Source organism: Narcine bancroftii, chromosome 2 (assembly GCF_036971445.1).
Source record: "Narcine bancroftii isolate sNarBan1 chromosome 2, sNarBan1.hap1, whole genome shotgun sequence".
Lineage (NCBI taxonomy): Eukaryota > Metazoa > Chordata > Chondrichthyes > Torpediniformes > Narcinidae > Narcine > Narcine bancroftii.
Window position 1 is genome coordinate 334334256 of NC_091470.1, and position 72089 is coordinate 334406344.

Below are 72089 nucleotides of genomic sequence, written 5' to 3' on the forward strand. Positions count from 1 at the left end.
TTCTTTGCATTGTACAGAAAAATACATTTCTTCTGATCTCGGATTTTCCGAGGGGCTTGTTAGTATTACTCATGTTCTCCATCCCTGCATTCACAGTTGAATCCAGAGTGGCTGCCAGCACTAGGACAGCTGAAATAGCTGAACTATAGCCCCAGGCTGTGGCCTACTTTCTTCTAAAATTGCTGCACATTCTGAAAGCCAGAATAAACAGTGCTATTCATTGCTCACATGAGTATCTTGATCACATTATAAGATATTGATATCTCAATATATTAAGATTATCTGAGTGTTGAAGATCTGTCATAAAACATTAAGTGCCTGAAATATACTGAAGACACTCAACAATAGATCAATATTTCAAAAGGAAACCCTTCCAACAAATATGAGTTTTGAATTTCATCCACTATCCTTTGTCAAACCAGATGAGATTATTGCAGGAACAACAGGACTAGATTGAGTAATATAGACTACTCCATTTTCTCCAACACAACTTTAATGTGCTATTTTCTGCTTATATTTATTCTACTTGCTGCCACACACACCTCAAAGGCCACCATTTATACATGGAAATGTTACAGTTTCAGATCCCATCTTCCTATTCACTGAATCTGTGATAATGCCACCAGTAGCACAGATGAACATGATGGCAATCCTTATGAATAGCAACAAGGAAAGACTTTTATCTCCTGCTTGGAAAAGGGGCTTAATAATGGCCTCCTCTCTCTCTCTCTAGTTATTCAAGATTCACTTTGAAAATTCCCAAGCTGAGTCTATAGCTCTGCTTATGACAGTAAAATGAAAAATGCAAAAAAAAAGCACAGAGAAATTTCTTGAAAAATTGGGCTGATCTATTTAAAAACAGTTTTTATCCAATGAAAACAATCTTTAAGCCCTTCATGTTTTGAGATACGCAAGACCATTAGTAATGAAAATTTGCTAATTATCCTAAGAACAGATCAACTCTGAACTTCTCAGCTTCTCTCTTCGTTATTCTTTCTGCAGAAAAACGCAGATTGAAGTCATTAATTTCCTTCAAATTTTGTTCTTCAATAAGTTATAGTCTGTCGGAGAAAATGTAAAATACTTTTGACTGTATTTTGCATTCGGTTAGAATTGTAGATCAGCTGTAATCGATTGCATCTGTATTCGTGAGTGGGTAATTAAACCAAAGAGAGAAAGAGATTTTTACATTCAGTACCTTTTTGTTTCTGGATAACTGGGTAGAAAAGGGCAGGTCACATGAATGAATCAGTAGAACCCCTCGTACTTCATTACTATCCTCATTCTGTCATGGTACAAACTTTTAAGTCCAATTATTGTTCTATGCTGCAGTAACCAATCGGTACAAAGTGTTCCAAATGGGATTGAATCAGATGTAATATTAGTCCTGGACTGGAAAATGGTATGCAACTTTTGAGATTTTGTTTTAGAATTGTTTGGGTTTGGAAGTTGGCTTGTAGTGATATGCATCTAACATTAAGGCAGATTATGGTTAGTTGAAAGCTTTCCTTGGACTCTCAGATGCTAAGAAATTGAGCTAGGTCAACGAGGTATGGAGTTATCTTTCCAACTGCTATTCATCATGGGAAGACTTTGATCCTTATCCTAACAAAATTCCCCATAATAATGCTCTATAATCAATGACAACAATTTGACAGCTTTGAGTAGTTCAATGCACCAAGACCTCTTGAATCAGAATCAACCTGACCATAAACCTGACTAAAATGTTTCAGTGAAGCATGGTGCCCTTATTGGGAGGAGATGTTTAACCAAAGCCCTGTCCACTCTCTCCGGGAAAGTTTACATCAATACGACATTAAAGGAGAGCAAGCAAAAAGAAAATAAAGGAGATAGGATAGTTAGAAAATAACTAAAGTCAAAGGTAAAATCAAAAGTGGGGTCGGGCTTTAACACAATCAGTGGAGTGGGAGGCAGAGTTAAATAAGCAGAACAAAGAACAAATATGAAATTAAACTCAAAAGAATAGATGCAGTAATGGAGTAAGATTCAAATGGCCAGAAATGAAGAGATCTAAAGAGCCGTTTTAAAAAGTGGCAAAGAAGACAGACATCACTGATATATGACAGTCATATAATATTGCTACACACCCAGTTCATCAGTAATGTTTATTTTTCTTCTTTCTTTCAGTGTACAGATTAGAAATCCTGACCCAAGCATAATTCTGATCCAAGGGTAGTTATTTTGGCAGCACTGGTTTATGGATTCATCAGAATACAGCTCTCTTCAGCAATCAAATGTTCAAAGAAACCCAGATAAAAGTTGTTTTGAGTGTTCCAAATTTCATCATCTTCCCCAAGCCTTTAACCACTTGAGAGCTGTGAATAGCACGATGCAGATTTAAAAAGAAAAAAAATTCAAATATTGTCAATACTGGGAAATAAACAAGTTGAATAAATCAGCACCTGTTTGAGCGGTGACATGAATCTGTTTCAATTTGCCTACCACAACAACAGGTCTATGGCAGATGCCATCTCACTGGCTCTACACAAAACCCTGGAACATCTGGACAGCATAGATGCATTCCATCAGGATGTTCTTTATTGTATACAGTTCAGCATTCAACACCATCATCCCCTCAAAACTATTCAGCAAACCTGGACCTCAACACCCCACTATGTAATTGATTCTGGATTTCCTCACCTCTGAGAATTGGCAAGAATATCTCCTCCACAATCTTCATCAGTACCAGAGCACCACAGGGTTGTGTTCTTAGCCTCCCTCCTCTACTCATTTTAAACCTATGACTGTATGGCTTGGTATGACATCAAACATCACCTACAAATTTGCTGACAGTACCACAGTTGTGGATAGTATAAAAATGGCCAATAAGACAGCATACAGGAGGGAAATTGAAAACTTAATTGAATGATGTACTAACAACAACTTCACACCAAATGTCACTACAACCAATAAGCTAAATGTGAATTTTAGGAAGGGAAACAAGAGATGTACGATCCATTGATCATTGGGGGATTAGAGGTGGAGAGGGTGTCATATTGTCATGGAAGTCAATATTTTGGAGAACATTTCCTGTACCCAACACGTGACTGTTAGCACAAAAAAAAGCATGACAGTGCCTCCACTTATTCAGGAGTTTGCAGTTTGGTATGACATGGAAAATCTTGGCAAATTTCAACAGATCTGTACTAGCAAGTGTGCTGACTGGTTGCATCATGACCTGGTTTGGGGCACGAATGCCTTTGAGTGGAAAGCCCTGAAAAATGTAGTGAACACAATCCAGTACATCACAGGTAAAACTCTCCCACCATCGAGAAAATCTACATGGAATCCTGCCACCGGAGATCACTAGCAAACATCAAACTTCCACACCACACAGGACATTCTCACTGCTGCTATCAGGAAGGAAGAGAAGGTGACACATAACTCGCACCACCAAATTCAGGAACAGTTGTGACCCATCCACCATCTGACCCCTAAACAACAAACTCAGAGACTCATTTAAGGACACTTACTTTGCTCATAATTTATTATTGAATATTTATTTTCTGTATTGTACTGTCAGTTTGTTTACATTTCTTTCTTTGTTTACATTTCTCTCTTTTGTATACGTACCTTTCCTTGAGTACAGGATTTTGCTCTACCAATGAGAAGAAATTCTTCCTGGTCTACAGGAAAAAATGCATCTCAGGGTTACATGTTTTATCATGTATATACTCTGATAATAAATCTAAACCTAGAACTTTGATTTAAATTAAACAAGATCTTAACTGTCATTGCAAACGGTTTTTGATCTACATTATATGCATTTCCTCTGAAGCCAGAATTAATGGAAAACATATTTAAGATTTTACCCTGAATGTGCACTTCAGGTTAAATTGCTTGTTCTCTTAGGCAGCAGACCCTCTTTGCATCTCCCCTCCACAAAGAAGAATGAAGTAAACTTATTCAATGCCCCTTATTGATTAAGGAAACTTTCCTGTAGACATTTGACAAACTCTTACCCATTCATCCCTTTTACAGTATGCGAGTCTCAGTCATTATGTTAAACAGTAAAATAACCTATAATCACAACCTTACTAATCCAATAATATTAAATATTTTCTTTCAAAGAGAATTATAAATTAGGAGATAAAATACAGGATTATAGACAACTGCTTAGGTCGCTCTTTGGAAGAGCCAGCACTCACCCAATCAGTTAAATGGACATCTCTCCAATTCAATGTAATTTTAAGTTCTAAAATAATAGCCAATAAACAAATTTAAAATGTAGAATGAAGAGCTGGAAAACGAAGACATGGAATTTGTTTGCTAAGTTAATGGTGAAAGGTGAAACTATATTAACAAGGGCTTTGGCCAGGCCATCTTCCAAACTAGGGCTTCTTGTCAGCTTGTACTGTTCCAGTCCCAAACACTCTTGCTGGCTGTAACACTGTACAAGTGATCTCTCTCTCCCTAAGAGCCGACATGCTCTTTCACCTGTTGCCTTTGGTAAACAACAATCCATTTGTCAAGTCTCTTGAGTATTCTTCAAATCTCTTGCAAAAGGTCTGAGTAGCTGATATGTCTATCATGGGGTAGAGCTACAGTATTTCGAATAAGATCTATTTTAAAGTGCTTGTATGTGACCTACTCTAACAAACCTTTCCCAATTTATCTCCCAAAAACATAGATTTAATGTGGGAATATAGGAATATGGTGGGAAGATGTGATAAGACAGCAAGTAAAATCTCAAGGTGGAGAAAGAAGAATTATGAACAGCCCAGAATTATCATAAACTTCTGCAGTATTCTTTCATGTGAATATTATGTTGAACCTGCCACACCAACAGAAATAAAATTTAAATTCTTGCGCACATTCTTTTAGCTACTTAGTTCACACTGAAAAAGATCAGGGAGCCAAATATACCTCTGTGTTAATGTCTATTTTGATTAATCCATAATGTGTGGGGATTTCTATCAAAGTGGATATTTCATGGCAGTCCTTAGTTTGCTTGAGATGATTTCTACTCTTCAGAAAATTGTACCCTTGTGATGAGGTTTCCAGACTCCTTTCAGTTGGCCTGGATAGGATCAGCAGATTTCCTTCTTTGGAGTACTCTGTGAAACCAGGTGGGTATGTGACAAAAGTCTGATAACACACAGTCATTTCCAGTTACATCAGTTTTTTTTTGTTCCAGGTTGTTGTTCAATATTCTACCAAAATTAATGCTCATAATTTAATTTCTCAGACCACCAGAGTAGGATTTGACTTCAGAGCTTTCAGTTTCACAAGATAACCACAAGACTGCAGCTTTACAGCTGTGAAAACTGCCTTCTAGATGAGATGGAGGGATGGAGTTAGGAGAACTGGTAAATAAGTGTGGAGTTCTCATATGCATTACTCCATACCTGCGTTGAGTCACTGAGTGGAACACAGACCACAGACAAACATAAACTACTTGGTCATACCCTCCAATGTTCCTTTGAGTTAACACTAACAGTATTGCTCCTTGACTGTGTCTTTTAGCTGGCAGTCATTCTGAAATTTAATTGTGCCTGGGAAACATACAAGAATGATGCAGCACAGGGTAGTGTGACAGAGTATATAGATATGTTTTTGGGAGATAAATTGGGAAAGGTTTATTAGAGTAGGTCACATACAAGTACTTTAAAATAGATCTTATTTGAAATACTGGAGCTCTACCCCATGCTAGACATGTCAGCTACTCAGACCTTTTGCAAGAGATTTGAAGAATACTCAAGAGACTTGACTAATGGATTGTTGTTTACCAAAGGCAACAGGTGAAAGAGCATGTCGGCTCTTAGAGAGAGAGAGAGATCACTTGTACAGTGTTAGAGCCAGCAAGAGTGTTTGGGACTGGAACAGTACAAGCTGACAAGAAGCCCTAGTTTGGAAGATGGCCTGGCCAAAGCCCTTGTGGTTCATGCAAGAAGAAAGGACTGGCTGTCTAAAGTTTCACTTGGAATAAGAGAAACAAAAAGGCACTCTGTGGTGACCTGAAAGAAAGAGGCATTCATCTGGAAAACCCTGAAGGGGAAAGTTTCTTCGGCAAGTCATTGAAGTGGCTGATTGAAAAGCAATCAGTTGTGGGTGTACAGCATACAATGAATCTCTCTCTGAAAATTGACAAGAACCTTCCTGAGTGGTAACTATTTACCTTTTGAGCACCAAAGCCTGGTGAACTTCATAAATGCTAAATTCTGTGCACAGTTTAAGAATTGCCTACAACCAGAGAACTTAGAGAAATGAAAAGTGAGATTGGACTATGAACCAAAGAACTTTTCTGAACTTACACACACATTACATACATGTGCACTTAGAATTAGAAGGGGGTTAAGTAAGTTAGTGATAAGTTTGATTATATTTTCATGTTTAAAGATAATTAAAAGCAACTTTTGTTTAAGTAACCATTTGTCTTGGTGAATATCTATTGCTGCTGGGTTTTGGGATCCTCTGGGCTTGGAACAATAGCACTGGCACAAAGACACTGGGATGCTTCCCTGGACTTCCAATGCTACAAAGATCTCCAAGTCAACACACAAAAGAGCATTTAATCCTGAATGTCAATGCTTGGAGTCAAACCTTGAGGACTCAGATGTAATAGGACAAGAACTTCAATGACTTCTCATATCTTCAGGTTAGACAATGCATCTTTAAACATAGGCACACATACAGCATGGTAACAGGCTCTTCAGCCTATGAGCCTGAGTTATCCATATACCCCACTGTCATATATTTTGAAGGGTGGAATGAAACCGGTGCACCCTGCAGCATGATCAATAATCACAAGCAGACTCAAAGCAAGCGATTAAAGGCTTTAATAACCTGAAACTTCAGGCATGCCTTTACATGCTGCTGGCCTGGATCCAAGGCTGGTATGGAGGGAAGAGACAAGCACTATCAGCCTTTATGGGGAATCTTACAGGGAGGAGATAAAGGGTCAGAGGCAGGCCAGCCTGTACAGTGTAGTGAGGTCACCTCCTGCACTATCCTGTTCCACTACATACCCAGAGGTAACCCACGCAGACATGTGGAAAACGTAAAAGTTCCTTACAGACATCACTGGATTCGAACCTGGATTGCTGGCACTATAATAGCATTGTGCAAAAAAAAAACAAAAAAAAAATCTTTAAATTTCATATACTATCAGTTGACCTATTAATGATAGGCATCATTCTTTCATTACCCACCTACCTACAATCACTGTCACTTGAAGTTCATAACCAACAGTCAGGTTAGGACTTGACACAGAAGGGGTTGATGGGAATTATAAAGTAGTTAGTGCACCAGGAAGCCTTTCTGAACATGAAAGAGTCTGTCATCATTGTTGAATGGGACTCCCGCCAACCTGACATACATGGCTTGAACACCCTACCAACTGTTCAACCATGATAGGCATTTCACCCAAACCAAATTGCACAAAGCTCAATGCTACCCTTTCCTTTAACTTGCACAATAAGGACAATAAATGAGAGAGGGACAGTGTGGTAAACCACTGTTATGTTATGATTGGCTGCTGCCAGCTGGACATGCCTCCCAAGATCGATCCTACTTATAGCTCTTTGCATGTTCCCCATTCAATGAGATTGGTGGCTGTTCCAGTCTATAGTTAACAAAAGCCTATTAGTTTCTTAAGTTCAGTCTTTTGTGATTATTGATGGTGCTTCAAACAGCAATAACCCCAGTGATAAAATGGTGCTGGCCAGCATTGGCTCATCCGATCCCAGTTTCCCTTCAATCCATCACCCATCTAGCTTCTGATTTATGAGCTACTAATGATGCAAGCATTTAATTCTTGCTTCCATCTCTCTCCCCCACCACCTCCCTGAATCACCATTGTATCCAGGATCACTTTTTAAAAAGATTTTGTGTACCAAACCATTGCTATCTGGCCAGGCATAGGAGGAGAGCAGTAAAATAATGTGGATAAAGACATCCCACCATTTCAGAAACTGATAAATAATGTTGTCTGAGAAAAATAGAGCTCAGTCTGCAGGTAAGCACAATTCTTGCTCAGCCCGCTCCTGTTCATGCTACTGAGCCACGATGGCGTCGTCAGATCCACCTCCAGCAGTGTCATCAAGTTTTCAGGTGAAACAACAGTCGTTGGCCTCATCACCAACAATGATGAGTCACACTATAGGGAAGAGGTGGAAAACCTTGAGAAATGATGCAAGAGTAACAACCAGAGTCTCAACGTGGACAAGATGAAGGAGATGATCGTGGACTTCAGGATGACTAGTGTTAGGTCTGCTTTGTTCATGAATGAGTGAGACAAACACCAGACTGAGTCGAAATCAGGGTTCTTTGTTCTTTATTACCGGATTGTAACACTTGCGACTAACAATGTTAGTCGGAGAATGCATTCTGCCGTTATCAGCAAAATGGTGATTTTTTATACCCTTGGATACATGCTTAGAACATCATCATATCATTACTTGTCCAATGACTAAAACTGTTGCTATCCTTTCCCTGCTAGCTTCCTGCCTCTCAATCCATCAATGTCTCTCTTATCTTGTAAGTACAAGGATGCATTCACATCTTGTTACAGCCCTGTACAGGGTAACTCCTTACACATTCCCATCTCATGATGTTTTACCTTACACTAGGAACAACCACCCTCCACTATACATAATTAACTCTGTAGTAGAGAGAGTGGAGAGCACCAAGTTTCTTAGAGTTCACTTAACTAGTGACCAATTGTGGACATTCAACATCTCTTCACTTGTTAGGAAGGTGCAACAGCGACTGCACTTCCTGAGAAGAGTGAAGTGGGCAAGGCTACTGTTCAGCATTATGTCAATCTTCTATAGGAGCTCTATCAAGAGTGTCCTGGCTGGCTGCATCACAGTGTGGGTAAGGAAATGGATCAGAGGTCAATCCACAGGACAATAAGAGTGGTAGAGAGGATCACTGAAGTCTCTCTCCCCCTCCATTGATGTGATCTACTAAGAATGTTGACTGAAGAGGGTGCACAAAATCATTGAGGATCCTTTCCACCCTGTACAAAGCATCTTTCAGCAGCTCCCGTCGGAAAAGAGATTCAAGAGTATCAGTTTCAGTAACACCAGGCTGAGGAGGAGCTTCTTCCCATGGGCAGTGAGAATGTTGAACGACCAAAGATGTAAAGCAAGATTTATTTATTTATATTTATAGACCTAATGCTTGTACTTTTTATGTATTGTTCGTCTGTATGTGTGTTTATGTTTGGTTGTGTGTCTGTTTTGCACCACAGACCGGAGAACGCTGTTTTATTGGGTTACACTTGTACAATCAGATGGCAATTAACTAGACTTGCCAGTGGGAGAAAATGAATGGTTTATATTTTGAGTTGAAGCACTTTATCAAGGCTGGGAAATATAGTACAGGAGCCAGAGTAAAGAGGTCAGGGTGGGAGGGGTGGGCCATCGCTCCCCACAGGCAGGCAGAGGAGAAACATGACAGACAGATGCAGAGTGGTGGCAGATGTCTGACAAATGGAAAGAGGGGCAAGAAAAACAAATGGGTGGGAAGGAGAAAGATACAATGTTGAGTGGGTGATACAGTGTCGCGTGGGTGATTAGAAGAGAAAGGCTGCCTGTCAAGGAATCCGATAAGTAGAGAAGGTGCAAATGGTAGTGTAAAGAGAGGCCAGATAGAACTGGAAGGTTGGGGGGCAGGTGAGGTGGTGGTGGTGGGGAGATTGGCGTAGGATGAAACTGAAAAAAGAAGAAGAGGATGAGAATGGGGAGGGTGGAGATGGGTGGGAAGGCCAGAACATAAATGGGAGAAGGGAAAGAGCAGAAGGGGTACAGAAGAAGAGAACCTGAGAACAGAAAATTCTTTGTTGATACCACTGGCCCATGTGGCTCCTCTCAGTTAGATTGGACCTCTCTCTGGCAGTTTAGGAGGCCCAGTTCAGACAGGTCGATGCAGGAATAGGGAGGGATTTGAAATGGCATGCAACTAGGAAATCAGGAAGGCCACTACGGACAATCTACGGAATGGTCCACTCGTCTGCATTTACTGTCACTGATACTGAGGAGGCTACATTGGGAACACTGAACCAATATTTTCATCCAATGAAGCTTGAGGAAGTGAATCTCTACTTCACGTGGAAGTGCTGTAGGAACCCTAGATGTGGTGAGGGAAAGGATGTAAGAGCAAGTGTTACACTTCCTGCAGTTGCATGGGAAATTATTAGGAGTGAGGGAGAGGTAGAAAGAGAGGGATGAGTGGACAAGGGAATTATGGAAAGAGCAACCACTGTGGAAGGTGAAAGGGGTCTGGGTCTAGTGATACAATGAGACAAGTCTGAAGCATAGGGGGAAAGATGGCTTGGACACCATGTTATCAGCCAGCAGGATTGATAAGAGTTTTGAAGCATATCAGGCTAAGAATTAAGTTGGAGAAATATAATGGAAGAGTGTTATGGGAATCATAAAATATTTTGCTCAGTGGGAAGTAGTTCAGAATGTCAAGGAGCATGAATAAGTATATCATTAATCTGCAACGGGACTTAGTGCAGAGGTAGGGGCCCTGCTTTTTTTCAATGGGCAATAAGATTACATTTACTAATTTCACCTTCAGCTGTGTGAAACACCAATTGCTTTCTACCATCTTCTTTCTCTTCATCCTCCTTTCCCCCTTCGACTCACCATCTGATTATCGTGCATCTGGTAACAAGGCACTTACAAATTAATTTAAGTAACCATTTTGACATGACTGGCATCGGGGTCCTTTTCTGCTCTGAATTTAGTGTTGAGAAGGTGCAGGCAGTAGAATTTAATAACGGTGTCCTCAGTGAAGCACAAGCAGACCTTATGCTGATCTAGTCTGAAGGTTCACTTTAGAGGATTGCTTCCAGCTCACACTAGAATCAGAATCAGAATTTATTGTCGTGAACAAGTCATGAAATTCAGTGTTTTGTGTCAGCTTCACAGTGTAAACATTCATATTATAACCATCTTGTGACAATTACTATTTAAAAATTTAAATAACAGTGCATGAAAAGGAAGGCTCTGTCTTTGGTTCATTGATTATTCAGGAATCTGATGGCAGCGGGAAGAAGCTGTCCTTGTGCTCATCTTTAGGCTCCTGTATCTTTTTCCCGATGGTTGCAGAGTGAAGAGACTATAGCCTGGGTGATGGGGGCCTTTGAGGATAAAGGCTGCTTTTTTTAAGACACTGCCTCATGTAGATGTCCTCGATGGAGTGAAGTCTGGTGCCTGCGATGCCACAGGCCGAGTTAACAACCCTCTGGAGTTTATTCTTGTCTTGAGAGTTGGCACCTCCATACCAGGCAATGATACAACCAGCAGAATGCTGGTTCACATGTAAAAGTTTACGAGGGTCTTCTGTGACATACCGAATTTCCTCAAAAACCTCACAAAGTATAGCACTAGCAAGCATTCATTGTGATTGCATCAACATGGAGGCTCCAGGATAGATCATCAGCGATAATGACACCCAGGAATTTGAAGTTATTGACCCTCTCCACTACTGAGCCCTCCATGAAGACTGTTTCGTGTTCCCCTGACTTCCTCCTGAAGTCCACAATCATCTCTTTGGTTTTGCTGAGGTTGAGTGCAAGGTTGTTCTTGTTACACCTCTCAACAAGCTGATCTATCTCCCTCCTGTACGCTTCCTCATTGCCATTTATGATTCTGCCGACAACTGTGGTGTCATTGGCAAACTTGTTGATGGCATTGGAATTGTGCCTGGCCGCATAGTCATGGGTAAATAATGAGTCGAGCAGTGGGCTGAGACGTTGTTTCCATTTCGTATTGACTGTGGTCTTCTGATGAGAAAGTCAAAGATCCAGTTGCAAGGGGGAGGGGGAGGGGGGGCAGTGGGTGTGGTACAGAGGCCTCGAGTTTGTAGCTTCTTAACCAGCACTGAGGGAATAATGGTATTGAAGGCTGAGCTGTAGTCTATGAAATGCAGCCAGATGTATGATCTGCTGTTTTCGAGGTAACCCAGAGCTGAGTGGAGAGCCAGCGATATCGCATCTACTCTGGAGATTGTGACGATAAGCAAATTACAGTGGCACCAGTTCTTTGTTTAGGTACATGTTAATTCAAAGCATTTCATCACAGTAGAAGTTAGTGCTACTGGGCGGGAGTCATTGAGGCAGCCCACACTACTCTATTTGGGTACCGGGATGATTGATGCCCTTTTGAAGCAGGTGGGAACCACTGACTGCCGCAATGAGAGGTTGAAAATGCCCATGAACCCTCCAGCTAGTTGGTTGGAGCAGATTTTCAGTCCCCTGCCAGGTACGCCGTCAGGGCTTGACACCTTACGAGGGTTCACCCTCTTGAATGACGCTCTGACGCCATCCTCAAAGACAGCTATCATAGGGTCCTCAGCCTTTGCAGGGATTCAAGTAGGCACTGTTGGGTTATCCTTCTCGAATTGGGCATAGAAGGTGTTCAGTTCATCGGGTTGATGGTGAAGACCTTTTCTTCCTCTTTGACTCCTGGCCCTCCGATAGCAGTTTGCTTGCTCTGGAGGCCTTTTGAGCATTTTGTGTTCCAAAGGAAATAATTACTAGCATTTATTAGGCAACACTTTGTGCAAACGTCAGGGTGAAGTCCTTCAGCAGCTGCTGAACTATTTCAAATTTTACAACTTCAAATAACTATGGGAAGCTTGAAACATTTGCAGGGTTGTGGCCACCACCAGAAGAAATATATCAGCAACCTACTCTGAAAGTAGTTAGTGATCATTTTGCGTAGCACTGGCGGTGATTTCTCCCTGCTGTTTGTCCAGATGTTTAAGTTGAAGAGGGAGTGTCACTGAGCTCCCAAGATGTGAGAGCTTATGTTCTATCAGTGTTGCAGGCTGATTAATTTCATGATCTATTTTCTCCTTATAACAGATATTCATGGCATGCACCACCCCCCCCCCCCCCATTCTTCAGTAAATGTGTGCTTGATATTACCTGCCCCATATATTTATAAGCAACGCTCAACCATTTTGGAAATCTAAGGGCACCAACAATCTCTTATTAGACTAAAATCGATGCAAATTTTAGCCTAAGTTTGGAATATATTTGCTGTCTCTATTTCAATCCTCATTTTAAGATACCTCTTTTATTCAACATTTGTGTCACTAAAGAAGTGGATATTAAAAAGAGAAGGCCAACTGCTGGGCATTGTTGAATTGAACTGAATAGCCTGTTTCCATGCTGCACGATTCTGTGACTATGTTAATCAAAGCAATAACCGACTATGTTAACTTGGATCACCTTGTTTATTGTTGAGCTAAAATTCAGCATTATTCATCTCAAGCCATCATTCTGATAGCAGGTTGTGACAGTAGGCCCTTTCAAGCTGCTGTGTAAAGTGGGGTAAACCAGGCAATTTTCCCACTCACACAGCAGCTTGAAAGGGACCGATCTGGTCAGTGTAATCCAAATCCAACTGGGTCCCTGACCTACCTCAGAGATAGTCAGGGCTTGAAAACTAAAATGGCCGACACGGTTGTTCCAATGACGTCAGTGCTTGCTTGCGTGCGTCACCGGGTTGCATTTACTGAAATGCGCAGGGCTTACATCCTGCTGGTCCTCCAATGACTGCAGCATTTGCCTGACAGTGGTGGCCACAACAGTTGCCTGCTGTACTACAGCACAGCAGAGTTGATTAGTCAGCATCTGAAGATTGTTCCTGTTTGCCATTCGGACTTCGATTTGTCACTTCCGGTAGTACTTCCAGTAAGTGCATGGCACGTCATTGCGGGGGTGAGATCCCCCTTAAATCGCCAGGCTGGTGATTTAATGAGTCGATCCATCTGCAGGAGGGCTACCCAGGCACTGCAGTTTAAAAGTGCCTAGTTTCTCAACTCTCACTCTTTTAATCAGACATGCCATTATCAGACTATTGCCAATCAGTGGAAACATGGTTATCAGTCAATGCTTTTATTCTATCTCTTCTCACCAAGGGCTGGGTGATAACAATATATGTGGGAGTCATGCCAGCTTTTGCAACAAGAGGCTGGCCATAGAATGGGTTTCTTTGAATAAGGTTGGTGGGGTGGGGGGGAGGTGCCTGAAACTATTGAAACTGTGAGAGTGACCTCACAGGAAGGGTGCTACTGTTCTAGAGCTGCTCAATTCTGTGAAAAATACAACCCAGCCCTTTTAGTCAGCTTCTGTTCAGTATCCTCTGTGGTTCACACGGGGCTGTCAGACAATGAACATTCTCACACTTTCAGCCTTGCCTCAGTTACTCACAGTTACTATAGGTCAGGGTCCAGGATGAACTAGAGTGGGTGTAAAATTTATAGTGGCTTTTCCTCTGTTCTTCCAGAATAACACAATTTACATCACCAGAAATGTTTGATTCTGTGGAAGCATGATGTGATAACACCCGTCTGTGCAACTGGATTCTGGACCTCTTTATGGAAAGACCACAGTATGTCTGGTTGGCAGCAGAATCTCAAGCCCCATCACACTGAACACTTACACACCTCAGGGCTGTGTGCTCAGCCCGCTACTGTTCACTTTGCCGACTCGTGACGGTAGTGCCAGCTTCAGTTCCAAACCATCAAATTTGCAATGACACAACAGTAGTTGGCCTCATCAGCAATAATGATGTCGGGAAAATAACTTGTAATCTACGTAATAAGTATTTTTTTAAATGAATATGGAGCCCATATTTACAATTTGTTGGCTTTCTGAAAGCCGTCCTGTTGGTAATCCACAGTTCCATTATTATTTGAATTGATACTTATATTTCTTTTTGACTTTCTCCTAACTTTTTTTCTTTTTCTTTGATATTTTAGGGGAACATTGGTGGGTGGGGGTGGGGGGGGTTGGAAGGGAGGGAAGAAGGGAGGGAGGGATGAGGGGGATTTATATATGTATAGATAGATATTTTGCGGAAACTGCCAAAATGTTTGGCCTGGAAGTCAGCCTGAAGAAAACTGAGGTCCTCCATCAGCCAGCTCCCCACCATGATTACCAGCCCCCCCACATCTCCATCGGGCACACAAAACTCAAAACGGTCAACCAGTTTACCTATCTCGGCTGCACCATTTCATCAGATGCAAGGATCGACAATGAGATAGACAACAGACTCGCCAAGGCAAATAGCGCCTTTGGAAGACTACACAAAAGAGTCTGGAAAAACAACCAACTGAAAAACCTCACAAAGATAAGCGTATACAGAGCCGTTGTCATACCCACACTCCTGTTCGGCTCCGAATCATGGGTCCTCTACCGGCACCACCTACGGCTCCTAGAACGCTTCCACCAGCGTTGTCTCCGCTCCATCCTCAACATCCATTGGAGCGCTCACACCCCTAACGTCGAGGTACTCGAGATGGCAGAGGTCGACAGCATCGAGTCCACGCTGCTGAAGATCCAGCTGCGCTGGATGGGTCACGTCTCCAGAATGGAGGACCATCGCCTTCCCAAGATCGTATTATATGGCGAGCTCTCCACTGGCCACCATGACAGAGGTGCACCAAAGAAAAGGTACAAGGACTGCCTAAAGAAATCTCTTGGTGCCTGCCACATTGACCACCGCCAGTGGGCTGATAACGCCTCAAACCGTGCATCTTGGCGCCTCACAGTTTGGCGGGCAGCAGCCTCCTTTGAAGAAGACCGCAGAGCCCACCTCACTGACAAAAGGCAAAGGAGGAAAAACCCAACACCCAACCCCAACCAACCAATTTTCCCTTGCAACCGCTGCAATCGTGTCTGCCTGTCCCGCATCGGACTGGTCAGCCACAAACGAGCCTGCAGCTGACGTGGACTTTTTACCCCCTCCATAAATCTTCGTCCGCGAAGCCAAGCCAAAGAAAAAAAAAAAAAAAAAAATATATACATACATACATACATATATATATATATGTATATATATATATATATATATATATATACATACAGATATATATATATATATATATATATTCTCTCTCTCTCTCCCCCTCTCCCTCTGCGATCTATTTTAACTTCTTTCTTTCTCAATTATGATGGAGTGAAGACCTGAGAAAGGGTTAGGATCTCCTGACACATTGTGCAACATTTTCTGTTTTTAATTTCTGATTTTCGGAAGCTACTTTTTAAAATTTAGTTCTCATGATTCAATTTTAATTGAAAAAAAATTAAATTAAATTATTTTTTTTTTAAAATGTAGACATACAGCATGGTAACAGGTCATTTCAGCCCATAAGTCCATGCTGCCCAATTTACACCCAATTAATCGACACCCCTGGAAGGTTTTTGAATGATGGGAGTAAACCGGAGCCCCTGAGGAAAACCTGTACAAACCCCTTACAGACAGTGCAGGATTCAAACCCTAGTCCTGATCACTGGTGCTGTAAAGGCGCTGTGCTAACTGCTACACCAACCATACTGTTCCAAATTAGAATGATTTATGAATTAGAATGAACATATATTCTTCATTGGTGATGTATATTGATTTTGATGCTCCCCTACTTCTTATTCAAAACAAGTTTTCTGAGAATGTCTGAAATGCTGTCCTCTTCATCTTCTGTAAATAGTGATTTAAAAAATTGCTCAACATTACTGATACTTCCATGTTAAATATCACATCATTTATACTTACAAAGTCAAATTGCCCTGATCTTCACATTTTCTTAATACAATTATAATCTCTCTTTAACGATAGAAATGGGTGTAAGTCTATAGTTCCATGAAAACAGTGAAGACCGGTAGACAGGAAGGTGAAACATGTGTTTGGCACACTTGCCTTCATTAAATCAGGACAATAAGTTGAGGAGCAATATTCTTTAATAAAGTACCTGTACCTAATTAAATGCCTTCAGGGAGCCCAAATAAATTAATTGCATAGGCTTCAAGACCCATTGAGCACTATTCTTGGCATTTAAACCATTTGAAAGAATATTATTCTTCAGATTGGACTTTAAAATATTGCACCATCTTCTTAATCAGGCAGGCTATTTGGAGGGAAGTGATGAGTAATGTTTATCGTTCAACCAATATAACAAAAATAGGTCATTATTATTCTTGTTTGTGGGATAAATATGATGATTAGCTGCTGCCCAAGTATACATCATTGACAACTTGTTAAAATGTCTGAGGTTTTCCTGATCTTGTGAAAGTACACCGTGGAAATGCAAACATTATCCATTGTCTACTCAAATACAATTTGATGGCTGGGTTGGGTGGATTATATTACATATGGCCATTGAAAAGAAAGGGCTTGATGAATGAATTGATTTTCTTGTTCCATTTTGCTATAATTAATAAATATGGAAACCTTAAATTCTTTTTGAATATATTAGCATTTTTACTTTGGAACTTTCCATAAAGTTCCTACACAAATTACTCTTGACTCATTAAGAATTTATGCACTGACCCGCATCGGACTTGTCAGCCACAAACGAGCCTGCAGCTGACGTGGACTTTTTACCCCCTCCATAAATCTTCGTCCGCGAAGCCAAGCCAAAGAGATAGATATTACATATGTACTTAAATTTTTAGTTTTATTGAATATGTATACATGGATGTGGTTTCAAAATTCTTATATAAAATGTTTTAAAAAAGAACAATGATGTGTCAGGTTACAGAGAGGAGGTTGAAAGGCTCGTAAAATGGTGGCATGAACCTCAATCTGAGTCTCAACATGGAGAAGACAAAGGAGACAAAAAAGAGATATAGGAGGATCAGAGCCAGTAACACCAAGCAGATGAATAGTTTCTTCCCACGGGCAGTGAGAATGCTGAATGACCAAAGGAACTGTTCACAACAACTATCGAGACTCTCATATTTGTGAAACAATATTTATTGGTATATAAGAATACTTGTCCTGCATATATATTGTTTGTCTGCATGTGTACTATGTCTGGTTGTATGTCTACATATTTATCCTGAGGACAGGAAAATGTCTTTTTATCAGGATACAATCAGATGACAATAAACTTGACTTGAGATGATTGTGGACTTCAGGAGGGTGAAGGTCAGCCATTGTCCACTACACATCAATGGCTCTGCCATTGGAGAGGGTAGATGCACAAAGTTCCTTGGTGTACATATAAGGGACGACCTATTCTGAACTCACATCCCCTCATTAGTCAGGATGGCATAGCAAAGACTAAAATTCTTTAGGAGGGTGAGGAGGACAAGGCTACTGCCCCCTATCTTGATGACCTTTTATAGGAGCATAATTGAGAGTGTCTTGTCTAACTGCATCATTGTGTGGTATCATGCAAAACATCAGGCTATACAGAGGATAATTAAAACAGCTGAGAAGATCACTGGGGTTTCCCTTTCCTCTAGAGATGGCATTGACTGGGAGTGTTGTGTAAATAATGCTCAATGAACTATAGAAGAGCCTTTTGATCCAGTGCACAGTAGCTTTAACCCATTGCCATCAAGAAGGAGGTATAGAAACATCAAAATCAGGAAGGCCAGGCTGGGTAATAGTTTCTTCCCGCAGGCTGAGATTAACAAACAGAATCCTGTAACCACATACACTATCCCAAATATTTATATATTTTATATACAAATAAATATATATATTCAAGATTCAAAGTTCAATTTATTGTCATGTAATAAAACAGTGCCATATTACACAAAATTGCTTTTACCTGCTGTAAGGCAGACAGATTCACCATTGACAGAAATTGCCTGAAGCACCTCTTACAATCAGAGAAAGAGAAGCAAAAGAGAGTGTCCATAGACTGGCCTCCAGTGCATCCGCAGGCTTTGCAGCCACAGGGTCTAGTCCAAACCATCGGCCAACCAAGCTCCAGATCTGAACCTCCAACACGATCAGGAACCCTTCAGCACCTCCTCGCATCCTGGTTTTGATAGCTGGTACCCTTTCAGCCAGTCTCCAGCAGTCCACAACCTGTCATGTATCCCCCTGACAACAGTCTCCAGTGGCTCACAGCTTCTGAGCCTGCTGAATGCATGGGACTTTCAGCCACAGAGCTCCCTCACTGATCCGCTGCCGTGGACACCATCCCATGGGTCATCTCCTCTTCTTTTTCTCAGACAGGGGTGATCTCCCACTTTCAGGTGCCCTGCACCCGTCCTCCGCTTCCCTGGAGCCTGAAACCCCATCTTGGGTCATGAGATTCAAAATAAAAATATCGTCAGCTCCTTTAATGGGCCGTTCAAAGCCTGTGTGGAGCTGATGGAAGTTAACTGGGCGGTTGGACCCCACGGGAGGACTGTATCTCCACTCCTTGCTCTCCATGGGTCCATACCAGTGGCAGCACTGCCCTTACAGAAGCAGCACCATTTTTATTTATATATATATATTTTTTTTTATTTTATTTTTTTTAATTATTTATGTGATCATTATGCAGTGTGCATTGTGTGTTTTTGTGCAGGCACCATGGTCTGGAGAGATGTTGTTTTGTTGGGTTGTATATGTACAATCAAATTATAAAAGAACTTAAACCTGATATAGGGCACAATGAGAATTTTTATTCCCAAACCTTAATATTTATCACAATCCCGGTTGAATCAATGGGACAAAGAAAATATCTTTTCCTTCTACAGCATCTTCTATAATGCTAGGGCTTCAATGATAATGGGTTACATCAAGCTAGTAAGAGGAAGGAGTCATTAGTAATAGGAAAGTTACTGGTTATGATGCAGCTTCATCGAAGCTAGATGATATTACAATTGAGTCAAATCTTCTCAAGGCCCAGCTGTAATTGAGGAATGCAGTCTGGAGCTATGCACAAAAACAAGCTGGAAATGCTCAGAGTGTCTGGCAACATCTATGAAGAGACAGAAGCAATTGAATGCATTGACAAATCTTCCTCAGAAAAAGCGATTATTGCAAATAAATATAATTTGTACAGCAAGGAACAATAGGAAAGGAACGTGAAAATGCAGAACGTTTGGGAGCTGGACCAAAGATCATTATGCAAACTGTGATGAAAGCAAGAGATAAAAAATGCATAAGGAATAAAGCACAAAACACAGCAGGAAAAGTCAGGGCCATAGAGATTTACGTCCAGCAAGCTACTCTTAAAAAGAGCATTCACAGCAGGCAAGCTGCATACACCAAGTTCTCGAGAAGCAGTAATGAGATAAGAACACAAGTACTAGGAGCAGTAGGAGGCCATCTGACCCTTTAAACCTGTTCGACCATTCAATAAGATCATCACTGATCAGGACATGGACCCAGATCCATTTAACTATTTGTTCCCTTTAACCCTGAATCACCCGATTATTTAAAAAAATCTATCTCACTGTATCTTAAGCATATTTAATGCGACCACCTCCATTGCTTCACTGGATAGATAATTCCACAGATTTACTACTCTGGGAGAAGTATCTCATCTCTGTCTTAAATTTCTACTCCACTGAAACTTGAGACTTTTGTCCTGTAATTCCAGTGTCACCTCCCAGTGGAAACAACCTCCCTGCTTTTATCTCATCCGCTCCTTACATGATTTTATATATTTCGATGAGATTCCACTCTCAACATTCAAAACTCAAATGAGTATAGTCCCGGGCTACTCAATCACTCTTCATAAGCCTCTAAATCAAGGAAGAAATTTGAAAATTATCTGCACTAAAACATCATGTTTAAGATCTAAGCATTCCACAATCATTCCTCCATTGAAATCTACCAGCAAACAATGGGCAATTAAAGACAGAACTAGTCTTAAAAAGGTATATTGTCGTGTCTTCAGAATTTCCCTAGCACTGCATTGTTTCTGATTTGTGTAAAACTTTGCAGTTTATTCCAATTATCAGCTAAACTATGAGAGTTTCTTCCTCAGGTTTATTTAATTTTTGACTGCTATTCCTTGACATCTTCATTTAACAATAATGTATCATGTTCAGTTCCAAATGTTCCAATCATCCCAGCAATCAAAGCCAATCAATTCGAATGAAACTCCAATTGAATAGCTGTATATACAAATTTGGATTAAAATAATACAATTTATTATCTTCAAGATCAAAAAAATAATTTCATTAATAATCACATCAGAGCCACTGTTTAATTGTTTTAGACAGCAGGCAATGACACCCCTTATCTAATATTATCCACTGTAGTCACACATTGTCATCCATTTAGTAATTTAATCACTTGTAGCATCTGCTAATGGCAGCACTACTGAAATGAGAGATGTCCACACAGCACTGATCTTTGAATTCCTCGTGCTGCTTGAGGAGACCGCCCACATCCTGTGAGGGGTGTACTGGCCTTAGGAAGTGACATCAGCGCGTTGCGGTGTCACTCACCATCCAGTGGCACACAACATGGAAGTGGCGCTGTCCCCAGGCAATAAGTGTTACCAAACACAGAAAGGAAGGGGTCCCTCACTCTCTTGTATCAGACGACTGGGGCTGCGATTCGGCCCATTTAACCACGCGGTCGCTTGGCCCGCTACACCACCCCACCACAGAATTGCTGCCATTTAAGCGATTTACTTTACTGTCTTTGGCCAGGCAGCCTCTGTGTCTGACCCGGGGATCCAGGGCGGGCTGGTCTGAGTCCAGATGCGCTGCCTTGAGGGGATCAATGATAAACCTGTCCTGCCACCCGCCAATATCCAAGGTGAAAACGACACCATTGCGCTGCAAAACCTTGAATGGGCCTTTGTAAGGGCATTGTAGGGGTGTCCCTTGCTGTCCTCTCTGAACAAAAACAAATTTGGTGGACTGCAGGTTTACAGGGACGTGGCAGGGTTGAAGCCATGTCAGGAAGGTAGCGGAGGTTTCTGTTTACCCATTTGTTCCTCAATCACTGGAGGATGTCAAAAGCACTGGGTTGTGGGTTGGGAGGGTTGAAGTGACTGTCCCTTGGGATGATAGGCGGGGATCAGTTCACCATCTTGGCTGACCATGCTTCTTTTGGTGCTGTGTGAATTCCTAACACTACCCATGGGAGTTTGTGCATCCAATTAGGGCCTTGTAGTCGAGTTTCAGGGCTGCTGTCAGGTGGCGGTGGAAATGTTCGAGGCCATTTGCCTGAGTATGGTAGGCCATGGTGTGGTATAACTGGCTGCCACAGAACTTGGCTAGGTTGGACCAGAGCGAAGATGTGAACTGGGCTCCTCGGTCTGAGGTGATGTGGTTTGGGACTCCAAAGCCTGCATCTCAAGTGGACATGAAAGCTTTGGCGCAAGTCTCTGTGACACGTGGGCAGGGGTATCGCTTCCAGGCAATGGGTAAAATGGTTGATTACTGTGAATAAATACCGTATGCCTTGGCTCACAGGGAGTGGGCTGACGATGTCCATGTGCACGTGGTCAAAACAGCACTGTGCCGGTTCGAAACTCTGGAATGGGGCCTTGGTTTGTCTGTGTGCACTTTGGTGTGTTGGCAGTCCAAGCAAGTCTTAGCCCAGAGTGTTACATCACAGCGGAGGCCATGCCACACGAAAATGTCAGACAGCAGGTGAACCATAGTCAATATGGAAGGATATGACAGACCATGTATTTGGTCGAACAGCCGCTGTTGCCAGGTTACGCGTAGGATGGGTCTGGTAAAACCTGTGGACATGTTGCACAGTAAAGTCGGGCTCCCCGGTGAAGGACAGGAATGCTAACCTTCAGGGTGGTGATGGCGGTCCGGTAGGCCTGGACATCTGCACCCTCTGCTTGGTCTTTGGCTAGATGAGCAACATTGAACCCTCTTGAGGTAGCAATGATGGCCGGTCTGGACAGCGCGTCGGCCACCACATTGGATTTGCCTGCGATGTGGCAAATGTCCATTGTTTGGAATTGTAGGAGGGTTGTTGCTGTTGTCTCACCGACCACAGGTCTGAAATCTTGCTGAGTGTGTGGGTGAATGGTTTGTGGTCTGTGTACATGACGGAAACCTTTCCTTCTAACATGTACTGGAACTGTTGTATTGCCAGGTACAGTTCTGGTGTCTGGAGATGTTTGCTGAAGAAAGCCAGGGGGCGCCACTGTTCATCAATCCTCTTCTCCTGCACCATTCTGACTGCTCTGTCCAATGCGTCTGTTGTATGAGCCGGGGGAGGAAGAATCTGGATGAGCCAAAAATGTGACCTCTGCCAGTGCCGCTTTAGTTGACTGGAATGCTTCAATGGTTTTGTGTGTCCACTGGAGCACCTTGTCACTGAGTTTGTTGAGGTCAAATAGGGGTTGCATGAGTGTATCTGCTCCCAGGAGGAAACGATAATAAAAATTCACCATCACTAGGAATTCTTGTAGCCTTTTGATTGTGCTCAGACTGGGAAAATGTGGGTTAGTTTCCACCTTATCCAGAAGCGATGTGGCCTGCTTTCGGGTGACACTGTGTCCCAGGAAATTGAAAGTTTCCAGGCCGAACTAGTACTTAGCCAGGTTCATGGTGAGTCTGAACTCCTGCAACTTGTCGAAAAGGCGAGTCAGGTGCGTCCTGTTTGAGCTGCCATCAGGGCTGGTGATGAGAATGTCATCCAGGTAAATGAGGATGAAATTGAGGTCCCTGCCAACCACATCCATGAGACGCTGAAATGTCTGGGCTGCATTCTTTAGACTGAAAGACATCTGAATTAACTCAAAAAGGCTGAAAGGTGTAATAATGGGCATTTTCAGGATGTCGTTAGAATGAACCAGAATCTGATGGGCCTTTGATGAGGTCCACTTTGGAAAAAAAATCTGGCAGCCCTGGAGTGTCATGGCAAGATCCTGGACATGTGGGATGGAGTATATATCTGGGACGGTGGCACCGCTGAGTCACCTGTAGTCATCACACAGGCGCTGACTGCCAGAATTCTTCTGGACCATGTGCAGCGTTGAAGCCCAGGGGCTGTTTGAGTGGCGGACTATACCCTACTTCTCCATGGCAGAAAACTCGGTCTTGGCTTGGAGGAGTTTGTCTTGCAGGAGTGTTAGGTCTGCTTTGTTCATGAATGAGTGAGACAAACACCAGGCTGAGTCGAAATCAGGGTTCTTTGTTCTTTATTACCGGATTGTAACACTTGCGACTAACAAAGTTAGTCGGAGAATGCATTCTGGTGTTTGTCTCACTCATTCATGAACAATGCAGACCTAACAGGAGGCACAGTGTTTGTACATATATTGGAGGCCCGGTGGTATCGATGTGCTCCATAACGTGTGCTGGTTTAGCGTCATGGAAGTTGGCACCAACAGTGATGGGTACTAGGCCAGTAGGAGGGAATATTGATTACAGACCTGAGCATGGCCTTAGAATAAGGGGGTATGACTGGAAAGTGGTAGCATTGACCAAATGGCATCTGTTCATGTCCACCAGGAGCTTATGTGCCCGGAGGAAATCTGCTCCGAGTAGAGTTAATCCAACAGATGCAATCTTACACTTCCAGTGGAAAACCGTGTCCGTGGCGTGTATTGTGACCAGGCAGGTATCGAAACTTGGAATCGAGGAACTATTGGCTGCCTGTAGGGGAAATCCCTTGGAATTGTGTTTGAGTTTGAAATACATCAAGTGGAATCAGGCTTATCTCTGTGCTCGTGTCAACTAAGAAATCCCTCTGCTCACTGTTTCATGAGGTAGGTAGAGTAGGCCTTTATGTGTGTCAACTGCTGAGACCCCTATTTGCAGCTGGTTTATCCATTTCCCACCGCTGTGCTTGACTTGGAGTTGGGGTATGAGCATGGAGGAAACCACTGCTGGGCATTACGGCCCCATCTGCGGTGGTGGAAACAGTAATCACTCTGTTTGAGCACTGGGCCGTGACTGGGCCGTGACTACTGCTGGATGTCCCGGCAGGTGGAGTTGAATTGGTGGTGCCGACGGCATAGATCAATTGCACATTTATGAAGCTCTGTGGTGGAGTGTGAAAAAGCCTGTCTGTTTCTTTGGCTACCAGGTGTGGGGCACTGAAATCCATGTCGAATATTGAAGAGGAAATGTGCACTGGTAGCTTGGAGAGGAACAGGGCTTTGAATAAGAAACAGTTTGTGTGTCTGTCTGCTAAGGCCACCATTTCGGGCATGAGCTCTGAGGGGTTCCTATCTCCTAGGCTTTGCATATTCAAGATGTGGACAGCGCGCTTGAGTTGGCTGAATTGTTCGTACATATGCTCCATAGGAGGATTTTCCACAAAGGGGCTTACTTTTGCTGTGGTAGTGACGTCCAGGGCACTGATGATGTGCCAGAACTTGATGTCCTACAAGATGATGCCTCTAATTTGGAAATGTGACTCGGCCAATTATAATCAATTCCTGGGCTGATTTGCCCAGAAAGGCAGGAAATGCACGCCCACAGCATTGGCTGCTGCCGTTGTGACTGTAGCAGTAGTAGCATCCTGCATTTTGTGGTGTTTCAGGTGGGTTCAAAAGACTTTGGAACCATTGGAGTCACCACTGTAGTGCCTGCTAACAGCAATGCTACTAAAATATAGATGTCCACACAGCACGAGGCAAACCCATAAATGAAGTTTATTTTGAATTCCTCCCACTGACCTCAAGGAGACCGTCCACTTCCTGTGAGGGGTGCCCTGGCCGTAGGTGTCGTGGCGCCACTCTTTGTCCAGTGGCACGCAACACGAATGCAGCACTATTCCCTAGGCCACGCGTGCCGCCAACTGTGGGTTTCTCCTTGGAAGGGAAGGGGGGCCCCCGCCATCTTGTGTCGGATGACTGGGGCAGTGATTCGGTCCGTTTAACCGTGGGGTCGCTCAGCCTGCTACACACTTCTGTTTGCTTTGTCACTGCAGGCTGTTCTTATTGCTCATTTGTCCTCTACCCTACTTTCCATACCTCTGAGCTTCCTCAAAGCTGATTATATCTGCAGCATTCTCATGCTTTCTGAAAGGTCATCAACTTGAAACATTAACTCCATTTTTCTCTTCACAGATGCTGCCTGGCCCACTGAGTAACCGTGGCATTTTCTAATTATGTTACTGAATACTCATTCAATTTTAAGACAATCAATATTTTTTAATTAATAAAATATCTGGAGACATGCAAACTGGTTCTTGTGCTTTGCCTGATTACAAGATGCCAGTCAGGCCAACGCACATCTTGAGCTTTTCTGATAAATGAAGTGTCTAAATATTTGCCTTGGAAATAATGGCAACTTATTAATACCAAACAATAGACCTATTATGGATTGACTCCAAAGCTTTAAGTCCTTGAGAGGAAAAATGGATAGAGTGTATTACACAATATTTAAATATTTACTTGGCATCATAATGAATGTCATCAGTGGAGCAGCACTTAAAAAAGGTTAATTATGGACAGAAAAGACATACCTGTACATGGCCTGGAGATACTCATGAAGAGTATCTCTCAACCTTTCTCAATCAGTTTCATTGTACTTCCTCACACTTCTTGCATGCTTTCATGTTCCTAACACTCATCACATTTCACCATTGTCACTTCACAATCTCTCACACTTCACATTCCCTTAGAATTCTTCTTACTCATTTCCATTAGAACCATAGAACATTACTGTACAGAAACAGGACATTTGGCCCTTCTAGTCTGTGCCAAACTATTATTCTGCCTATACCCACTGTCCTGCACCCATTCCATATCCTTTCATACCTCTCCCATCCATGTATCTGTCCAAATTTTCCTTAAATGTTAAACTTGAGCCCTCATTCACCACTTCAACTGGAAGCTCATTCCAGACTCTCACCACTTTCTGCATAAAGAAATACCCTCTGATGTTCCCCCTAAACTTTTCCCCTTTTTCCCTTAACCCTTGTCATCTGGTTTGTATGTCACCTAACCTGTATGGAAAAAAGCCTACTTGCATTTATCATCATTTTGTATACCTCTATCAAATATCTTCTCAATCTTCTATACTCCAGAGAATAAAGTCCTAACCTGTTTAACGTTTCCCTGTAACTCAGTTCTTCAAGTCCTAGCAACATCCTAGTAAATCTTCTCTGCACTTTTCAATTTTATTGATATTTTTCCTGTAGTTAGGTGACCAAAATGGTACACAATACTCCAAATTTGGCCTTACTAATGTCTTATACAACTTTATCACAACATCCCAACAATCTCCTTCTATACTCAATTCTTTGATTTATAATGGCCAATGAACTAAAAGGTCTCTTAATGACCCTATCCACCAGTGATTCCACTTTAAGGGAATTATGTAACCATTTACTGTGTATGTTCTACTTTTGTTTGTCACATCATTTTATCAGCTTACCATGGGCATCCTATCTATTGCATTTCACATTCCCTTACAACATAAAGAGAGGGGCATTTCAGACATTAAATCTATGCCATCAGATGACCTGGTAGTTGATGGTGTTGTGGATAATGAGGGAGAGTGTCTAGGGATGTGACAAAATGCAAAAGTTAGATGGAAAGTTGGGTGGAGCATTGAATAGATGGAATTTAATCCCAGGTATAGTCTTTCTCATTCATTAACTAGCATTCTTCCTAAAAGTTCTTACTTTAGTCCATTTCTCTTATAAGCTTCTTCACTGTAATATTGTTACATTTCAAAGAATGCTACTCATTCATTGTATTGACAAGATATTGAGTCAGTTAATATCAGCAACTAGTATCATTGATATAACACAATAACTTACTTCATGGGCAAGCTATGTTCTGATTGAATTATATCTTCAGATAGAGATAGAGCATCAAAAGATAGTCATCTTTCTGACAAGATATTAGAGACAACAGGAACAATCCATGTTTTTGGGATGTTCAACATGTTTATGGCACAGAGTCATAGTTGTGGCAGGGTCCCTTCAGTCATTTAAGAGAAGGTTGGATGTGTACATGGAGGTGAGGGGGTTGGAGGGTTATGGGCGGAGAGCAGGAGGGTTGAGCTAGTGAAGTTGTTCGAGTGAACCAGTGCGGACTCGAAGGGCCGATATGGCCTGTTTCTGCGCTATAAACGGTACTATGGTTAACTTGAATAATATCAGCGAACCAAGGTCATCAGAAAGAAGGGAAACCCATTTGCATTCACCACAATAAACGTGTGCACTGCTCACAAAGACATGCACATTCACACACATACAGACTCACTGCAGACACACACCCATTGCATACACAAAGACACATACGGACTCACTGTGCGCACATGCGCGCGCACACACACACACACAGACACACACACACACACACACACACACACACACACACACACAAACACACGTGCACTCTCATTGTGATGTGGCACTCTATAACAATCAATGGCAGCACAATTAGCCTAGTGGTTAGCACAACACTGTTAAAGCACCAATGATAGGGACTAAGGTTCAAATCCCACATTGCCTATAAGGTGTTATTCCCGTTTCTACACGGGCTTCCTCCAGGTGCTCCGGTTTCCTCACACTCTTCAAAACATATGGGGGTTCTAGAACAATTGGGGTTAGTTGGATGGCATGGGCCTGTAGGCCGGAAGGGCCTGTAGGCCGGAAGGGCCTGTAGGCCGGAAGGGCCTGTAGGCCGGAAGGGCCTGTAGGCCGGAAGGGCCTGTAGGCCGGAAGGGCCTGTAGGCCGGAAGGGCCTGTAGGCTGGAAGGGCCTGTTACCATGCTGTAGGTGCATTAATTGCTATTCTTGCAAATTGGAGTCTGTGGGATTTTGCTATCCAGGATGTGTCTTTGCTCTCACTGTACCATTCATTTCTGTGGTATTTTCTGCAAGATGCTTCCTTCCCTACCATCACAATATTGATACGATGAGGGTTGGAGCTTCACATGCAACCTGTGGCGGTTTCAACATTCCATGGTGGAGAGAGAAGAGGCCACAACAAAAATGGCAGCAAGCTATTCTTACAACTGAAGCTGTTGGACAGGTGATAAGACACTTAACAAATCAGATTTCAAAATACACCAGGGAAAGGGTCATTCAATTGAACTAAAGCTTTAATTCTTGTTTTGTCAAAGTACATTTCTATTCATTTTCGAAACTTCTTTATAACTTCCTCTCATCCAATCATTACATTCACCACATCTGCAAACCTGAAAAATTTTGAAGAGCACTTGAGGAATAGAAATATTTTGGTTGTAGCATCCATTGTTCACAGAAGGTCATCTTTCAAAGGGTGCCTCTGGTTCACCTGTGTTCCAGACAGAACTTAACTGTCATGCTCTTTATATTACAATCTGTTTTGTTCTCTGTCTTTCAATAACCTGACTTTAATACTTCATCCTAACTGATTGTAGTGATACAATTATCTTTGTCGATTGTATATATGGAGCTGGCCCACCCACAGATGATTCATACTCTATGACTCCTCCCCCATGGTCCTGGGCCAGAAAGGTTGAGCCACGTTTCCCTTGCCACCATTCCTATCCTGGAATCCAGACCAACAAGGTTCTTCTGTGTATTAAAGCCTATCATTTCCTCAGCTTGTCTCTGTGGTTACTGGTATTGCCCTACACTGATGACATATTTTCACCAAATAACAAGCATGGATAACTGTGAATAATTCCCATTAAGTTAATTAGATTGGCCTCTGTGTAGTCTCTGAGGTTTAAATCCAGTGCAGCAGAATTCCTGGAAGAGATTTTCTAAATCTTAGTTTAAAATGCAATAAAGGATTTCTATACATTCAATGAATTTCAAGTCCTTAACATGTCCCAAATATTTTATAGCAAATAAAGGACTTTATTCACTTCCCTGACCCTGAGTTATTTTATGATTTTTCATGCCAGATCTAAAGTAAGAAATGAAAGCAATGGCAATATGTTGTTGGAGGTACCGTGGTTCAGATAAGGTACTAAGCTCGAGCTATGCCTGGTCTCTCAGCTGGATTAGGGATTGTCAACATGGCTTTCGAGGAGGTTACATGGAAAGTTGATGAAGAAAAGGCCATAGATGTTATTTTATGTTGATTTTAGGAAGGCTCTTGACAAGATCCTGCATGGGAGGTTGGTCAGGAAGGTTCTGAATGAGGTAGCAAATTGGTTTAGACATTGAGTTTGTGGTTGTAGACGATTTACTCTACCTACACCCTATCTAATGTTGTTTGCCATTTATATCAATGATCTGTTTGATAATGTGGTAAATTGGATCATCAAGTTTGCAAATGACACTAAGGTTGTGGATGTAGTGGACAGTGAGGAAGGATTCAAAGCTTGAAGAGATATATGGACCAACGAGAAAAATGTGCTGCAAAACAGAAACAAAAGCGTTTGCAAAGGAGACAAAAAGCAAACTATGACAAATCAACTAGAAGCTTAAGGCCACTGGCACAACATGACATAGTGAGACTCTGAGATTCCAACACCTGGGACAAGAAGACCACTGTTCTAGAGGAACTAGGTCCAAAATCCTATACTGCCAGAACAGAGGAGTGTCAAATACTGAGGAGGAATTGAAAGATTCTGCTGAAAACACAAGTGATGCTGCAATAACAGACAAATGCAGAAGATCCAGCCTGCACAGAAAGAGACGAAACACCACCAGTGTTAGACAGTAGTTGACTAGCGGAGTTGACAAATGCACATATTGAGAAGATCAACGTGCATTATCAAAGCACCAGTTAGGCTGAATCTCTAAAAGTAAAAGAACTGCACATTTAAAAAGTTTGTGCTGTTGATGTTTGTGTTGATGTTTGTGTTTAAATTGAAATGAATACTGTATTAATGTGTAATATTGCTAGATTGAACACCATAAGGAAAAGGGATGTGGTGATTGGGAGCTGATGATCCTGACCACTAGAGGGTGCCAGAGATATAATGTCCGTCTTCAGGTTAGATGGAGAAAATGGATGTGTCCATGTGTCGTGAGTTGATAATAAAATACAAGTATTACAAAAGAACCAAGTTTCTTTATCACAACAGAAGAAACATCACACCCCTGTGACCACAGGAAGTGCTACACCTGTGCCACACCTCCTCCCTTAGTACCATGTGTGGCCCAAACAGCTCTTCCAAGTGATGCCACATTTCACTTGTGAATCTACTGCATCTGGTGTTCTTATTGTAGCTTTCTCTACTTTGGAGAGACTAGACACAGACTGGGATATCATTTCATTGAGCACCTTCACTCTGTCCACAGCAATGGCACAGATCCCCCAGTGTCCAAACATTTCAATTCTGCATCTCAGTCCCTCACTGACATATCTGGCCACGGCCTCATGGACTACCAAACCGAGCCCATCCATAAATTAGAGAAGGACCACCTAATATTCTGTCTGGGCACTCTTGAATTGGATGTCATTAACATTTGTTTTTTTGTTAGGCCACTTCCCTATCTCTCTGTCTTCTTTCTTTCAGCTGTTCACCACTCTTCCTCTCCATTCAGAGAGCCAACCCCCTTCTCCTATCACTTCTGAGCTTTAATTATCTTGTGCCCTCCCACCCTTATCCACCTATGGCCTCTTGCCTATGGGCCTGTGCTTCTACCTCTGCCCCTCATCCCTCAGGGCCAAAACATTGGTGATGAATCTTTATTTTTTGCTACATAAAGAATACAACGTAACTTGCTTTTTTGTATAAACTACAGGGAAAGGTTAAACAGGTTAGTATTTTATTCCCTGGAGAGTAGAAGAATGAAGGGAGATTTGATAGAGGTATACAAAATTATGAGAAGTATATATAGGCAAGTAGGCTTTTTACACTGAGGTTAGATGAGAAAAGAGATGGGTGACATTAGTTAAGCGTAAAATGTTTAGAGGGAACATTAGATGGAACTTCTTCACACAAGAGCATAGAATGAGCTGCCCTGCTGAAGTGGTGAATGCAGCCTTCATTTTCACTGTTAAGAAAATGTTGAATAGGTCCATGGATGGGAATGTTAGGAGAGCTATGGTCCAGGTGCAAGTCATTGGGACTAGGCAGAGTAATAGTTTGGCAGAGACTAGATGGGCCAAAGGGCCTGCTTCTGCACTGTAATGTTCTCTGGTTCTATGGTTCATTCTCCTAAAGGACTGTCTATATCCATTATCCACTCATGGCAGCAGTTCCTGGAACTTCACAGAACATCTAGTATAATAATAGAGTCTGCGCATCACAATACATGTCCTACAAAGCAACAAAAACCATAAAACACAGAAGTCTGCAGACACTGTGAGTGAAGTAAAAATACAATATGCCGGAGAAACTCAGAAGGTCAAACACTGTCTGGCCTGCTGAGTTTCTCCATCACTTTATTTTTATGAAAAACACAAAAGGTCTGGGGGTGTCATTGGGAAGAAAGGGGGAACTCAAGGGAGGGTTGAGTCTGGAAAGGTGTGAGGGGATCGGGAAGGATAAAGAGTGGTAGTGGCGGAGGATGAGCCTGTGGGATTCAGCAGTGGTGTCAACCTCACAGTGGCTGAGATTGGTGTGGGAACTGACGAGGGAGTCGGCTTGGATGCCAGTACAGGACCGCGGTAAGTATCTGCGTCATTGGAGACATTGGGATCTCCTGTCTGTGGGAGGCCTGAACCGAGGCATGAGTTCACGACCGAAGCATCAGGATCTCCAGCCTGCAGGAGGCTGAGGCCAAGGTGAGAGTTCGTAACTGAGTCGTCGGGAGCTCCGGCCTGCAGAAAGCCAGGGCCGAAGTGAGAGACTAGGATTGGCTTTCTTCATGATATCTATGAAAAATACAAGATCTTTTGGTGAAAAGAAGTGGATTGACTTTTACGTGAGATTGATTTTTACACAAGTATGTATGGGATATGAAAAGTTTATCCCATCATTGGTCTTCTTACTTTTTTATAATAATATGAAATATAATAATTGTTCATGATGAACCATTGTGGGTTATTTTCCTTGCAGGCTTTAAATAATTAAGAGAATTGAGAGTTTTATTTTATTTTAAGGCATAAGGACAGTTAGCCTAGAAACCAAGCAACCTCATGCAACCCAAGTAAACTATGGATAAAGCCTCTAATAAAGCATCCATGTTTAAACTTGACTCAATCTTGAAACGATTTGACAGCATGAGAAAAGGAACTTCAAGAAATAGCCCTGAGCATTGCTGTGTGTTTTTATGATGGGAATTTTCCAGTATATATTAACAATATCCTGCAAGATTTTGTGGGTTAATCCACGTCTGTGAAGAATATGAAATGTTAAATTATCAAATAGGTTGCAGATTCGTGAACATTTTTATTTTCAGCATATGTTATAAGTAAACAGAACAGAATAATTTCAGTGGAGGAGAGGAGAGGAGAAGAGAGGAGAGAAGAGTGGTGGGGAGGGAAGGAAGGAAGGCAAGGAGAGCAGAGGAGGTGAGGGGAGGGTGGAGAAATGAGAGATGAGAGGGGAGGGTGGAGAAATCAGAGATGAGAGGGGATGGGGTGGGAGAGGAGAGGAATGTAACAATGGATCAGGACCACCAAGGATCATATGGGGATATTTGGATTGTGATAGCAGGATGGGACTGGGAACAATAGCATGTTTCTTTGCTGAATGAATGGATCTTATGAAGGAAGGAGGCAAGGTCAAAGAGATCAGAACTCCAGATTAAATGAAACATTAGGGGAGCACAATGTTAAACAAAGCTTCAAGAATTACAGAAATTCTAAACCTTGAATTTCAGTACAGAACCATAAGACAGTTTGTCTCTAGTCTTGAGATTTTTCATTGGTATGAGCTATTAATGTTTTCATTTTTATGTTCTGCTTAACCCACTATCTCCTCCAGCAATTTAATAATGAACATTTGATTATCCCATTAAATTCCTTAATTTTCTTTCCCATTTCAGTCCAGATTACTCAGTTCTGTTATCTCTGTTCTCCCTCCAGAAGAAGCAGGTATACAGAACCAAATTCAAGTGTGGTCCCTTTAATTTTGTTTGCACAATAAAGGCATCAATCGTGAAAGTAGGGGCTTTAATATTTTGTTCCTTTCTGCTTGTAACTGAAAGCTTAAAGCTGCAAACCCTGATGTTAGCACATTTTCACAGATCCTGATTGACAATGAAAAATTGATTTCTCTTCATTCCAAAAGGAATGTACCCCTCCAGCAAGCAATGTTTAAAAACTGCGTGTGTGTGCTTGAGTCAATTATTTTTTAATAATATAACTCTTATAAGTCATCTTGACCTCTCAAATGATGAAGTGCTCTGCATTTTTGCTTCAGGTAATGTCTGCAAGATTCAAATTCTTCTTGTATGGAAGTTTAGACAAATGGGTGTCTACATAAAAAGGAGTAAGAAAGAAAGAATGTAAATTTTTATTGTGCCATTAAACAGTTGAATTGCCATTAAAACCCAGTTGGTTTGCTTCTGTCATTTAGCTTCCACCTCGATCTGACCTGGCCTACATAAGACTCTCATCTCACATTAACAAGGTTGACACTTAAGTAACCATTTTAATGTGACCGGGAAAGATTCTGTTGCGATTAAACCAGTATCAATGCTTCAAGAATCAGGCTGCTTTCACATTTACCGTGCAACTAGGAAGGGCAAAAAAGGCAACAAAAATAAAATTCCTGGAGGAACTCAATGGGTTAGGTAGCATCTTTGCGGGGAAGTGAACTGACCATGTTGCAGATTGAGACCCTGACAGATGCTGTCTGATCAACAGTTTTATTTTCTTCTCCAAGGCCCCCCCCCCCCCCCCACCCCTCACCACAGTTTCTTGTGTAATGCAGGATAATACAAGCCTACCTTGCTGCTTTGGTTACCTCTATAAGGAATAAAGCAAATCAGTTGATTTTTGTGGGCTAGTAAGGTGATTCCTTCCCAGATGGCTATTAAAAATATCACTGATTCTGATTATGATAGAATGATTGAAAGCAGCATGCAATATCTCTGGTCATTTGTGTCTCCCATGCTTTCCTCTCCACTGCACTGAATACCCTTCTGGAGCTGTCAAGTCTATCCCCTCAATGAACACTTCAGAGGTGAACCCCTGCACAAATACTATTCTAGCTCCTTATCCTACAAGGGCTATTCTGTGAGGTTGAACACTAAAAGTTAACGTTGACCTCAAGCCCTTTAACCTGAGGCCATCCAAATTTTGGTATACTTGCAAGCATTGTCTTCTATCAATTACAAACCATATGAGCTTTATAGAATTTCAAATGAATGGATTCCTTGGACTTAACCAAATAGATGAAAAAGATGGGGTTGGGGGGCTCTTCACAACTTGATGTTATAGATTAGTTTTCCTTTTGCTTTCAAGTGCTGCAATGGCTTACTCTTCACTATCTCTGCCATTTATGCTCAATATTCATAACTCACTCTTCCTTTACAGGTATCTTTGATCATCGCTGAGGTTAATCATTCCATTGTTAATGTACATATATTTAGCTGTCAAGACCCTGAATTCTAGAATTCCCTTCTTAAACTTACTTTGTCCTTTTGTGGCTCATTGTCAAATTTACCTGATGATGAACTGCCTTGGCAAGGTTTCCTCTGTTAATTCATCAGGCAAGTTTGACAATGAGCTACAAAAGGACAAAAATACATTTAAGAAAAGAATTCCAGAACTACTGGTGCAGTTTCTAGCTCAGGTGAATATCACCATGTGTGAAAACTGGGCTCTCTGGGATATGCATATTATGAGCAGACCTTGTAGTATCTGAGGAAAGAAAGAGAAAATTATTTTAGCGTGACAGATGTGTGACCAGGAATCATAACTCTTTTTTCTGTTGTCGCAGACACTGGATGAGTTACTGAGCATTTCCAATAGCTTTTAGGTCTTGTTTCAGATATCTAGCAATTGTAATTGTCTTGATTTCCATTATTCATGTGGGAGTGAGTTCATGCAGTAGATTCAATTATATGAATGGGTCAGGGCGGAATTTCCAGATTTATTTCTCCTGGTATTTCAGGTCAAAGACCCTTTATCGATCTGATATATTAACTCTGCATTGCTTTTCACAGATCCTACTTGACTTGCTGAGTGATCACTTCACAGTCTTTTTGTTAAATTTCAGACTTGCAACATCTGGACTTTTTTTTTATTCTTCCCTCAATTGCCTTAGGCAGTAATTTGGTTTTCTAGCTTATTCTACAATTTTGTATGAATGGAAAACATTGGATGCACCAGTTATAACAGTTGAGTCAGATAGGTTGGATGAATTAACAGATCTATTCATACATTTGTTGGACAGATTTTTACCAAGTAGGGGAATTAAGGGATATGGGGAAAAGGCAGGTAGGTGGAGACGAGCCTATAATCGGATCAACCATGATCTTATTGAATGGTGGACCAGACCTGTCAAGCCGGATGTCCTACTCCTGCTCCTTTTTCTTATGATTTTTATGTTAATTATTTACATTCTTGGCCAGGCATAATTTAAGTAATATTTAATTTTAATGATCACCAGTATTGTCCACATTATGCAGAGTCTTCATTGTACTATGTTAAGTCAAAACATACTGAATCTGGCAATACAGCTACACATTTAATGGTCTAGCCATGATCACGTCATTGGTGCCATATTCCATGTCTCAGAATTGACTAAACCCATCTTTTTCAGATTATTGGACATTGACTAAAACAGCCATTAAAGCATTAATTAAGCACAGGCTTGGTAAAATAAGCAATGCTGGTATTTGCACATTTCACATAGGTCATAAGGCAGATTTGAAGTCCGCTTAATGATAAACGGGTCATTTCCCAGGAAGACAGTGGAAAAGTAATTTGTTACCAGTTCTTCAATAACTGCAAAAATGGTAAATTAACAATCACTAGGATGGAATCTCAGAAGCATTTTCAAATTTAAAGTAAATATATAGTTTTTCTAAACAACTTAAAATGATTAATTTCATTTTGACAATATTTGAACTGAAGTCGGGAAGTTCTTCATGTGGACTGATTATCACTCAGATTGGATCACTGGGTAGGAAAGATTTTGGAGTTATTCAGAAGACAGTTGAGTCCCCTGATGGGCAGATCTGCCTGTTTCTCTAACTGGATGAAACAGTACGAGTCGAATGGCCTTTCCTGCCCACTTTATCTTATAATCTTTGGAATGAATTCTGAAATACAGCTCTGTCATTAGAATGCTTCACGCTAAAGAATACAAGGCCGGCAGGAGCAGTGGGAAACTAGAAGAGTGGGAAAACTTTAAAAAGCAACAAAGCCACTAAACAAGCAATAAAGATAGATTATGAACATAAACTAGCACAAAACATGAAAAAAGATAGGGAAAGTTTTATTATATAAAGCAGAAAAGAGTGGTTACAGTGAATGTAGATCCTTGTAAGGTAAGAGAGGGAAATATTATTGGGTAATGTGGAAAAAGCTGAGCCATAAATGATTATTTTGTCCCAGTCTTCACAGTGAAAAACATATTAAAGAGATATATTAAGAATGCTATCACTAAAGATGTAGTGCTGAGCAAAGGTAGATAAGTTCCATGGTCTTTAGGGGCATCCTAGGGTACTGAAAGAAATAGCAAAGTTTATGGCAAATCTACCAAATTTCTCTGCACTCTGGGCAGGTCCCTGTGGATTGGAAGACAGCAACTCTGATACCTTTTTCAAAAAAAAAAGAATGGATCAAAAGGCCAGTTAACTTAATGTCTGCATTTGGGAAAATATTTGAAACAATCAGTAAGGAAGAAATTCTGAGACATCTGGATAGAAATTGCTCCATCAGGCAGACTGAAAATGGATGTAGGTAGGGTAAGTCCAATTTAATAAAGCTACTCGAGTTCTTTAAGGATATAATGAGCACAGTGGATAGAGGGGAAAAGGTGGATGTTGCGTATATGGAAACATTTGATAAGGTGCTGCATTAAAGACTTGTTCATAAGATAAGGGTGCTCATAGTTGGGTGTAAGATATTAGCATAGATAGAGGATTGATTAGCCAACAGAAGGCAGGGAATTGGATAAATAGGTGTTTCTCAGATTGGCAATCAGTGATGAATGGGAGTGCCATCAGAGTCAGGACTAGACCTCTAACTGTTCATAATATATCTTAATAATTTTGAAAAATGTAGCTCACTTCCTTGCTGAAGGGATTGAATATAAAATGTTCTGCTGCAACTGTACAGGGTACTGTTATACTGCATGCAGTTTTGGTCTTCTTAATAGAGAAAGGATATACTGGTTTTAGAGGTGGTGCAGAGAAGTTTCGTCAGGCTAATACCGGAGATGAAGAATTAGCCAATAAGAAGAGATTGTCACCTGGGGCTATACTCACTGGAATTTAGGTGATCTTATTGAAAAATGGAAGATTATGAAAGGGATACATAGGATCAAATCAGTTGTTTCCATTGGTAGAAGGGACGAGGACCAGGATGATTTGTCGGGGTAGATTTAGGGTGCAGATGAGTAGGAACTGCCTTTCTCAGAGACTAGTGGATCTGTGGAATTCTCAGCCCATGGAAGCAGTAGAGGCTGCCTGATTAAATAAATTTAAGACAATGCTAGTTAGATTTTGGCCTAAGGATTATGGAGAGGAGAAAAGGACAGTAAGTTGAGCTGAGTCCTTGGCCAGATATTATTAATTTTTTTTTAAAGGTACAGTACGGTAGAAGGCCCTTCTGGCCCATGAAACACCTTGCTACCCAATTACCCTACAAATCCTGTACATTTTTGGAAGATAGGAGAAAACCCATGCAGATCATAGGGAGAATGTGCAAACACCTTAAAGACAGGACCCCATTTGAACCCAGGTCACTGGCAATGTAACCACTATACTAACCAGGCTGCCCAAATGATAGTGCAGGCTCAATGGGCCAGATGGCCTGCTCCTGCTCTTATTTCTTATGTTCTTATTAAATGTGGATTAGTGAACTGTGAACTCAGTATTGTCTTCCCTACCTCTAACCCATACTCCTACTGATGACTACTCAACTGTTGTGAAATAACGCTCCTGCAAATTTAGATTGTAATTAAAAGGATACATTTTACTTTCTGCTTTTCCATGTCCAATGGCAACAAATTCCCCCTCTGTATCATTAAGCCCCACCATTAATAGTTACATGCAACAATTGTCCTTATTTATCCCTTCTCTGCCCGCCCACTGTCGAAGATCCATTGAAAACATCTTGAATTGCACGCAAATACAAAATCATCTCTGGTGTCTGATTTTCGTTTTCTCTCCACGCATTCCATGAAGTGTCTCAGACAACTTGCTAATTTAAAACATCTTTATGGTCAAAATTATTGTGCTTTATACAACTATTTGTTTGAGTGATTTGGCTGAAGATACAGAGTTTTTTTTTTTCGCATGCACAGAAAAATTAAATGATTCCCAAAGTGCTCCCATAGTGGCCTGATTCAGAGCTGACTGAGTAAGATTCTGAAAAGGTTACTTATCATCGAGTGATAATATTTCACAGCAGCAGAAGAAGCCATGTGGCCCATCACCACAGTTCTGATTCTTTGGATTTGATCATTAGTCCATGTCCCTCTCTTTTCCCCAAATCCTACAAACACCAAATGATTACAATTTCCTTTTAAAAAGTACCATCACTATCCTTTCATGCAATTCATTTTTGATCATTTCCATCCATTCATGCCTTTACTTATCTTAAATCTGTGGCCTCTGACATTTGGCTGAACGATCAATCAAAACAGTTTTCATTTTCCTGTCTGCGATATTTTAGAAGGAGGATAACCATGACTCAGTACCCCCTTATCTTATCTAGTACAAGGATAAAAACCAAAGTCTCCAAATACATCATTATTGAAGATTATCATCCCAAGGGCCCTTCTGATAACTCTGTATTATTTAAAAGGTCAGGTATATAATGTAGCCCTAGCATTCAAACATACTTCTCCTTCAATAGGAGTAAGGAAAATATATTCAAAATGAAATGGAGGCTCAGAGCAAGATGCAATGATTCAGTCAATAGTACTATTACCTTCCTGGGTCTCAATTCTAGTCATGGGGAGTGATTTTCAAAATAAACTTTAGTAGTTTTTTTGTGGAGTAAGGGTATCAATGGATTTTAATCAATGCATAAAAATATAGATCAGATAAAATCAAACTGAATAATATTTGATCAGAATGCATACGGTTCCATCACGATGTTGTTCATTTTATTCATTTATTGAAAGTAAAATTCATCTCAAAGCCTTAAACAAACAAAAAAAAATAGCCCAACACGTTACTGAGAGATTTTCAAATGAGATGCTCAGCTTGCTAACTGATTGTTAGAACCATACAACACTTTAGCAAAATAAAACATGCCTTGGGGCCATCTAGTCCATGACAAACTATTTTTCTGCCTTGTCCCATAGATCTGCACCAAGACCATAGCACTCCAAGCCCTTCTCATCCATATACCTATCCAATTTTCTCTTAAATGTCAAAATTGAACCTCCATCCACGACCTCCCCCTAATGAAGTTCCCCCAATGTTCCTCTAAGACACTTCACCTTTCCCCCTCAATCCATCTCTTCTTGTTCATGTCTCACCTAATCTCAGTAAAAAAAACTCTTTGCATTTAGTTTATCTATAGCACACATGTCAAACTCTGGCCCGCGGGCCAAATATATTATATTTGGCCCGCAAAATCATTTCAAAAATGTATTAGTGGTGGCCCACTGGCCGCCGCACCAGTATAGCGCATGCACAGTAATACAACAAATCCCAGAATGCATTGGCGTCAGCCTGCTAATCGCCCCCACCTCCTCTGTTTACGTTGCAGGGTCTCAACGTGGACTCTGGTTTTTGGGCCTGGCCGGTGTCAGGGGAAGCCAAGGCCGCTTCCCAGTGCCCGGAACCGGAGGCCTCGGGCCTGACCTCGCCAGGACCGTTGCCCACTCCCCCTTCCTGCCGCAGGCCGATCTGCGACTCACGGTGACGGGGCCGCTGATCCGCCGAGATGCCGCCCTGCAGTGAGAGCCGATGCCCCCGCACTGTCGTTGTCCAACCCGATCGCCCGCAAACCCCGCCCTCCCGCACACAGGCCTGAGTAAGTATTATGAACTTTAATCTCAGGATAAAACGATCTTCCAATAGTTTCATGTCACAGTGATAAATATAGTCCTGGTTAAAAATGGTCCTGCACCTGGATACAAGCTCATTAGGCATAAAACTTGAAAAGTGTGTAAATCAAAGGATATCTGTACCAATGGAAAAAAGGCATGGCAAATAACCCTGCTAGAGTTCATGCCCACAATCAGTCACCCATTTGATTGTTTCAGGAATCATGTTATTCTCCCACATTCTCAATAGCCCTCAGATTTTACTATTCGACAGCACACTAGCAACATTTGACAAATCCTCTGTAGAGAAATATTATTTATTGAATATTTTATTTCTCATTTGTTAATGCTTCTGGAAAGAGTTTATCCAAAACTATTATTAAACATTTATTTTAATAAGAAAAAGTTTAACATTACATATGTTGAAAGAAGAGAAAACATGCAGATGTTGTTGAAAATTTTCAATAAATATTTAGTTCGGCCCTCGACTTAGTCCAAGTTTTTAATTTTGGCCCTCCGTGAATTTGAGTTTTACACCCCTGATCTATAGCCTTCATAATTTTGTATAGCTCTACCAAATTCTCTCTTACTCTCCCACACTGCAAGGAATGAAGTCCTAAACTATTCAACCTTTCCCTATAATTTGCCTCCTCAAACCCCAGCAACATCCTTGCAAATCTTCTCCGCACTCTTTCAATCTTATTAATATCTTCCTGTAGGTAAGTGACCAACATTGAGCGCAACAGTCCAAATTTGGCTTCACCAATATCTTAACAACGCTATCCTAACATCTCAACTCATGTACTCAATACAGGCCAAAGTGCAAAAGCTCTCTTTATGACCCCATCCACCTGTGACCCTTTTCTGCAATGGGACTGTTCAGGTGGGTGTAAAAGAACTGTGACATGATTGTATAAAGAGTATAGGCCAATATTCTTCCTTCAACCAAAAACATTTTATTACTTCATTCATCTTAACTGATGTTTTTTTGGGATTTCACTGAGGGCACATTTGCTGCCCTGCTTGCCAATAATGAAGACTGAGTAAATCATTAGCTGAGAAGAACTTTGGAACATTTTGAGATCACGATGAGGTATTCTATAAATCCATGTTCTTTATTCCACAAGGCACAATGATTTCCTTCACTACTGAGGCCAAAAATTAAGACTGTTGTCCGTAGAGAACAACAGGCCAGTTTTGTGTCATAGAAGCGCAAGAATGGATCAATATTCTGGTGTTTTGGCAATTGCTTTTGGAGATTAGAGTCATTTTTTGCTTAATTTTCCACCGCCATTTACACAAGAACGGAACCTCTGACAAAGATAAATTCTGGAGTGTCTGTGAGCTTGGTTTTGAAGTTTTTGCTACACATATCCCTTTGGTTCTATTTTTCCTTTAGGCCCTATGGAGCCATGAGTGAGTGAAGTAAATCCTGTCTTGTTCAAGAACTACAATGTGAGTTCAGTTTTCCACTTGATTAGCTCTGGATGTTAAATAAATCTGTGGGAGATCACAAATATGAACCACAGAAAGTCTATTGAAAAAAATGGTCTTGATGGATTGAATTAGGTATGAGAGATTTTTTCCATCCATAAACAATATGGGGGGAAATTTACAAGGCTTCTTTTCAGAGATTAGATCATCTTGTTATCTATTATGCAAAAAAAATATATATTTAGGAGACAAAAATCCCATGCCTACAGAGAGGTGGCAGCTGGTCTGCCAAAGAGATGGAATCTAGGGAAGAGCCTGGACTTGCTTGGATTTCATCACATCTCTATCTCATCCAGTTAGTGAGATGCATATTCTGTAGGAATTGTTAATACAGCAACTTTCTGACATGCATTATTGCCACATTATTTGACAACAATTCATTTTAAGGGAAGCCAGATAAAAGCTCATCACAGAATATCAAAAGACATCTGCCTTCTAAGTCTTATTTCAATCTAAAGGAGCTCTCATGAACTAGGTGCTGATATGAATAATGCTGAAAGCCTAGAAATTGAGCTCAAAAGTAAGGAGGTTCAAGTTTTCACTGGGTGCAATACCCAACTGGAAGCAGAATACTTCAAAATCAAGGTCACTTGATACCCACAGCTGTCTGGCAGTTTTTCTTCAGTCAGTAGCACTAACTCTATATTCCAATAGTTTTATTTTGTTTAAGAAATTCAATGGAACTGAATTTAGGAGGGTAGAGGACAAATGCTGAGAAATTGTGCATTTTGCATTACCAGCTGGAAAATCATTTCTAGATGAGCAAGGTCCCACAGACAGGAAATCTTTGCTCCTCCAGGATCTTTATAAAGTTCTCAGAATTGTTTATTTGATCACATGGAGTAAAGCTGCACATTAGTACCTTGAATTACTCATCGACTGTATCCTAAAATGTTTTATTTTTGAATAATGAATGGACCATTTCTTTTTCATGAGATTTTTCCATAGATTGACCACTTGATAATTCAATTCATGAGCAGGGGTGCAGTTTTTTTTTAGGTGCAGGAGCTCATCCAAAATGGCAACAAGGAGGTGCTGGAGCTGCCCCATGAGGTGCCAGAGCAGCACTCATGTGAGCTCCTGCAGCACTGCACCCCTGTTCATTGTTTCTGCAATCTAGTATCAATGGGATTTCCAAGAGTTTGATAATGTTGGCAAAGTAATATTGAAACTATTATGATCTCATAAGATAAAACTGTACCTACACATGAAAAACGGCTCTCGAAGGTAACATGACTTTTAGGATCGTCCTTGTGTCTTGGCTTCATCATCAGAAAATAATTATCAATTGTTGTCATTCCAATTCTCTCAACACTACCCCACACAAAGTACATGTCATGGAACTTCATAGACATTGCCATTAAAAGTAAGTTAGTTCAATAAAAGGCGGGATCACAATAGCAGATATAACCCTTGGATTTATTGCCCAAGTCACTGATTAGAAAACCTGGGATGAACCATTAAAAATCAACCAGAATGACGGTTAAATGCCAGTATTTGGCACCATTATTTCTATTTCAGGAAATTCAAGCCAATTGTTTTTATACATTGTCACTTTGATAACAAGAAAGAAGGAATAGTGCACTTGAGAGATTATTAAGTAAATGTAGGAGATAACTAGCTTGGATAAAAAGCTTGAATTAATACTTTGTTATGATCAAAGGATATCACCAACAACTAATTATTTCTGAGTCAGTCTTTTAATATCTACTGTTGTTCTCTTTGTTAAGCAAGTCAGAAGGAATAAACCAGGTAACTACAGGCCAGTGAGCCTTATATCAGTGGTAGGGAAATTAATGAAGAACATTCTAAGAGATAGGATTTGTGTACATTTAGAAAGGCAGGGATTGATCAGGCATAGGCTGGGAAAAAAAATCTTGCCTCAGTAATTTGATTTTATTTTTGAGAAGGTGACTGCATTGTTGGCAGTAGATATTGTCTTTATGGGCATTTGCAAGGCCCTTAACGTTCTAAACCCACCTACAATGCTGGACTTTATTAAGACTAAATGAACCCAAAATTGACTTAGTAGTAAAAGGCGGTGACAGAAGGTTAATTTTCTGATTGCAAGTCTGTAACATGTGGCGTACTACAGGATTTGTACTGAAATCCTTGTGTTTTGTGACATATATTAATTACTTGAATATGAAAATAGGAAACATGATTAGTAATAAAAACACACAGAAATGCTGGAGGAACTCAGACATCTCGCAGCATCCATAGAAGGGAAATATATTTCCAATATTTCAGGCCTGAGACCTTCTTCTGTTGAGTTAGATTCAACAGAACGTGGGGATCAAAGGGGCAGGAGTGGCATTGCTCTTCAGGGAAAATATCACAGCTGTGCTCCGGCAGGATAGACTAGAGGGCTTGTCTACTGAAGCTATAGTGGTGGACCTGAAGAACAGGAAAGGTATGTCCACACTCAAGGGGTTTATTATAGACTGTCCAATAGTCAACAAGAATTGGAGGAGCAAATCTGTAGGGAGATAGCAGACAAATGCAAGAAACATAAAATTGTGATAGAAGGAGATTTTAAATTTCCATATATTGGCTGGGACTCCCATACTGTAAAAGGGCTGGATGGCTTGGAGTTTGTCAAATGTGTTCAGGAAAGTTTTCTAACTCAATATGTAGAGGTACCAATTAGAGAGAGTGAAATACTGGATCTCATATTAGGGAACGAGGCAGGACGGGTTACAGAAGTATGTGTAGGGGAACATTTTGGGTCCAGTGATCATAATACCATTAGATTCAAGTTAATATTGGAGAAGGATAGGTCTGGGCCTTGGGTTGAGATTGTAATTTGGAGAAAGACTAATTTTGAGGAGGTAACAAAGGATCTAGAATGTGTGAATTGGGATAAGTTGTTTTCAGGCAAGAATGTGCGATGTTAGTGGAAGACCTTCAAAGGTGAGATTTTGAGAGCACAGAGTCTGGGTGTTCCTGTCAGGATTAAAGCCAAGCTTAAAAGGTATAGGGAACCTTGTTTTTTGAGAGATATTGGGCATCTTCAGATGAAGAGAGAGGTGTAGAGCAGGTATAGGAATCATGTAGCAAATGAGGTAATTGAGGAGTATAAAAAACTCAAGAAACAAACATCAAAAAATAAATCAGGAAGGCTAAAAGAAGTCTGAGGTTGCTGGCAGACAATGTGAATGAAAATCCTACATTCTTCAATGCTCCAAGTTTCTACAGGTATATTAAGAGCAAATAGTAAGGAACATAATTGGTCCCCTTGAAAATCAGTGGTCAGCTTTGAGATAGGGAGAAATTAAATGTTTTTTTTTCATCAGTATTCATTCGGGAAACAGGCATGGAGTGATGGAAAGTAAGAAGAACAACCAGTGAGATCATGGAACCTATACAGATTAAAGAGGAGGAAATGCTTTTGTTTGAAAGCAAATAAGGATAGATAAATCCCCAGGGTCTGACAAGATATTCCCTTGGACTTTGAGGGAGGCTAGTGTAGAAATTGCAGGGGGTGGGGGCTCATTGTGCAGTAAGGTAGCGGCAAAACATCAGATTGGAAGTCTATACAGAGGATTATTAAAACAGCTGAGAGGATTACTGAGATCTCCCTTTCCTCTATGGATGACATGTACTGGGAGCACTGTCCAAAGAGGGCTCAAGGAATTATAGAAGACCCCTTTCATCCAACACACATTATCTTCAACACATGACCATCAAAAGACAAATACAAGAGCATCAAAACCAGGAATGCCAGCCTTGTGGGGCTGAGGGGTGGGGGGGGGGGGGGGGTGTGGCGGGATAGCTTCTTCCTACAGGCTGTGACATTGATAACCATTAAAATCATCCTAAATATTTATATATATTTATTTTCAACAATTATGTGATCTTCCTATACTGTTTATTGAATATTTTTGTATGTACACCATCATCTGTTTCATTGGGTTATAAATGAAGATAATAAACTTGAACTTGAACTTGGATATTGTCTATAGTTTGGGTAGGAATGATAATATGGTTGCATTGGAGAGAATGTAAAGGAGATTCCTGAGGATCTTTCCTTGATTGAATTACTTTGGCAATGGGGAAATATTATAAAAGCTGGGCTTGTTTTCCTTGGAGCAATAGATAGAGGTATATAAAATTAAAAGAAGCATAAATAGGGTAGATAATCAGATTCTTTTCCCATGATATGGGTATATATTTAAAAAAAAACGAGGACAACGGTTTAAAGAGAGATGAAAGGGGTTTTAAGGTGAAGTAAGGGGAACATTTTAAAAGTCCAGCTGCTAACTACAACACTGCCAGAGAGGTGGGTGAAGTCAGATACAACAATTACATTTAAGAAACCTTTAAACAGGTACTTGAATAGGGAAAGCACAGAGGATCCAAACCTGGTTCAGGTAATTGGAATTGGTGTAGATGGACAAGGCCTGCATGGATGTGCTAAGTAGAAGAGGTTGTTCCTGTGCTGTACAAGTCTATGAGTTTTATGTAAAAAACATGCAGCATGAACACAATCGAAGTTATACAAACAGCTGATCAATTATTTTTTAAGGTAGTTGATTGGGAACGTTTTAGGTCATTCCATCAGGAGGACTTCTCGCTCTTCATAACTTGAGCCTATTATGTATTTTCCATCCAAAAATAAAGCAACTGTGATGTGCATTGGCACAATTAGCTACTGAAGTCAAGGGTGTGACATAATCTGAAATTGAATTAGACATTGTTTGCCAATTATACAGACAATGTCCTTGAGTTTCCTGGAATGAGGATATTTGGAAATGTCAGGGAAAAAGAATTGGTACAGATAATGTCATGGAGATTAAAAAGCAGCAAAGGTCTGATTGAATGAGTACCTACTTTTGGAGGGGGATTAAGTTTTTTATTTTATTTGTAATTAGGATCTCAGAAGTACAGAGTAAAGTCTGTTTCATCCCTATGATCCCAAAACTGTGTAGCTGTCTTTAAAATTCAGACTTCTTGGTTGCCATTCACTGTTCTGCAATCTGCCTTCACTTTCCTCCCACTCTTCACTCTTGCTGATGGTCTGCAGTCTGCACTTTGAACCTTCGTCTGGGTTTATTAATTTAACCTTTCAGGAATGGTTTGCGGTTTGGCACAGAAGATGGTAAGTTAGAGATTCAATAAAAATAGCAACCAAACCAGGCATAGTAACACATTGTAGAACACTTACTGGATGATAGCCATTGCTATTTATCATTTTTATTTTTGATTCCAATTTTATACTTATAGCTTCAGTTGTCCCAGAGAAAGAATGTACCCAACCTATTGCATACCTCTTAACCCCCAAACACAAGCAAACACAAAAATTACTGAACTAGAGTCTGAAAATAATAGTAACTTTTCTCAAAGTATGTGGTATGGTTAGCGTCCAGGTTAGCACAACGCTGTTAGAGCGCCAGCGATTGGGACCGGGGTTCGAATCCCATGCTGTAAGGAGTTTGTACATTCTCCCCACATCTACATGGGTTTTGCCTGGGGGGCTCCAGTTTTCTCCAGGGTTGTAGGCACTGGCTCACAGGCCAAAAGGGCCTGTTACTGTGTTGTATCTCTACATTTAAAATTTAATTTAAATTTTTTAAAAACTTCAAATTTCACGAGTCAGGAAATGGTAAGACACAAGTCTTCCACTCACTATTATTTGTTGTTCAGATTTTTTCACATTTCAGGGAGGGGAGCGAGAGATGAGATCTTTCCCCTTTATCTGGGAATGATTTTGTTTCAAACTCATCCTTGGTGGTGGACGGCTGCCATTTCTAGCAAGCTTGCATGAATCGCTCTTACTTTTTTTTTAACCTGAAAATGAAAACAGAACTTACCTAAAGCCACTGGTGAATGGTTGATGCAACTGAATTGCTTGATCGATTACCACAGGCAAGAGTTAAGATTGATCACATTGACATGGAACATGTGTCAAATCTAGACCAGCTGGGTTAAGGTTGCAGATTACCTTCCCTAATGATCTGGTGAAATGGTTAAGATTTTATCACAATTATTTATTTTCAGATATTTTAAAGATTGAATTCAATTGCTCAAATTGCCTTGGAGGTCCTCTGAATTATTAGACCAGGCCTCTGGACTAATGGTTCAGCAAAACTCTTTAAAAACATAAATTGAAGGTTTCATTTGATGGTAACATTTTACATTTTCCTTTACTCGCCAATTTCTAGAATCATGTAAGATCCAACAGTTGAATTCCAAAGCCAAAACAAATAAAACCCAATCTTGTCTGAGAATAACTCATGCATCTGCAGAGCAGACGTGTATGGAAACATTCCTTCTCCCCATTTCTTAATTGTTTTTGATGCTGTCTCGGTGGGGAGCTCTCCTGCATTGTGAGAATATTAACAATGCTTTTCTGATTTCAGTTGATGACGATAACTATGTTCTTCCCTTGTTTTATACTAACTCCTCAAGGCACTAAATGGCTCTGAGGTATGATTCAATATGCACACATAATATTCCATCATCGCATACACAGTGTTAGCAGTACTTACTCATTAAATTCCGGCACTGTTGAGGTGTATGAGGGGAAACATCACAGTCAAATCTGTTTCTGGTTCAGGTTTGGCAACTGTGCACACATATAAATGTGCACATTTATACTCGAATGCACGAACACATACTCGTGCTTCTCTTGGAGTATGTATCCTCATTTGGTCATGTAGGCTCCAACTCACACTTCCAGAGAATAAAAAACATCATCAGCCAAGGATCATGTTTCTGTTTTGGAACATACAATGACACGGAGATTGATATAAGTATTTATATCTCTTAGAAGCATCTCAGTACATCCTGAGTAGTTTGTAATGATGGTTGCAGTTAGACAAATTTGGCAGGTTTTTTTTTCACATAGTTTGATTTATAGACAGTGATATAAATCTCTAGTTAATTCATTTATCTGATTGTATTTCTCAGGACCTTGGGTAACACCCCTGATCGGCTTAAACACTGGCACATCTTATTTCCTGTTCCTGTCATCCCTCCATTAATGTTACATTCCCTCAGCAGAAGGAAATGTCAACGTGTACCAAGTATGCAAAATTGATATATCTGTCCATAGATCGAGTGAAAGACTGGAATGCAAAAAGTATCATGTGTGATCTAATGGAACTTGCTAGTGAGGAAATCTGTCAGTGAAAAGAAATATAAAGATTGATAAATCCTGACTAATACCCAGCAGTTATGGCCTAAATCCATCATGAAAACTAGAGTTAGCCAGCATTTTATTGCTCCACTGGTTGTCCTTGGTTTTCAATGGTATAATGTGGCATCTGCCTTTGGGCAGATTTGTTACTATAATTTAATGAGCAAGGTCCTAATAAACTTGGTTTATATCTTTTTTTAAGTTTAAAAGATTGAAGAGTGTTTGATTAAGAGTGTTCAAATTTTTAAAAATAAATAAATTAGTTGGAGATAGTTGCCTAGAAATTGGACCTATTCGAGATGATGATTTCCAGATTGATTAACTGCCATCTGTAAATTGGTCTGGCTTGGACACTTCTAGGCACAATTCACAATTACATGTCCCAGTGCCTGATACACATTTAATGAAGTCATCGGGTGTGCTGAGGCCTTCCCTATGTTCACTGATAGTAAAAAAAGGAGCAATCCGCTGAGATCCCCACTGCTCCATTGATGTTTTGTCCTCTGTATCTGTCAGGCTCATTTGTTCTGTATTCAGCCATTTGAGCCTCATGGTTGGGTAAGTGTCTAAGTTGTACCAGCTCTCCAGCACAGTTCACTGTTCAGAAACAGCTGGACTTTCTGTCACCATGATGTGCCTTTTTCCTCACAGTGGTGTGGACTAATTGCACAGGACTATAAGATTTGACCTGTGTGGAAAGTTATGACTGAAGGGCCAGATACACAATGAAGGTACATCTTCCTTCATACCCCTCCTTGCAATTATTTCCTGTCATTGCTTTCTAGTTGTTTAGAGCTTCATAGTAGCAACGATTCACCAACCGTGATCCCTCCAGGCAGTTGGTGTCAGATCCACGTGTGGAGGATTTTATACCTGAATCAAGGTGAAAGATGCTCAAATCATTTTTTAACCAGATTTTCTCAGAATGCCTGATTTGTTTTACTCTGCAAGCCACCTCATCCTGCTCCCCATTCACTTCAGTTCTGCACACAATCTGGTTTTATGCAGATGTATCAGTTTCCTATTTTATATTTTCTCATGACACAGGAGGCCATTCAGCCCTTTGAGTCTATGTCAGCTCTCAGAACAGGCCCATCAATCCCAGTTCCCCACTTACTTTCCCGTGATCTATCCCAAATGTCCATCAACTCCATATCATTCTCCTGATACTCCTATAATTCCCCTGATACATTGGCTGAATTTTTTGAAAAAGCCAATAAACTTACTGAGAATATATCCGTAGGATGTGGGAGAAAACTGGAGCACTTGAGAAACCCACCCAGACGAAGGAGCAAGCTGGAGGAGAAACTCTACATGTTTCTTCATACTTAGTTAGGGCTGATATTTTAATCATCTGCTGATGGGAGGGGTGAGTCTGTAATTAGGAGAGCAGTGGTGTCATTTGGAGACCTGTACCACACAATGAATACTTCTTGCCAAAACATGACAAATCTGCAGCCATCATTACAATGAAATTCATTTAATAAGAATGTCTTGCGGTGTTCCAAAACATGATAAATTCCAAAAAGGGTAATCACTTTTTTCTAAGGAACTGAAGCAATGTTTCTAGTGTGAGAGTCAAGAACATAAAGGCACACTCTTAAAATTAGGGCAATGTCATTTGGGAGTGAAATCAGAAAATACTTTTCTCAGAAGGTTTCACATAAATCTGAAAGTGTTACTTCCAAAATATTATGGATGTTGATTCAATTTAAAATTTACAGTTGTGGGACGGATATAGAATCAGGTAACTACATTTGAGATACAGATCAGCTGTTATCTGATAGGATGGTGAATTCAGCTCAATAAGCCAAAATGCTTGTTTCAGCTCAAATATCAGGTTCAATTTGGAGGAAGTGCCATCCATAAACAAGTAGAATAGAAATTAAAACTGAAAATGAGAGAAAAGTTTTAATTCTCAGAGTTCTAAAATCTGCATTTTTGATTTGCATCTCTTCCTCATTGACAAACAACGCAGGTGCCCCTCAAGGATGTGAGGTTACCCCACTGCTCTACTCTGTCTACACTCATGGCTGCGTAGCTCGGCACCATTCAACTGCCATGTACAAATTTGGTGATGACACCATGGTTGTCACTAGAATCACAGATGGCAATGAGGAAGCGTGGTGGAGTGAGGTAGAACTGCTGGTTGAGTGATGTAACAACATCTATTTGCACTCAGTGCCAGTAAAACTAAAGAATTGATTGTGGATTTCAGGAAGAGGGAGCCTGAGGAACACAAACCAATCCTTATAGAAGGATCAACAGTGGAGAGGGTAAAAAAAAAATTCAGATTCCTGTGTGACAACATCTCTGAAGGTCTATCTGGCACCATCATGTCAATGAAATCATGAAGAAGGCTCACCAGCAGCTGTGTTTCATTAGGCATTTGAGGAGATTTGGTATGTCAGCAAAGACTCTTGCAAATTTCTACAGATGTACTGTGGACAGCATTCTGTCTGGTTGCATCACTGTCTGGTATGGAGTTGCCAATGCACTGAAGAGTTTCAGGCTACAGAGAGTTATGAACTCATCCAGCACCATCATGGACATCAATGCTCACTCCATCTTTAAGAGGTGGTCTTTCAAGAAAGCAGCTTCTATCATCAAGGACCCTCATCACCCAAGTCATGCTCTTTATTCACTGCTACCATCAGGAAGGAGGCCCGAGAGCCTGAAGAAACACAGTCAATATTAAAAGCGAAGTTTCTTCCCCTCCACCATCAGATTTCTGAATGGATAAGGAAATCTATGGACACTACCTCACTGTTTTTCTTTTTTTTTGCACTAGTTATTTATTTTTTAAATCTCCTATTTAGGAATTTTTAATTTATAGTAATTTTGCACCTTGCTTTGCACAATACTGATGCTGCAAAACAGCAAATTTCATGACACATGTTCATGACAATGAACCTGATTCTCATTTCATAAAGAGAAATAATAATAGATGCAAATTCATGTCACAATCTTTGGATATTCCAAGATGCAGAACTAATCAAGCTGAAGGAAGCATAGCAGCCATCTTTCACAAATAAGGTTCAACAAATATAACATGGGAAACTTTTACATTCAACTTGAATAGCAGACTGCTTAACATTTCATCCACTGAACAGTAAGTCCCTGGGTGCAGTGCTGGCTCATTGTGGACTAAAGTGCCAATCTCTGGAGTGGGGCTTGGGCTAACAACTCTCTGACTCAGAGGCAAGAGTGCTACTGCTGAGCCATGGCTAACACCCAATATTCTGCTGTATTTCTCAATCCAAGTTCACAAATGTCCATTTGGTGATGCTGGTTCTCATCCAAGCAGCTGTACTGATATAAGCAACAGTGCCAACAGGGAAGCAGGGAAGAGAATTAAAGTGAAGCACTCATAAATAAAAGTTATTTTCAAAAGAAGTTCATACAAGTCAGTGCTGAATCAAGTTTACCATCTGCAGCACAGGCTGACCCAGCAGAGCAATGTAAGGGGAGCTCTGGGTGCAAATGTTATAAGGAAATGACCCTGAGGAGAGCTGAAAGCTCTTCGCTGAGGCAAAATGGCCCATTTAAATGCAAAAATACTGACAAGAACTTTTTTGACCTATTATTAATTAACTTCCTTAATTCTACCAGGTCTCTTGCAATCTCACACATGAGTGGTTAGTTGCTCTGTGATTGGATTGCATAAGTCAATTATCTAAAGAAGGTACTATAAACTGTGAGACATTAACCTTGTCACCCATTTGACACACTGCAGAAATACTAAAGTTAAGCCTCAAAAGGCAACGGCCTTTCCTAATGTTCTTTTAATTAGTTCAGAGATAGTGATAGACCATTTCCTGTTTGAGTTCACCGAATGTGCTGAGCCAATCTAAAGAAAAAATAGCAATAAAACCGAGACTTCTAATAACTTAACTCTTCAGAGACTAAGTAGACCACCATTTGGAAAAATAAATTGTCTTCCATTTATACAGTCCTTTTATGACTCCAATATTTCACAGAGTGCTTTTTAGAAAATTGAGTTCTTCTGCAATGTTGTCACCATTGTTTTCTCCTTCACCAATCCTTTGGAACCAAAGATGATTTGCTTCCAATCTGGTTCTGTATATGCTCGTGAGGCTGATGAGGTGAATGTAAGAACTATCAACCCTTCCACAGATGGGGAAAGAGGTGGATGTGTGGAGAAAGTACAAGAGCTCAGTAACTTGTGCAAAACCATGAAATGTGTAGGCTCTTCATTGATATTAAAGCCATCTATGATCAGAGATTGAAGACCTGACTGTACTGAATACATCAGAGATGGAGAGACAGTCAATATTCACTGCAAAGAAATCTTTGAAGACATTTCCTAGACAGAAGAAGCATGGATTCCATATGACAGTAACCTAGCTTGGCTTGGCTTACTGTCGCTCCTGACTGCCATGAAGTCAAGAAGGTCATATCCCACCTCAAGCCACTGAGAGTAGACAACATCCCCAATGAATCCTAATACTCAGTGGTGAAGAGCTTCAAGTCACAAATCCACAGCTTTGTCACCCATATCTGGGATAGGAGGATATACCTGGGGAACTCAAAGATGCCATCATGGTAAACATCTTCAGGAAAGGTGAAACATCTGCCTGCATTAACTACAGTGAGATCCCCCATCTGCTTCCTGCAAAGAAAGTTCTACATAACCAGTAGCCAAAGAACTACTCCCTCAATAACAGTGTTGATTCCATTTATCAGGAAGCACAGTATATGACTTTTATCTCATGAAAATGCCAAAACAAAATGCTGGTTGTTCTACTGACCATTACACATGATCTTCTTTGACCTTGCCAAAGCCTTTAAGGCCACCAATTGGAGGGACTTCTCAGGTTTTGACTGCCCACAAAACATTGTTTCCACCATGAAGTTTACAAGTGAAAATTTAAGTTTGTTGTCACATGTAGAGATGGAGGTTATGTCATGAGTAGACCAGTTCAACATCTCATACACAGTACAAGTGGGATATTCTATGAAAGTGCAGAGTTACAGAGAGAGAGAGAGAGAGAGAGAGAGAGAGAGAGAGAGAGAGAGAGATCAGTTGGTACAGAAAAGGCAGCCAAATTTGATTATTTTGAGGTTCATTCAAGAGTCTGATAATGGTGGGAATAAAAACTGTCCCTGAATCTGGTAGTGCATTATCTCATACTCGTGAATCTTTTTCCTGACTGGAAAGAAAGGTAAAGAGAGGGTGACTTGGATGATGAATTTTTTTACTATGTTGGTTGCTTTTCCAAGGCACCAGGAGGTATAGAAAGAGTTGATGGAGGAAAGAGCAGTATGGATGATGGCCTGAGCCACATTTACAACCCCCAGTCTTGGGCAGAATATTTCCCACACCACACAGACATTCACCCTGATAGGATGTTTCCAAGGATGCACCTGTACAAATTGCTAAGGGATACAGGTGGTATGCTAAATTTCCTCTGGCTTCTGAAGAATGAGAGATGAAGATGTACTTTGTTGAACAGGACTGGTCACTAGAGATGTTTACATCTAGGAAGTTAAAACATAACAAAATACAGGTCATATTATTACATAAAATAAAAGGTCAGGGTATAGTGCTAAAGAGATAAAGTAAAGTGCAGCTAAACTTTGCAAGTTATCATCTTTTTCTTAATGTGAAGTCCATTCCAAAGTACAATAATGTTGGGGCAGCACAATTAGTGTAGTGGTTAGCGCATCTCCTTTACAGAACCAGTGATCGGGACCAGGGTTCAAATCCCACGCTGTCTGTAAGGAGTTTGTACGTTCTCCTGAGGTCAGCATGGGTTCACCCCAGGAGTTCCAGTGTCCTCCCACCATCTGAAACGTACTGGGGGTGTAGGTTAATTGGGTGTAAATTGGGTGGAATGGACTCGTGGGCCAAAATGAGCTGTTGCCATGTCATATGTGTAAATTAAAAATTTGTAACAGCAGGAAAAAAATTGTCCTTGAATCTGGAGGTTGGTGTTTTAGTAGATTTAGTAGAGCATTATTAATAATTCTGAAGGTTGGAATAGAGGTAAAGGAGAGAAGTATGGTTACAATGAATATAAAGAGAGGATCTGTTAGTAGACAATTACAAAATGTTATCAACATCAGTTGTATTTTTTTTTAATATGAAGGATTTATGAACTGCTGGCCAAGCATCTGTTAGATTGGCCAGTTCAGTTATAACATCAAGATTCACAGATGAAGCTTACAGCAGCAAATGAACTAAGTCATGTGACGTCAAGCGATCGTCACTCTAGGCAATGGTATGCATGTGAAGTCCTTTGGCTTACTCAGGGTCAGAAATAATGTCAAGAGTGCCTGCAGTCTGGTTTAGTTAGAGGCAAACACTTGAGAAAGGGATGGGGTCAGTGGAAAAAGAACAGTATTCGGGAGCAGTTTGAAGCCCATTACTCGAGAAGTGTCATGAGGTCTTTCACAACAATTTGACCGATTGGAATTAACTTCAGTTTAATATATCATTCAAAAGCCTATTCCTCCGACATTACCAGCAGTGCTGCCTCAACATTACTGAGAGTGGATTAAAAAGAATATTTGTGCGATCTGGGAACCACTGTTGAAGCTAATCATTTATGGTCTAGTCATGAATTTCTCTGGACGTCCTTCTCATGACCACATAGGTTTTCTCTGGGTCATCCGGTTTCCTCCCACATTCCAAAGTTGAACAGAATGGCCAGAAGGGCCTATTACCATGCTGTTATTTCTGAATTAAATGTTTAAGGTTAAATTAGCGGATTTTCTGGACTTTTGTGAATCAAGTACATTTGTTAGGCAGCATCAGATCATAAAAAGTAAATGTAAATCTCATTTTCGTCTCCGAACAACATCAGTGAATATTCTGAAAAGTGATTCAAATCCCCAGCCTGATTCAGATCCATGGAATCAAGGCTGACCCAACAGTAAAGACACAATAAAGAAAAGACCAAAGTGAGAATCGATAAACCTGGGGAAGCTAGAAAACTAAGCTCTAAAAAGAAAAAAAAGAAACTGCTGTAAATATTCTGCAGGTCAGGTTGAATCTTTTGCCATTGAGATGTGCTTGGCCTAATGGATATTTCCAGCAATTTCTGTTTTAATTGAAGATCAATATTTCCTCTAATATGGAGCAGGAAGGACAACAAAGTAAATCCTTAATAACAATTTCCGAGTTGTAAGGATACATTAAGATAGTTGATCTTGAAGTGTGTGCGCTGCCGTGAAGTGTGGAAAGAATGGCACACACCCAAGACGTCGAAGTCTGGTTTATTGCACTGGCAACTTGGCTTACATTCTCTCCCTGCTGCTGAAGACAGGAGTGATGTCATGGCAGTGCTGGACTCAGATTGGTCGGTATGCCCTGCCTTTGTCACCTGGGATGAAGGTCATTGCTCCCCCCCCTCCCCCCAGGGTCTGCGCGGTCACTGCATTAATCAGCCATCTTGTGTATCGGGTCGCATCCCGGATAGTGGGCCGCTACAATCGGAGGGTAAATTTTTATTTGAGATTTTGAATAAACAATACTGAATGATTTCAGCTATCTAAGAGTGTATTAGAGATATGAATTGGAGGAGCCCAAAGTCAAAAGGATGGTCAAGCAAGAGCATTCAATTTGACAGAAATATGTGTCCAGGTAATGTATCAGAAATGTAAATGCTGCCACTGGATTTTGAAGAGAAGAGACAGAGTAAGAAGGTAGGCATCTGGTGTTGAGCAATAAAAATTGGGCCGATTGGGTTTCTAGCCTTTTCCTGTCCTTAAAATAAATTACATCGTTATGGAGAGCCAACTCAGTTTGTATTGGCTGACCAATTTTTCACCTTTCTAATCCTAGAAGGAGCATTCAATTCTTCAACCTGTCAAGGTTTGGTTACAGAAAATGAACAACATTCCACAGCATCGTCGTCTGAAAACAACTCAGCCTTCTCACTTGTTACTTGGGTTTACTATTTCATTTTGGATGGCTGTGCAAGTGCACCAATCTTGCTTCCAGTCTCAATAAAACAATCAGGGAAGTTTTTGTTGAAGTCTCACAATCACACTGGCCTAAGGTATATCCTTAAACAATGATAATCTGGTACCTAACTTCAATTGACAAGATACCACTCTCGTCATTAGACAGGAGCAATTGTCTGCAATTGAATCTTGTCAGTGCAGTTTTTGTTTTATTCCTAAAGACATGCCAGACAATGAAGAACATTAATCAAAGTAATGTTGACAATCAGCTTGCTGGGTGGTTCATTGAAGATTGCCGTGGGAGTACAGATCATGGGACTCAACTTAAAATAACATTTAATGCCAAGATTATTTTTGCCCCATCAGGGAAATGTTAAAAATTCCACCATGGATTTTCAATATCTATTGTTCAACCCACACCTAATGTGGATCATCTGGTCATCTGTGTAATGTTGTTCTGGATCCCTGCTGTGAACAAATTGACTGACGTATTTCCTATGTTAAAACAATGACTCCTTCAATATTACTTCATTGGGAGATGCAGAAATTGTGAAAGGCGGCTTCTCCCTTGCTTTGAAATAGTTTTACTGGCCAGCTACTTCAACATTGTAGGATTTTGCTGAGTGCAAGTTGGTTGCCAACCTTTCTACAAACTTGACAAGTGGAGCCAACTACCTAAATGGTGGCAAGACTCTCAGTGGCAGGGCACACACTACCCTAACTAAATGTGAAGAGCCAGAAATGAATGATATATGCTTTCCAAAATTGCAATGATAATCTGTTGATAACTTTTACTGTCAAGGGCCTTTACAACTGTTTCTAAATGTCACTGATTAACCCAGACATTTTAAAATGATTGAGGTTAATTGAAATTCTATTAAGTGAAATGTAAAAGTATGAAGAGGCTGTGATTGAAGTGAAAACACACAGAAATGTTGGAGGAACTCAGACAGTCTTGTACTTTCTTTTAAATTCTATTAAAATATGTTCAAAGCATTGAATGTAATAAAAACATATAAAATCATAATAATTAATGTCAGTTAATATCTACATGGACTTTAGTAAGGCCTTTGAAAAGGTGCCACATGCGAGGTTAGTCAGAAAGCTTCAACCACTAATTATTCATGGTGAAATAATGAACTGGATTCGACAATAGCTGTATGAGAGAAGCCAGAGAGTAGTGGTGGATGATTGCTTCTGAGAATGGAGGCCTGTGACCAGTGGTGTGCCTCAGGGGTGGGTACTGGGACCATTGTTTGTTTGTCATCTATATTAATGATCTGGATGATAATGTGGTAAATTGGATCAGCTAAGCTTGCAGATGACACTAAGTTTGGAGGCATTGTAGTCAAAAAAGAAGGTTTTCAAAGCTTGTAGAGGGATCTGGACCAGCTCGAAAAATGGGCTACAAAATGGCAGATGGAATTTAATGCAGACAAACGTGAAGCATTGCTTTTTGGAAGGATAAACCAAGAATGGACATATATGGTAAATGGTAGGGCTCTGAGGAGTGCTGTAGAACATAGGGATCTAGGAATACAGATACATAATTCCCTGAAAGTGGGTTCACATGTGGATAGGGTTGTAAATAATGTTTTTGACATATTGACCTTTATACATCAAAGTATTGAGTACATGAGTTGTGATATTATATTAAAGTTGTATAAGACATTGATGAGGCCAAATTTGGAGCATAGTGTGCAGTTTTGATCACCTAACTACAGGAAAAATATCAATAAGATAGAAAGAGTGCAGAGATGATTTATTAGGATGTTGCTCAGACTTCAGGAAGTGAGTTACAGGGAAAGGTAAAACAAGTTAGAACTTTATTCCCTGGAGCACAGAAGAATGAAGGGAGGTGTGATAGAGGTATTTAAAATTATGAGGGGGATAGACAGGCTTAGGTGAGATGTAACCAGAGGACATGGGTTAAGATTGAAAGGGGGAAAGTTTAGGGGGAACATGAAGGAGAACTTCTTCACACAGAGAGTGGTTGGAGTGTGGAATGAGTTGCCAGCTGAAATGGTCAATGCTGGGTCACTTTTAACATTTAAGATGAATTTGAGCATGTGCATGGATTGGAAATGTTTGGAAGGCTATGGGCTGGGTGCAGGTCAGTGGGACTAAGCAAAAAAGTGGTTTGGCACAGAGTAGAAGGGTAGAAGAGGCCTGTTTCTGTGCTCTAATATTCTATGTTTCTAATTTTAAAAATTATTATTAATTAAAATGAACAAACTATCTACATTCATTTATTTTTCCATCCAGCTCACCAGCCATTCAAATTACACCACTCTTTACCAACAGAAAGCTGAAGAGCGAGTAAAGAACTACATGTAGCAGAGCTGGTAAAGCTACTGTGATCCAGCTCCGATGATTCCGATTCAGTCTTGATCCTCAGTGTTTCCGGTTATTAAATTACACAATCTCCTTCAGACTGCTTCCCCCCACATGCTCCAGTTTCTTCCCACATCCCAAAAATATGCGGGTTGATAGGCGAATTGGTCTTTGCAAATTGTCTCTAGTGTGTCATGTGGAAATTCATGTGCAAGGATAAAAAGTTGGCAGAGGAAAAGAATAATGGAACATTAACAGATTGAATTAGAACTGACCTCCTCTTCCCCTCCCCACATTCCCCACCTCCTGAGGTAGGCAGAACCGAACAGTGCCCGTGGACTCAGGGCCATATGCAGAGGAGAATCTAAAGATAAGAAAACAGATCCTTCGTCCCCAAATTGCTCATGTCAATCAAAATGTTCCAACTACATTAGGTCCACCTGCCTGCATTTGGCCTATATCCGTCTAAACGGATCCATCCAGTTTTTTCTTTAACATTGCAATGGTATCTGTCTCAACCACCTTCTCTGGCAGAACATTCCATACACCACCACACTGTGTGCAGAAAAGAGTTACCCTCAGGTATCTGTCACATTTCTCCCATGACCTTAAGCCCACGTCCTCTGGTGACCGATTCCCCCACTTCGGGCAAAAGACTCCGTTTTCACCTGATCGATTCCACTTATGATTTTGTATACCTCTAAAAGATTGTCCCTTATCCTTCTGCACTCAGGACTCTGTACTTCGGCACTGGAATGCACAGTTATGAGAACTTGTGCAGTGTTTTTAATGGATGGTTGCTCGCCGAAGGGGGACAAGATCTGGAACGTTGGCAATGCTTCCACAATTTTTTACTGACTCTTTGAGACATCTTGAAGCTAGGAGAGATGACACACAAATATTTTCTTTCTCATTAGTGAAATTAACATAACATAACATAACAATTACAGCATGGAAACAGGCCATTAGGCCCTTCTAGTCCGCACCGAACCAAACACCCCTCTCTAGTCCCACCTCCCTGCACAATGCCCATAACCCTCCATCTTCTTCTCATCCATATACCTGTCCAACCTTTGCTTAAATAATACAATTGACTCTGCCGCCACTATTTCTCCCGGAAGCTCATTCCACACGGCTTCCACTCTCTGAGTAAAGAAGTTCCCCCTCATGTTACCTCTAAACCTCTGCCCCTTAATTCTTAACTCATGTCCTCTCGTTTTAATCTTTCCTCCTCTTAACGGAAATAGTCTATCCACATCCACTCTGTCTATCCCTTTCATAATCTTAAATACTTCTATCAAATCCCCTCTCAACCTTCTACGCTCCAAAGAATAAAGACCTAATCTGTCCAATCTCTCCCTATACTCTAGATGCTTAAACCCAGGTAACATTCTGGTAAACCTTCTCTGCACTCTCTCCACTCTGTTTATATCCTTCCTATAATTAGGCGACCAGAACTGCACACAGAACTCCAAATTAGGCCGCACCAACGTCTTATACAATCTCAACATCACCTCCCAACTCCTATATTCCATGCAATGATTGATAAAGGCCAGCATACTAAAAGCCTTCTTCACCACCCTATTCACGTGAGTTTCTACCTTCAGGGAACGATGTACCGTCACTCCTAAATCTTTCTGCTCTTCTGTATTCCTCAATGCTCTCCCATTTACTACGTATGTCCTATTCTGATTCTTCTTACCAAAATGAAGCACCTCACACTTATCAGCATTAAATTCCATCTGCCATTTTTCAGCCCACTTTTCTAAGCAGCCCAAATCCCTGTGCAATCCTTGTCCTTGTCCAACAGGCTTAACATAAGGGAAACAGTAGGGATTAAAAAAAAGTTTGAATGAATCAGTGATAAATGGAAATTAAGATTGAATCCACATCCATACATATAAAACTTGCAATGGCTACCATCTAGTTATGAATTATTAAATAACAAGATTAGATAAATCAATCATAGAGAATCAGCTTTCCCTTCTTTCAAATATTAGCAAATCTGAAATTATAACCAGTCATTTTTGCAGATGCTGTCATGGATACTGAGCCTACTTTGGGGAGACAGAAAAAAAAAATGCATTAAAAAAGCAGAAACTCTGCTTGTTGTTTTAATTGGGGACATTTATCATAAATTTACCATTCACGGGAGAGTTAGAGTTTTGAAAGACAACTATCAATTCTGAAAATTATTCAGCATCCAGCTACCACGTATGGAAAGATGGACAAGGAATATATACAGTACCTTACATCAATCAGCCACTTCTGTGGCTCACTTCACCAAAATTGTCTGACTTGATTCCACGATCTATCTTTGGAGTTATCTTTCTGGTGCATGAAGAATCAAAGCTATTAGCTCTAATTTGGGAGTGAGAAAGATACTGAGGTATCTGTCACTTGCTGATGCCTGTTGTAAAACTGTGTACCACTGGATTTCAGGTCAGGGTAAGCCTGGTCTTCAATGCAGTAATTGAATATCTTTCTGACAGTTGAATAGCAATTGTCCAGTGTAGCTCGATACCTCTTGGTTTACATTAATGTTGTTCTTCAAGTACCACTTCAGTGAAGGACTGTGTAATAATGCTGCAAGTGTCATCTGCTAAGTGAAATAGTGAAAGCGAGATACCCTCCTGCACTCAGAGATGGTCAAAAGGAAATTGCTACGGATTATTTTGAAGTGGGTCTACAAGTATTCTAGATTATATAATACTCCTCAAATGTCACCAACAGATTATTGGTCATTTATCTCTGTTTGTTGGTGATAAATTCAGTGGGTGTACTTCACATGTACTTCATTGAATGTACAGTGTCTGAATACCTCGGAGTAATTTGAACATAATTCTTTCTTTAAAACAGAAGGACTCTGTTACTCATCATCCTTGACCATATTGGTTGCCCTGTTTTCCTCTATAAAGTGAAACTATTCTTTAAATAAACTGAACTTCAAAGATGAATATTGGCCCAAGCATTGAGAGAATTACATGCATTTATTCATAATCCATTTGAAATTATAAAAAAAGACAATGGTGCAATTTTATTTGAAGGAAGACTCCTCCAACAATGGAGCATTCCTACAATACTGAAGACTCCAATTAATCAAGTCAAATCCTTTTGTGAATCCCAAGTCAGTTCTCGCATGGAGAACTGTCAAATAAGCCATTCACAAAATAGCTAGTGATATCTCTCAATGGTATTGATTTTTCGTAACTGTTACTCTCTCAACTTTCTTTAAGAGTCTCAGAGCCTTTAAGATCTGTCTTAATAGATTAATGGACTGGGATGTGACTTGTAAAGTCTTTTATCTAAAACGAAAAGGTGAAGGATTAAAGTACTTTCACATAATTGGCATTAAGGTTAAAATCTCTGGATTCTGTTAGGCACCTCCTCTCTCTTTCTCTCTCTCTTTCCCTATCCCTCTGTCTCCCATCCTCCAGCTCCCCACCTCTTCCCTCTCCATTTAGCAAACTAGCCCCTCCCCATTCAGCAAACTAGCCCCTCCCTCATCACCTCAGCAATTTTCTCTTCTGACCTCCCACCCATTTCCACCCATAACCTGTTGGCTTATCTTCCTCCCCTGAGCCTTCTTCTCTCCTCCTCCCTCCCCCACCCCCTCCACCTTTTTATTCAGGAACCTGTCTGCTCTTTGCTCATACCTTGATGAAGAGTTAAGGCTTGAAACACTGGTAATATACCTTCGCTTCCTCTGGATTCTGCATGACCTGTGTACTGGCAATAACCACACCAGCAGTGTGAGTATAACACAGCTTTAATAAATTTTCTTCTTTGGCTTGGCTTCGCAGACGAAGATTTATGGAGGGGTAATGTCCACGTCAGCTGCAGGCTCGTTTGTGGCTGACAAGTCCGACGCAGGACAGGCAGACACAGTTGCAGCGGTTGCAAGGGAAAATTGGTTGGTTGGGGTTGGGTGTTGGGTTTTTCCTCCTTTGTCTTTTGTCAGTGAGGTGGGCTCTGCGGTCTTCTTCAAAGGAGGCGGGCAGCAACCTCCTTTAATAAATTAATATGTACACTAAGAGGTCTTGTCTCTCTGCAAGATGAACCCGGAAGGCTAGACTGCAGCTCTTGACTGTTTTATATACAAGGTCACAGGTATGACCCCTGGTGACCTAGTGGTGTAATTACATATCACCACAACCTGCTTGAGTTTCTCCAGCAGTCGTGTGTATTGCACTACATTCACAGCATCTGCAGACTTTTCTGTTTAACTTCACATAATTGATGCTTTCCTTACAAATTAAAAGTGATGGAAATTTTCAGTAAAACAATCAGCCACTAAAAGGAGCCACTTCAAAGGATGTCCCTCAGCTGAGAAGTGCCATGGAATGGTGTGATGAAAAGGTCTGAACTCCCAAAGAACAGAGGAACAGAGCATAAGCAATTTCTGGATCCAATTTAATTTCATAAAAGTGAAAAGTCTCTGAGAGTTTATTCTGTGGAACACCATTCAACATTCCTCTATTCTGGAACATCTTAACCTTTCAAAAAAAAAACACATTTATGTTCAGTTTATGTCCAAATTTATGGGGAGCAAGGAGTCCGGCAGATGTACTTATTGTAATTAATGGTTTTGGTAGAAGTGACTGTACCTTTTTTTTTATAATCTGATTGTTATTTGCTCAACAGGCATAAAATCCAGTTCTTTTTACAATGAGAAGGCTTATGTTGGTTTCTCCAATAAATTGAGCTATTAAACAATAACCCAGGAGCTCTCAAAATGTACAATGCTGAAAAAAAATTCTTCTACTCCCATATGTGCAGAGTGGATCAGATTTTGTGCTGGCTGTAGGCCAAACAATCCAGAACACTGTCTCACTCTGTAGTCTTCAAGAAGTGAAAATATAATTATTATCAAGAAGAGAGACTATTTTTTGATTGGAACCAGACTATACATTTGCATTAATTTCTCCTCCTTCTCTTCTTCAACGAATAGTCTCTATCAATCCATGAACAGAGGCGGCCTTCAGTAGTTTATCCAGGAATGTTGGTGTATACTCCAGTGGCACCAGGCTACCAAAGCTAATCTCATACTGTACACATATAAATGGCATTTCCATAGAATCTCCAGCACCTAACTCGTCTTCCGGATTGATATTTAATGTGAATGAAGGCACCCTATAACCAGAACTAGGAGTGGATCTTCTCACTTCCTGAGAGTTGATTTTTAAAATGTTGTTCACTCTTCTTGGATGGTGGTGTTAGGAGATTATTTTCTTCTTCAAATCAGTCTACAAAAGCTTTCAAGACTGAAATGATATTATTATTAGCTGGAGGTATCAAGCAATATGAATTAAATGAGATGATCAAAAAGCAGATTGCATAACCATCTCTTGTTCACAAGTTCAATTTCAAATCTCTTCATGATCTGAACTCTCCCAAGCTCTGTAATCTCTCTCCCAGCTTTTACACTTTTTTCCATGCCTTTAACCTCCTGGCCATATTCTCTCGATATCCTTTTTTAAACCCACTTCCTTCCCTACATCCAAATCCTTCAAACCATTTAATTGATCATATTTTTAACTGAACCTGTTAATAATTTGTTTATTGATTTGGTCTTGATTTTTGTCCTACTTCAGTGAAGATCATGAGAAGTACAGTACTTTACAATAAGGGTGTTAGTGACTTTAGCTGAAAACCATCCAAGAACTGCAGATGCTGGAATCTTGAATGAACAAAGAGAAACTATGGAGAGAAATGGTCGGTCAACATTTCAAGTTGGGATGCTTTATTAGCACTGAAAGGAAAAGTGAGTCATGATGAAAATGTGGTCATGGAGCTAGAGAGCACATGAGAGTGTGGGGGGTGGGGGGGCAGGGGAGGATAACTCCAACAAATCAATGTAGAAAGGAAGAAAAACTTCTTCAAAGTAGTCATATTCAGTGGAGTCGTGATTTTTCATCTTGTTAAAGGGCCCCACATGAAACATTGACTGAAAAGTCTCTCCATGGATGCTGCCTGACCCAAGACTTTGTTGACTTCAGTCAAGTCTCAGAGCTGGAAGCTTCAAAGTCTGCAGAAATAATTTGCTTCCTGGAGTGCTATAGAGTCATAGAGGGATACAGCATGGAAACACACCCTTTATCCAACCAAGTCCATATCAATCACCAACAACATATTTATCTTTGTTGTACAATAATCGCAATTTTTATTTTCATTACATCAACTCCACCCCAGATTCTACAATGTATCTAAACACAAGTTACAGTTCGCAGTCAGCCAGTTAACCTAGCAAGCCACATGTCTTTGGGATGTGGGACAATGAGCAAACTCCACACAGTCAGTGCTTCAGGTCAGAACTGAGTCTGGATTAGTGGCTTTACTTGATGCATCACTGTGCTGCCCTGTGTGTAATTAAATATCCTGCTTTATGGAGATACTGTTTTCTAAGTACCTTTTTAGTATTTCCATAAATCAATACTCTTCTGTTTTTATTCATTCATTCACATGTGTAATTTCTTTTTTCCCCAAGTTCATGAGGCAATAATGCTGATCCACCATGTTGAACTGTGACAGTCTCAGTAGTAAAGCCCTTGGGGACCAGGTTCCAGTATATTGATTCATTTCCATTGCAAGAATATCAATGTATTTTCTGATCAGAAAATCAGGATAGTTTGTGATTTGGAGAAAACTGGAAATGCATTGTTTCCACATCATTGCTGCCTGTCTGTTTCCATTGAATAAACAGGTAAAAAAAAATAACTGCCAGAGGTGACAGGGTTCTCCTTTTTGACAGATCCATTTCCAGCTCTTCTGCTCTCACCCTCTCTCTTGGATCCAGAACAAGCATAATGACCCCTTGGCTTCACCTTCCATCCCACCAGATTCCACATTCAGTGAATCATCCTGAATAATTTCCATCGCCTCTAATGAGATTCCATCAGACTTATCTTCCCATCTCTCACCTTTCACCATTCCAAAGGATCGAGTCCTTCTGTGACGACCTGCTAATTTTTCCACCTACTATTGACCAACAGATAGTTTGACTTCATCATAACTTCCCATGCAACCACAGAAGTTCTATCACCACCTTTATTTTTACCTCCATTTCTTATAATCTAGGGAGCCAAACACTCCTGCCACATAAAGCAGCAACTTAATGCATTTGTGTGATAGTACAGATCTATAACCAATGTATATAGTGTATATAGTTACAGTATCTAGATTGTGCTTACAGCGATTGGCTGAGAGCTTAGCCACGCCTACTGTCTGGGCCTTAAAGGGTTGTGTCCCTAGCCAGGTCGAATCATTCCGGACTGGGCGGCCACCTGTGAAGAGCTCCTGTCTTTTGCTAATAAAAGCCTTGGTTTGGATCAACAAGTCTTTGATTCTTTCGATGAGCTCTACAATTTGGAACTCACAATATGTTTTCTCCAAAATGAAAAAAAGACGGGATACACAGAACAGTGCTGCACAGAAACAGGCTCTTTGACCAACAATGTCTGTACTGAGAATGATGCCAAATTAAACTAGAACTCTGCTGCTTGAACATGATACATATCCTTCTATTCCCTCCATAATCATTCTTAAAAGCTTCTGACATATCTGCTTAACCACCAGACCATTTCACTCTCTGTATAAAAACTTGCTTCACCTATCTATATCTCCTTTAATCTACCCCCACTCCATGCCCCCTCACCTGAAACACATTTTCACCCTGGGAGAAATATTCAGACTGTCTCCCCTATCAATAACACTGATAATTTTATCCCCTCAGCCTTCAAGGCTCCAGATAAAATAACCCATCTGTCCAATCTCCACCCCGCCCACCTCCCATCCCATGGCTCACACCCTCTACACAGATCGCATCCTGTTAAATTTTTCTGTACATTTTCCAAAGTCCCCATATTCTTCCCCTAATTGGGTGACCAGAAATACATGCAATACTCCAAGTGCAGCCTAGCGAAAATTTTATAGTCACAAAATTACTTCCTTTCTCTTACACTCAATACCTGAGCAGGAAGAGAACCATGCCAAATGTCTTCCTTAACACCCAATCTGCCTGCGTGGCCGCTTACAATGGGCAATAGGCCTGGACCCCCAGGGCCCTCTGCAGATCAATGCTGCTAAGTATCTTGCATCTAACTACATGCATTTCCCCCACATTTGACCACTACAAGTTCATCACCTCTGGATAAGTGTGAGGTGATGCATTTTGGAAGGACAACCCAGAAAGCTGAAAACAGGGTTAATGGCTGGTTACTTAAGAGTGTGGATGAACAGAGGGACCTTGGGATGCAAATCCATACATCCTTCAGGATTGCCACACAGGTTGATAGGATAGTTAAGAAGGCCTATGGATGTTGGGATTTGTTAATAGGGGAATTGAATTCAGGAGTAGAGAGAGGTCATGTTACAACTCTACAAATCTTTGGTAAGACCACACTTGGAGTATTGTGTTCAGTTCTGGTCACTTAATTATAGGAAGGATGTGGAAGCTATGGAGAGGGTGCAGAGGAGATTTACTATGATGTTGAAAAACATGTCTTATGAGGTAAGGTTAGTAGAGTTGGGACTTTTCTCTGGAGCATAGAAGGATGAGAGGAGATTTGATAGAGGTCTACAAGATTATGAGAGGCATAGATTGGGTGGACAGCTAGCTGCTGTTTCTCAGGGCAGGATCAGCAAACATCTGAGGACATATGTACAAAGTTAAGGGAAGGAAGTTTAGGGAAGACATCAAGGGTAAATTTTTTACACAGAGAGTTGTGGGTGCCTGGAATGCCTTGCCATGGATGGTGGTGTAGGCTGAAACATTGGGGGCATTTAAGAGACTCTTAGACAGACACGTGGATGAAAGAAAAATAGAGGGTTATGGGGTAGGGAAGGTTTAGTACATTTTTTATAGGAAAGAATATATGGGTCGGCACAATATCAATGGTTGAAAGGCCTGCACTGTGCTGTAGAGTTCTATGTTGAATCTGTCTGGATTAAACATCTATCATTTCTCTGCCCATTTTTCAACTGATCTATGTCATGTTGTATATTCCGACAGTCCTCCAGCTGTCCACAACTCCACCAATATTTGTATCATCTGCAAATTTACTAATCCACCCACTTACGTTTTCATCCGTAATTTATAAATATCATTTAAAAAAAACAAGCTTCCCAATGCCAATGCCTGCAGAACCCAAACTTGCACTCAGAATAACAACCTTCCACCACTACTCTTTCTATGGCCAGACAATTCTGAATTTAAACTATCAATATGGGGCAGCATGTTTGGGATGGCAGTTCATGCAATATTTTTACAGCACCAGTGATTGGGATTAAGGTTCGAATCCCGCACTGACTGTAAGGAGTTTTGCCATGTCTGAGTGGGTTTTCCCCAGATTCTCCAGTTTCCTTTCACTATTTGAAACTTTCTGGGGTTTAGGTAAATTGGGTGCAAATTAGGCAGCATGGATTCGTGGGCTAAAATGGCCTATTACCTTGCTGTATGTCTAAATTTAAAATTTAATTCCCCTTGGATCCCAAACATCTTCACCTTCTAGATCAGTCTACGATGAAGTACATACTGAAATGCCTTACCCAAGCCTAAGTTGACCACATTCACTGCCCTGCCCCCATTAACCACTTTTGTGCTTGCAATTTATATTACAAAAATTTGTAAAACATGACTTGGCCCTCACAAAACCATGATGACGGTTCCCAATTTGATCATGCTTGCTTACTTTATTTTCTCTCTCCTTTGATATCACCCAACCTGCTTAGTGTTAAGTAGTTCTAGTTTTCTCTTTTATAGGGAATTCCAGCAACTACTTTGTCCTTTCACTACTCGTCCCATCACTTGAGAGAGACATGTTCTTTTATCTCTCCACTACCTCACCTACACTATCCCAACTCTGCAACCTAAATCATCTTTCCTTTCTCATTTTTCTCAGTCAATGAAAAATTACTGCCCTGATTATTGATCTGAAACATTGATTCCACTTCTCCCTCCCCAGAGCCAAAACAGAACGTTGAGAATGCTCAGTGGGTCTCATCTGGTAGCTGTTTCTCCTCCCATAGATGCTGTCTGATTTGCATTTCAGATTTCCAACCTCTGCATTTTTTTGACATTTTCTCTCTCTCTCTCTCTCTCTCTCCCTCTCCAGATGAAGAAGCAAGTTACCATTGTGACCTGCTTTACTCTGAATAATATTGGGTGCCCATGGCCTATAGAATTCTATGTATGCATGCATTTAGTCCTGTGTTATAGTTTCACCATGTTGGCAATTCATTTTCAGACATGACTGAGTTGATGTGGCATCTGGCATGTTCTTTGACACCACTTATTGAACCAGAGTTATGGACTCATGCCTTGAATTTTATATTACATTGGAAAAAATGTCAGACTATGAGGTTACAGATGATGAAGGCACATAATTTTACTTTGTTTTGAGGCATGTCACCTCATTGGCACCCAGATTTATAACTGTTAGAACTGTTCTGGATTGAAGCCATTTAGCATCATTGACGGTCCACCATGTTGCAGAAGCCCAGATATCCCTGCCAACGATCATGGTGCAATCATCCAATAGTCAAAACTCAGACTGAAGATAAGTGGTAAAAAAGTATGTAATTTCTCAAAATCAACATACCCTTTTCTCAAATTGCAGCGCAAATAAATAAATGCATTGACAGATTCACATTTGGCAGGATTGTGCTGGCTAAACATCCATGTATCATTGCAGCCAAAAGTAACTGCACCAGGTCGATGAATTCATCCAAGTGAAACCTCAAACAAACTGTTTATTGGTTTAGATGAGTGTTCTTTATTCAAAACCTAAACAAAATGATGCCTTGGTTGCAATAATCAGCCAAGCAGCAGAGAATATCAGTTGGGACTAAGCCTCATGCTTGAAGTTGCACGACTGCAACACTATATAATGTCCTGATATCTACCATTTGTCTCTCACTTTCTGTTTCCACTTGTCATGCATTGGGCATCACATTCTCAATTGGGCAAAATACAAAAATTAAATCCCAGTAATGTTTTCAATGCCACTGTCCAAGTTAGATTTGGGGTTTGCAAACAAGATTCTCCAGCATTTTTAAACTAAAGTCAGTTACATGAACTTCAAGAAGGTGGTACAGAAGCCTGAAGACCAATACCTCTATGTTCAAGGACAGTTTCTTTCCAACGACTCTTGAACCTCACCTTACTAATCATGAAATAATCCAGCACCACCATAAAAAGGTCTGAATGCACCATTTTTTTCTTGCAAGATGCTAACTGTACATGTTATTATCTATCTTTTGTCTTTTATCTCTTTTCAATTTATCTAATGTGTTTTCTTAGTTATTTGGCTGCAGCATGAAAGTATTTTTGTGAATATTCACATTGGACAATAGGTCTTTAAAATTAATGTTAAAAAAATAAAATTTAAATGATAATAAATTCATTACATACACGCTTCACTTGTCATTTAAATGGAGGAGATTGTCAGCTCTTAGTGACATACAGAAGAAACTGATGATTGCTCTTGAGTTAGATGAAGGAAATACAACACTATTCAAAGGAAAGCAAGAGTCAAGTGATGGAGTAGTGGCTGGTCGGGTGGAAACAGCCCTCTCCAGAGAAAAGAAAAAAAATGTAAAAAAGCAGAGCTCAATAAATATATGATACAGGAAGAGAAAGATAAAGTTACAGAGAAGAGAAAGAAGATGGCACCCAAAAGAGAAAAAGTAAGAACAACAGAGAAAAGGGAAGAAGGAAAATCACTGGAGAAGAAAGAAGAAGGCCTTATCTACACATCGGAGCAGAGAGCCACCATGGAGAGGAGCAGCCAATCTCCGGTGTTGGTGAGTCCCCAGGGGAGCGGCGTCCTCCTGACCGGCAGACTCTAAAAATGGCTCTCAGAGCCAAGAAGAGGTGCGCAACTGCGCATGCGTGCAAGTAAAAGAAAAGGTTAATGCCGGCGGGAGGGGGTACTCAGCTGGGGAGCGGCCAGCTGAGAGATGTCCAGTATCGGGGCATTCGGCTGGGGGAAGCAAGCAAGAAAGAAGAAAAGAAGAATGGTGAGAATGAAGGGCTGGAAGAGGGTGAGCGGCAACGGGGTGACCGGCAGGGGAAGGCCCAACAACGGGTCGACCTGCGGCAGGAGGCCCAACAACAGGAGACACAGCACCTGGAGGCCCAGCAAGGATACAGAAGTAGCTCACCAAAGAAGGATCAAGATACAAAGATACAGAGAAGAGAAGAAGACACAGACATAGATTCAGACACAGAAAAAGAGGAGGAAGAAGACCAAGAATTTCAAAGGAAAGAAGATAAAATAGAAGGACAAAGTTTAGATAAAGCCTTTTTCAAAGAACAAATGAGGCCATTAAAAGAATGGCTAGCATTAGAATTTAGCTGAATCAAAAGAAAAATGAAAAGAGCTGAAGACAGAATGCAAAGCTTAGAGTTGGTCATGACTGAAATAGGGAAAAGAGTAGAAAATGTGGAGGAACAAGGAGCTGCTGTAGAAATGGAGATAAATGATTTAAGAGGGAAGTTGGAAGAGAGTGGAAAAAAAATTAAAGAGACACAAGATCTATTGTCACAGAAAATTGATGTATTGG

The 72089-nt window shown here is 40.7% G+C and overlaps 2 long non-coding RNA genes across 2 annotated transcripts; both read right to left on the reverse strand.

Annotated features, from left to right (window-relative positions):
- Positions 1–2143: 2143 nt before the first annotated feature.
- LOC138752781 (uncharacterized) lies at positions 2144–26198 on the reverse strand. The gene is made up of 3 exons (XR_011350927.1): positions 26118–26198; positions 3595–3647; positions 2144–2336 (listed from the first exon to the last, which is right to left on the reverse strand). It is a non-coding gene; the product is annotated as an uncharacterized lncRNA (long non-coding RNA).
- A 29494-nt stretch (positions 26199–55692) lies between these two features.
- On the reverse strand, positions 55693–56521 carry LOC138752783 (uncharacterized). Its single transcript, XR_011350928.1, has 2 exons — positions 56420–56521; positions 55693–55962 (listed from the first exon to the last, which is right to left on the reverse strand). It is a non-coding gene; the product is annotated as an uncharacterized lncRNA (long non-coding RNA).
- Between the last annotated feature and the right edge of the window lie 15568 nt (positions 56522–72089).